The sequence below is a fragment of the Clarias gariepinus genome, chromosome 17 (genome assembly GCF_024256425.1).
Source record: "Clarias gariepinus isolate MV-2021 ecotype Netherlands chromosome 17, CGAR_prim_01v2, whole genome shotgun sequence".
NCBI lineage: Eukaryota > Metazoa > Chordata > Actinopteri > Siluriformes > Clariidae > Clarias > Clarias gariepinus.
Genome location: NC_071116.1, coordinates 7,507,699 through 7,574,762, shown reverse-complemented (window position 1 = coordinate 7,574,762; position 67,064 = coordinate 7,507,699). Strand labels below are relative to the sequence as shown.

The following is a 67,064-nucleotide window of genomic DNA, read 5'->3' as shown; positions in this document are numbered from 1 at the left end:
CAGGATAGATGTACTGGAGTAAGAAGTTATGGGATGAGTTACGCGTATGCCAGATTAAAGAGATGTGTCTTGAGTCTACTTTTAAACTGGGAAACTGTGTCTGAGCCCCGAACCCTGTCTAGAAGTCTATTTCAAAGCTTTTATTGCTAAATATGAAAAAACCCTACCTCCTTTTGTACATTTTAAAATTCTGGGAACTACCAGAAGTCCAGACACCATGGCTGATTCGTTCTGTATTGCGATATACACTCACCTAAAGGATTATTAGGAACACCTGTTCAACATTTGTTCAATTTCTCATTAATGCAATTATCTAATTAACCAATCACATGGCAGTTGCTTCAATGCATTTAGGGGTGTGGTCCTGGTCAAGACAATCTCCTGAACTCCAAACTGAATGTCAGAATGGGAAAAAAAAGATGATTTAAGCAATTTTGAGCGTGGCATGGTTGTTGGGGCCAGACGGGCCGGTTTGAGTATTTCACAATCTGCTCAGTTACTGGGATTTTCACGCACAACCATTTTTAGGGTTTACAAAGAATGGTGTGAAAAGGGAAAAACATCCAGTATGCAGCAGTCCTGTGGGCGAAAATGCCTTGTTGATGCTAGAGGTCAGAGGAGAATGGGCCGACTGATTCAAGCTGATAGAAGAGCAACTTTGACTGAAATAAATACTCGTTACAATCGAGGTATGCAGCAAAGCATTTGTGAAGCCACAACACGCACAAACTTGAGGCGGATGGGCTACAACAGCAGAAGACCCCACCGGGTACCACTCATCTCCACTACAAATAGGAAAAAAAGGCTAGAATTTGCACGGGCTCACCAAAATCGGACAGTTGAAGACTGGAAAAATGTTGCCTGGTCTGATGAGTCTCGATTTCTGTTGAGACATTCAAATGGTAGAGTCAGTATTTGGCGTAAACAGAATGAGAACATGGATCCATCATGCCTTGTTACCACTGTGCAGGCTGGTGGTGGTGGTGTAATGGTGTGGGGGATGTTTTCTTGGCACACTTTAGGCCTCTTAGTGCCAATTGGGCATCGTTTAAATGCCACGGGCTACCTGAGCATTGTTTCTGACCATGTCCATCCCTTTATGACCACCATGTACCCATCCTCTGATGGCTACTTCCAGCAGGATAATGCACCATGTCACAAAGCTCGAATCATTTCAAAGTGGTTTCTTGAACATGACAATGAGTTCACTGTACTAAAATGGCCCCCACAGTCACCAGATCTCAACCCAATAGAGCATCTTTGGGATGTGGTGGAACGGGCGCTTCGTGCCCTGGATGTGCATCCCACAAATTCTCATCAACTGCAAGATGCTATCCTATCAATATGGGCCAACATTTCTAAAGAATGCTTTCAGCACCGTGTTGAATCAATGCCACATAGAATTAATGCAGTTCTGAAGGCGAAAGGGGGTCAAACACCGTATTAGTATGGTGTTCCTAATAATCCTTTAGGTGAGTGTAAATCCTTCCATAAGAAATAATGTAAAAGCAGATAATCTGTAACAGCCACCAAGAATATTACTGATATTACAAAATAAACATGCAAAAATTAACGTAGCTTTTGAACGCATGCCGAAGGAAACATTGGTATAGTGAGTTGACTCTATCAAAACCTCGTACAGTTGCTTCGCTTGGCTTTCCAAGTTTTGAACGATTCCCCGGCCAATTCAGTTCGGTTCATTCAGTCGTACAGTATGTCGAAAATGTCGAAACCTTCCTTACACTATTGGTTCCTTACAGAGTTGTTTCAGCACCAGGTACACCCTCAGACCACAAAAAACAAATCACTGTACATTGCTCTTCTTGCGTGCAAATCACAAGTGTGGCATTAATTTTTGCTCGCACTGCAGTTACAAAGGAATTGACGTGACATGTTTACACCTGCACAGTAGCCTTGAACAAAAAGCACTAAAAAGACAGAAGTTTTAATGTTAGTGCAGTGCGATAATTTTTTGACTTACCCTCATATTGTAATAATAATAATAATAATAATAAAAACTGTTTAATAAACATGTTTAATTGTAATCTGTAGTTGTCGATGTGTTTGTCGTGGAAGTGCTTTATATATCATGGTGCTTTGTTAAGTGTACAAAAAAGTCTTCAGGATAAGAGGAGTTTATGTTTTCTGGGTTCTCTGCAAAATGACAAGCTACAGTGGCTTGCAAAAGTATTCGGCCCCCTTGAACTTTTCATTACAGCCACAAACATGAATCAATTTCATTGGAATTCCACGTGAAAGACCAACACAAAGTGGTGTACACGTGAGAAGTGGAACAAAAATCATACATGATTCCAAACATTTTTTACAAATAAATAACTGCAAAGTGGGGTGTGCGTAATTATTCAGCCTCCTAAGTCAATACTTTGTAGAACCACCTTTTGCTGCCATTACAGCTGCCAGTCTTTTAGGGTATGTCTCTACCGGCTTTGCACATCTAGAGACTGAAATCCTTGCCTATTCTTCTTTGCAAAACAGCTCCAGCTCAGTCAGATTAGATGGACAGCGTTTGTGAACAGCAGTTTTCAGATCTTGCCACAGATTCTTGATTGGATTTAGATCTGGATTTTGACTGGGCCATTCTAACACATGAATATGTTTTGTTTTAAACCATTCCATTGTTGCCCTGGCTTTATGTTTAGGGTCGTTGTCCTGCTGGAAGGTGAACCTCCGCCCCAGTCTCAAGTCTTTTGCAGACTTCAAGAGGTTTTCTTCCAAGATTGCCCTGTATTTGGCTCCATCCATCTTCCCATCAACTCTGACCAGCTTCCCTGTCCCTGCTGAAGAGAAGCACCCCAGAGCATGATGCTGCCACCACCATATTTGACAGTGGGGATGGTGTGTTCAGAGTAATGTGCAGTGTTAGTTTTCCGTCACACATAGCGTTTTTTATTTTGGCCAAAAAGTTCCATTTTGGACTCATCTGACCAGAGCACCTTCTTCCACATGTTTGCTGTGTCTCCCACATGGCTTGTGGCAAACTGCAAACGGGACTTTGGTTTTCTGTTAACCATGGCTTTCTACTTGCCACTCTTCCATAAAGACCAACTTTGTGCAGTGCACGACTTATAGTTGTCCTATGGACAGATTCCCCCACCTGAGCTGTAGATCTCTGCAGCTCGTCCAGAGTCACCATGGGTTTAGGTGGACGGCCTTGTCTTGGTAGGTTTACAGTTGTGCCATACTCCTTCCATTTCTGAATGATCGCTTGAACACTGCTCCGTGGGATGTTCAAGGCTTTGGAAATCTTTTTGTAGCCTAAGCCTGCTTTAAATTTCTCAATAACTTTCTTCCTGACCTGTCTGGTGTGTTCTTTGGACCTCATGGTGTTGTTGCTCCCAATATTCTCTTAGACAACCTCTGAGGCCGTCACAGAGCAGCTGTATTTGTACTGACATTAGATTACACACAGGTGCACTCTATTTAGTCATTAGCACTCATCAGGCAATGTCTATAGGCAACTGACTGCACTCAGACCAAAGGGGCTAAATAATTACGCACACCCCACTTTGCAGTTATTTATTTGTAAAAAAAAAAATGTTTGGAATCATATATGATGTTCGCTCCACTTCTCAAGTGTACACCACTTTGTGTTGGTCTTTCACGTGGAGTTCCAATGAAATTGATTCATGTGGCTTTGTGGCTGTAATGTGACAAAATGTGGAAAAGTTCAAGGGAGCCGAATACTTTTGCAAGCCACTGTATGTTTTTCAGAGAGAGAGAGAGAGAGAGAGAGAGAGGAAGTGAAAAGGTGAAAGACCCGATTAGGAGAGACAAAAGGAGACAAAAGAAATTCTGGTTAGAAAATTAGTGTTTTATTATTGCATTAATATAGTAAGCAGCTGTAAGATGGTACAGGAACTAACTTGCCTATTGGGTATCTCACATCATCATCATATTACACTACAAACTATTACTTCTTTATTTCTTCAACCACCCATTTTTGGATTTGATTCGGAAACCACTATGATTTTTAGATTGTAGGAAATTGTATGGTTTGGCATAGTTCGGGAGAAATCGTACTCATCAGGAAGCAAGTCGGCCATGATTAAACAGTTGGAATCATTGTAGAAGTAAAAAAAAACATATTTCTTCAGGAAAAAAAAAAGACACACCAAGAACAAATGAGAGCACTGCGTAAATGCCCAAGTATACAAATAGTTCAGCAATTTATTTCATTTCATGCTGGCCTTGGGTACAGATATTAAATCTAATTTGCAAATATTTTTAGGCTACACTTTTTAGTTTTTTCTCCAATAAATAGTTCTTCTTTCTAATGATAAATTATGTGCATCATTAAAAAAAAAAAAGACTATCTTTTTTTTTTTTTTTTATTAACGCCATAGGCACATTAAATTTAAAATCAATGTTGCAGTTTAAAAATGATTCAAAGGTGAGTTGTAGTGGTGTGCACATGCATACTAAAAGCTTCCTGAATTTCTTGTTTAGTGCTGATGTCGACAGCTTTAAGCCGTCACTACTGGAACGCTTGCATAAACCTCTCATACAGCGGGCAGAGCAAAGCTGCTACAAAGAAAAACTCTACACACTAAACGACTGAAATAATGTGGTCTAGGAGAAACGATAAAAGGTAAAGAGGGTAAACAAGATTATCCAGGTCAGAGGTTACAGGTAAGAATTTATAGCAGAACAATTTCTAGCAAAGTGTGAAGTGTCATAGGTACTTTGTGGGTGAGTGGACAGTTTGTGATGTTTTTGTGAGTATGCCAGAGTTCGTAGCAAAGTTATAGTACATGGTAAGTGCACAGTATGGAAATAGTTAACACATAGCATTAGGACATAGGGTAAATTATAAACGCTGGCAATGTGATGTGGTGTAAGAGGAATAAAACAGGGAAGAAGATGCTGTGTGTTAAAGCATCATGTGGTAAAGATGACTCCGCTTTGAACTTTGCTGCAGCATCCCTTTCACAATTATTTTCCTATTAATTATGTAAGGAAGTAAATGGAGTAGGGTGGCACGATGGCTTAGTGGTTTAAATGTCCGGGTTCAATTCTCGTCTCTTGGGTTTTCTCCCACAGTCCATGCAGATAAGGCTAATTGGGATTTCATTCCAACTGGGTTACGTGTATCCCGCCTCATGCCCCAAGTCTCCTGGGATAGCCTCCAGGCTCCCCGCGACCCTGTACACAGGATAAAGTGGTATAGACGATGAGTAAGTGAGTGAGAGTAGATAGAGTAATTGTAGAGCATTCTAAAAATAGAGAGTAAATATGGAAAACTGCAATGTCATAAAGCACATTTACAGATTTCCAGAGGACAGAATACTCACTCTCACGCACTCACCTTTTATACCGCTTTATCCCGTATTCAGGGTCGCGGGGACCTGGAGCCTATCCCAGGAGGCTTAGGGCACGAGGCAGGGTACACCCTGGACAGGGTGACAATCTATCGCAGGGCACACACACATACACACACACACATTCACACACTACGGGCAAGTTGGGAACGCCAATTAGCATATCTAACCTGCATATCTTTAACTGTGGGAGAAAACCGGAGTACCCGGAGGAAACCCACCAAGCACAGGAAGAACATGAAAACTCCGTGCACAGAGACGGGAATCAAGTCTGGCCGGGAATCGATCCCGGACCCTGGAGGTACAAGTCAACAGTGCTAAGGACAGAATAATTAGTTCATATTAATACGGTTAACTGTATAAGGAAAGAAGATTAATTTATAGTGGTGTAATGATGTGCATTATGGAAATGTGTAATATCAGCATTCTATTAAATATGCATACTAAGTGAGTATACTTTTTTTTTTTACTTACTCTGTATATAACATGTACAGTCTGCTGGTCATGTGATCATATACGATTCTTGAGTCTGGAATCATCAGTACTTGTTAGATCACAGATAATCTAATAGCTCCAGATTGCAATGACTGTCACACATTATATATTGACCATGTTATAATGACTAAAAACAGCATTCAATTGTTTTTAAATATCACCATTCCTCCACTTCCATGATCTGTGGAAGTCGAACTTTTTAGCCGTCTTTGGAGCTCTATTTCGGCTACAAAGCTACCCAAGCTTCAACTGATAAGGAACTTTACTTATCCTACCCAAATTTTGGGGTAGATATGCATATGATTATTTGTAAGCATAGTGAACTTATAGCATATATATATATATATATATATATATATATATATATATATATTTTTTTTTTTTTACAATATAAAGCCTCTGTTCATAGGCATTTTTAATGATTGCATGCTGATTTGGGTATATTTCAGTATCCAGTAATAAAACAGTCATGCTTTTACTTAACTAAAATTCAGTTAAAATTTTGTGAGAATATAACTGAATTGGATTGTAAACATGCAATCATTGGTCTTCTGTCAGCTCACACAAGCGGAAGGAGCGGACAGCGCTTTTTTCAGAGCGTGTTATGTCATTCACAAACAGTGTGTGAGCAAGTGGTTTAAACAGATGTGGTTGGCTGGCATCATGTGTCTCAGAAGAAGGCCTCCTTCAAGGCCTCCTTAGACACCATAGTCCTAAGTACGGATCCTTCAAATGAACACAAATCCCCACAGCCACGCTCCCAAATTTAGTGAAAATCCATGGAACCCTGGAGGTAGTTATAACAAAGTCAGACTAAATGGGACTGGAATGGGATGTTCAACAAAGCACATATAAATTAACTTTTTTGTTGCACTTGAGATCAAATGAACACCTGCACGACCCAGTTTTGAAATCCAGAATAAAGAACTGGTCACAGAACAGTCACTATGCCAAGGCCAGATGTGTCACCATGCGTATTCAAATCCTTCTAGCTCTCTTTTCATATCCTCTGGATGACCAACTGCTATTTGTCCTCAATTTGGCTGCTATCCAGAACCTGTGACCTAAATAACATTGATTGTCAATTACATACCAGTAAACTGGTGACAGGATCATGGACATTCAAGGATCATTCACGACTGTCGGGACCAAAGACTGGCCGGTCTGGTCTGATCCCACAGGAAAGCCGACGCAGTACAAACCACCAGAAAAAAAGAGTAAATGCTGGCCGTGACAGAAAGCACCCAGTGTATCACAGGCTGATGTATATAGGGTTTAGCAGGCAAAGAGTTCACGGTTGTTGATTAAGCCTCCAAATTCCCCAGATCCCAATCTGATCAAGCATCCATGAAATGTGCCAGACACCACATCAGATCCCAAGAGGTCCCATGGAGACACACCCAGAGGAGCCAGAGCTGCAACAAGGGGATACTAAAACCTTGGTGGTTTAATATATGATATGATTGATTAGTGTATTCGTAAATAAGGACAACCATCTACATTGTCTAAAAGGAAAAAACAAAGGAGATATAATTTTTTAGCAAGGATGAACAGGAGATGCCAGGCAACAACACAGTGTCTATAGGGGCATTATTTTTTTAACAAAACCTTAAGCAGGCAGTTAATAAAGAAGATTTTATTCTCACTATGATACTAAGAATAGCACGAAATAGAATAAATATCAGACAAAGGCAAACTCCAATGACCAGTATATGTTTCAAATGATTAATAACCGAACAAATACATTTTTAACAATCATTAATAGGGCATTCATGTTGTTTTTCTCAGCAAGTTGATTACAGTAACTACATTTATATTTTAAAATACATTTTACCTTATCTACTCCCATTCATTCAGGAATCATCTTACTAAAGACCGTACCTCTTTACAGTCCACCCATTTATACAGTCACTGGTCTACACTCACAACAACAGCCATTGAACCTTAAATGAACAAATAAAAATCATCCACCTATCTGAGACAGCTGAGCCTAGGCAGGACCAACTTAAAGCAACCCCAGATCATAACATAAGATCATAACACTGCACTTGTACACTCGGCACTATGCATTATGGGTGCACCACACTCTTCCCTTCCTACCCTGAGGCGCCCATCACTCTGGAATAGGCTTGATGTAAAACCTCAGTATTTATGTTTGATTGGTGACTCACCAGTGCCTTTCATCTTCTTTAAAAAAACAACAAATAAATAAAAAGGCAAATTGCTGATTTGATTCCTCCTAGACCCGTTTTGTTTTGTCAACCAAATGATGACTTTCTTCATTTGCGTCGGAGTTGCCATGAACAGCTACCAAATGGAAATTCGACACTTGATATTAAAATCAACTTGTTACTATTGACTTTTTAGCCATGCAACTTCAAATTTATTTATTCATTTTTGACCACATTTATTCAACAAAGTTGACAATCCACCAATCTCCTTCCAGGTTTTAGTAATGTGTTGAGGGGTTCTTAACCCAGTTCCAGTAATTTTAAATCTCCTTAGTTGTTTTCTTTGCTTAATGCATCCCAATAATTTGACCCTTCTGAAATGGTGACTTTTTTTTGACCAAGCAGTGTATTTCCTAAACAGTTAATGCAATATTTTTTAAACCCTTTGAATTAAAACTGAAAGTCAACATTCCCAAGCCTGTAGACAATTCCTTAAGGTCTGCTATTGCATTTAAACACCAACAAAATTAAAGCATAGAAAGATTTATAAAAATGCAAGATGTTCTTATCATGCAGCTCTAACAATACTTATTTCCAGTGGAAAAAAATAGATGAATAAATAAAAAATATCACTCAGGTCACATGAACAATTAAATGATCTTTCCACAGGGGGAAAAAAATGGACAGGAACTTTCAACAAAAGATATAGTCAAGTTGAATTTCACATGAAGTTTTATTTTTTATCTTATAAGGATAGACATAATAATTATAAAAATTACTTACAGAATTAAGTAACAGGTTTTAAAATGTGTTTATACTTCTAAATGCAAATAAAATGAACTATCTACAATGTTTGTTTTTTTTAAAAAAAGAAAATGCCGTCCAATAGAAGCCATATACGTGAAGAACATGAAATCTATACATGTATCTGTGACACTCATCAAATTGCACTTTTTTCTTTTTTTTTTTCTTTTTCTTTTTTTAAACCAAGTAATCAAAGAGTATCAGCATCTCAAAGGGACCATATTGATGATTTTGTATTGTTCTCTCATTGTCTATACTAAGTAGGAATAAAACACAAACAAAAACAAACAAAAAACTTTCCCTTTCTCTTACTTCCAAACATACAAAGTTTAATTCGATATGTATATTAGTATGAAATCCCTTCCTCTCTCTCTCTCTCTCTCTCTCTCACACACACACACACACACACACACAAAAAAAAAAAACTCCTACATAGGATTCTTGCGAAAACTTGCATTAAGCAATCTCGATTATTTTCATACTACTACGGGAGTGGACGTGTAGAGTGTGGAGTAGATACAGTATGATCCCTCAAATGCTGTGTAACACTGGTACCTTGGCCTTCAGTTGGCACTCCACATAAAACACCAGTGCATTTGATCTGATAGAGCGCAGTAAAAAAAGAAAACACTTTCATTTCCGAAATGGGCAAGAATTAAAAAAAAAAAAAAAAAAAAAAACTAAACAAAAAAAAAAAAGAAAAACAGGAATCTCACAATTGTTCAACACAATAAGTTTTCCTTTTAGGAAACGAGGAACTGAAAGAAAAAGACGGGTACACATGCATCACACTGACGTACACTTACAACTCTACTCATATCATGCAAAAAAGAATGGCCTAGCATTCATATCTTTTTTTTTCCTTTTTTTTTTTTCCTGTTTGAATTTCCCACGTTGACCGGACATCAAACACGGTACAATACTACAGTAGGTAAGTGTAAAGAAAAAGGCCGAACCGTCCAATCTGAGTGTCCGTTTGCATATGCCACTGCTGAAACGAGTCTGACGTGTACGCAAAGCTGCAATGGTTACTGAAGGTGCATATGATTTGCTTACAGTCTCCATGACTGTTTATGAATCACAATGATTTTAATGGACAGCAGTTCTTTTTTTTTTTTCCTTCCTTGTGGGTTGTGTGGTGTGTTTTTTTTTTTTTTTTTTTGGTAAGCTAAGCGTTAAGGTCGTACGGTTAAACAGCTGTGACATCATTTCCACTGAAATAAAGCCGTTGTGTTTTTCACTTTCTTTTGTTTCTTGTGCGTTTCCTTCTAGTTTTTTTTTTCCTGCCCCAGATACAGTTATGCTTTCTTTTTCAGACTGCAAGTGAACACTGCTTAAAAAAACAACAACAGGTATAGATAGAGGGTATAGGTCTAGAACAAACACTCATGAGGAAAAAAAAAAAAAAAGAGGAAGAAAAAAGGCATGAGGTAATGACTAACACATGTGGCTGTGAGTGTATATGTTACTTAAACATTTGAACATTCCTGAAGAAAGAAAATCCCTCAGGTCATCCGGCATACAGCTCTATTAAGAACGTACAAAAAGAAGAAAGAAGAATATGAAAAGCAGACGAACATTTACAGCGAGGCACATACATTTCAACGGTAAAAAACAAAAAAGAAAAATCTCAAAAGGCTAACTGTGTAAGACGCTATGTCCTTATCATATACGATTAGAATGGGTTGCAATGCACTACCTGAATACTTATATTATTATTATCATTATTATTGCAGTTTTCTTACTATTGTTAGTCTCGACTTCATAGTCTTGGAATATCTGGGCAATGTTTCTCAAGTGTTTAATTGAATACAAATGAAATGATGTCCTTAAGGTGTTTTAGTGAAGGAAAAAAATTAAAATAAAATACTGCGCGACTGAATTAAGACAATTATAAGCCATCTACGAATATCACAGAATACAAACTGCAGACGTTTAAAAACAATTACGAAGGCATCAAGAGCCATAGCTGAACATCACAAGAACAATATAGGAAAGAAAGAAAAAAAATCTCACAAATGGCTTTCAGACTTGATGAAGTGGCTGAATGTTGATAAATCATGCATCTCTCAAAGAAAAAACAAAAACAACAAAAAAAGAGATCTTCAAGTGCTCCAATATGTTGTTGACGCAAAAACCCCCCCAAAAAACAATAATAATAATTAGTGCTTACGATTACTGAGAGATCAGGAAATAATGTGGAATCAAATACAAACAATGCAGTATGAAAGAAGCTGGTGAGCAAACTACAAATGTGTGTCATCTATCAAACAGATGAGTAAAATTTGTAGTAGGTAAGATTTATTTCAGATTAACTGAGATTTCCGTCGCCGTGCGAGCGGTCTGGGTAAACTGCATCAAAGCGATTGAAACTTTTTCTGCGGGTGAAGGAGCCTCTCAGTCGTCAAAGTGCCCGATTCAAAAAGGAAGAACTGGAGGCCGACCTCCCAGTCTCCCGTTCTCGAGTGGAAATGATGTACGCCCGTTATTCAACAGGAATGAACAACACTTATAAAAAATAATAATAATAACAATAAAAGACCATATGAACATGTAGCTACTTTTGTTTAGGGAATATCATGTCAAAACAACACCCATCCCTTCATGTGGAAAACGAGAAAAAGACACTTAACTAGTGGCAATCCAAGGCTCCAGTGAAATATCCGTCATCCGTCGGCGCATCTCCTTTAAGATGGTGCAAAGAAACGTTCCGTGAGAACTTTTGGCAGAGTTTGTGGATCGCAACCGAAGTCAAATCTCCTCCCGGGGCCACCTGGACCTTTTTCCTTTCATCCGCCTATGACGTTTTCACCAAGTCGTACACGTAAATGTGAAAGTCGTCATCGAATTTGATGAAATAGACGGAGGGCTTGGCCTCCACCTGGTGTATGACCATGCCAGTCCGTTTAGAGCCGTCCTCCTTGGCGTACTCCACTTGCTTGCCCACCAGGCTGTCCACCACCTCTCCGGGCTCGCGCTCCGCGGGGGGAGAGTCGTCTGAAAACGTTAAAAAAAATTAATTAATAAATAGGGGGTTATATGGCAAGTAAGCACAAAAATGGCTTTGCCTCAAGAGTGCACAGATCTTCCTACACAGATTTGAAAAGGTTATAGAGCCTGAAATACTTCCTTCAACTCTCCGCCACAATATGGTACCTTTAAAATTAATCTCTTATGAACGTAACTCACTCGAATCTGGCATGATCCTTAGGTCTCCGTCCTTGTAGTCGTCGAGTAGCTGATACATGTAGAGGACTGGGTCCTTTTCGTAAGTGATATAAAACCATGTGTTCATAATGGGGGCACGCGCCAACACCATACCCCGCCACTCATCTTTTGAGCCTTCCTCCGTCTCGAACATATGCTCCACTGCCTTGCCGATCATCGTGTCAGCCAGATGTGCGTCACTGATGCGCGTCGAAGCTGGTGCACAGATGTGGGGAGGGGAGGAAGAAAAATCAATGATCCGGATCCTAAAATATATTATTTAATACACGCTTTGTAATGGTCTGCATTGTCATTAGGGGAAAAGCTCAGGTTTGATTAATCAAAGGACTAGCAAATTATTAGTTTAGGAAATAACACACTAGGTGCATGAAGAAAGGTATAAACATTCAAATTGAAGGACAGCACATTCTGTGGTTTGCCTTGCTGCTTTAACAGAGCTGTGTCGAGGTGTAACTGTGCACTAATGTACTGTATCAAGGTGCATCATGGGAAGGTGTTCATATCATGGGAATCAACATTCGGTTATTATATGTCCAACGCAGTTGCACTATTTTAACCCTAGAGCTTCAGATCATAAAAACCAACACACATTTTATGTTACGTGGTTACACAATTATTATTTTTTTTACTGTTTAAGATCTCTTAAATAATTTCTACACGACACCAGTCCTGTCCTGCACCAGCCCTGTCCTGCACCAGCCCTGTCCTCAACCTACAATGCTCAAAATCGTGCCATGGAAAACAGCCATTTTAGCCAACTTTAGAACGCTATTTGAGGTTAATATGGTGACTCAGGCATTGCTATGGAGCTTATGATGTTTTAATCAGTCATTATTACCAAAGAAATTTGAGAAAATGTATGAATATATGAACTCATTTCTTAAATACAGGGTGAACCTGTAGTATGTTTTTTTTTCTAATATTAAACTTTTATTTTGTTTTGCACTGACAAAACTGCAGTTTTCGGTAATAATTCAGAAACTAAAAAAAAAGTTTCAGGTCATCATTTTACTTCCTTAACATTCATTCAAAATATTCTGAACTTCACATTAAATCTTGTTATAAAGTTAGATCATGAGCAGAGTGTGTTGTTACGCATGTAGCATTTTTCTAAATATTAAATACATATTAATAAATGGTACAACTCTGTGTATGTTAGTTACAGAAGGTCAGGTCATGTTTAAACATACATGCAAAGAAAATCCCAAGGTCATAGACAAGGGTATAGGGTGAAAACAGAAAAACAGTGTCCATCAGGCACCTAACAATGATAAATTAATGTCCCAGACAAATAATTTACTCCATTAACATTTTCATATTGGAAAGAAAAAATAAATCTAATACAAACTTTACTAACTGTATTCATCTGTTAATACATGCCAAATGTTGCCATTTTTAAATTTCTGACATTGTAAAAAAAAACATCAACAACAAAAAAGTTTTGGCCAATGACATGAAAAAAAATCGTGTTAATGAAAATCTTGAATTTATAGAAATCCTGCAAACAATGCTACCACCACCTAGTGGCAGACACAAAAACCTTTTGCTTTAAAGTAGTTTACAGCCCTATACATGGTACAACATAGTAAAAAGTTTGTTTTTATCTTGTGCTAGGTTTTCCCAGGCTGCCCCACAGACCCTAAAAATAGTATTTAGTAGTCAATGCTCAGTAAGTGTCTTAATCTAACAGCACCAGGGTCTATAGCTTTGAGACAGCATGCATTACAGCCAAAATTTTAACATAAGCATCTAAATGGTGTGTGAATTCAAGAAATCATTTCAGTTTTAACTCCAGATTAACATGCTTATTGTTTTATGCAGTAAGGCATTCACTGCAACAATGCAGTTATTTTCATTTGCACACAAGTAAAAAAAAAAAAAAAAAAAAAAACCTAATTTAAATTACCACCATCCTGACCAGGCAGTTGGTCTTTCTTTGTCCAGTCACCTTCATCTAATTGGTAAAAGTAAATAACCTGCTGTTTGTTATTTAAAAAAAGAAAAGAAAAAGGGGGCCAGATCAAATACCTGATGCATACCTCTACCTCACCTCTTTTGATTTTTATGGCAAGCTTACTTAAAAATAAATATCTTTGTTTGTATCTGTTTAAAACAGATTATCTGATCAATGGGTTACATCCCTATTCCTCAAAACCAATACAAAAACTAAATCAAGGCGTACCTACACGGTCCGGCAGGACTTCCAGCCCCTGCACTCGCTCATCCTTGTGCAGCTCCAGGCCATATACGCAATCGAACCCATCGTACTTGATTAGATAGAGTGATGGGTTGACCGGGACTTGGTCTAACACGGTGCCCTTCCACTGGGACGCGGCTCCACTGCCCTCCTTCCAGATGTGCTGTATGCGGCAACCCACAATGTTTCGCCTGGGCTGGGACACTTTGGTGGGCCCCATGCTGGTTTTATGTTTTCTGTAAGAATAAACATTATGAACTGTCTTTATAGCGTGTTGATGCGAAAGGCTTTCTGGTATAATTTGAAACCTTAAAATATTCTGTGCACACTGTGAATCTCTGCCATGACCTTGAGAGTTTCTGTTAGCAGCCAAAACACGCTAACCACACCAATAACACTGTACGGTGATAAATGAGTTCAGTACTGCTAGAAAGGGTTTTCGGATTAAACCAGTCACGTCAACAAAGAGAATAAATAAAGCCGGTGTGACTAATTTCAATTAGTGTAAATCGGATGTCTCCAGGGTTAGGAAACTTACTTGTGGGAATTCTTTTTCTTCATCATATTTGCAGAGACACCGGAATGTCCTTAAACGGGAAATCATGCAGAAGCACAATGTCGTTATTAAAAACAACCCTCTGCGGAGCAGGAATGCATACACACACACAAAACAGAAGCCCTGGTGCTAATTTTACCTGCATCAGCTCTGGATCTCTGACCTGCGTTCTTCCCGAATGGGGTCTTCATTCATCTGGATGTAGGGGAGCAGCCTTGCTGCCAAACTAGGGTGAAAATAGGAACTGAAATGTGTCTAACAAAAAGAATAGGGGTGGGGAAAATGTGTTGAAAAAGGACAAATGCTGGCAGGTAATCCAATAGTCCAATCTGGTGTTCTCAGCAGCCCACTCAGGGCTCTGGCAGGTGATGGTTATCCAGTCTTTTACGTTTGTAGAAGGGCTTTTAAAAACCTATGAAACAGAGAAAACGAGAAGCAGATTTATTATTCTAAACCTCGAAACAGATACCACAGTGGTTCACTGCCAGTTATACCAATTTGTAGATGAAACCCCATCGAGTCGAATCAGCCTACGTAGGAGCTAGAGAGAATTCATCTAGAATCTTTTAGCCATAATACCAAGCAGATGTCTCTGGTTGCATTCCAAACTTTGGAAATTGATTTTTAATTGGACTGACATTTAAACTCATTAAAGAGCGTTTCATAATTGGCCGAACATACGGATAGTCTTAAAAACCTGATCAGATAAGCAGTGACAACATAAAACACTATTTAGTCAACCGAGTCAAGGTTGTTGCGTTATGTATCAGGACGGTCATAAAAATAAGGGCAGCTGATGTCTGGTGCACTTTTAATCATGGGAAAAAAAAAAAAAAAAAAAGCAACAACAAAATGGTGGTCGTACAGTCTGTTCTGCTGAACCCAAATGGCTCTATTAAGGCTATAAACTGCGGAGAACCAGATGCAACGATTCGGGACCACTCAGCTACAGTAAAGCAACATTACTCAAGCCTTTAAAACCTATTCCAATACAATTATCATAGAACAGGCGAAATTAAATCATTTGATTCTGTAGGTCAAAAAAAAAAAGATTTTAAATAAAGGAAAAATGATGCTATTAGAATTTTTTTTTTTTTTTTTTTACCACACAGTGGTCAAAAGTTTACATACAATCATCAGGAACATGAATGACATGGCAATATCGGGAGCGACATGAAATTAAAAACAAAAATATAATGTACAAGTTTAAATATATTTAGGATTTTCTGAATTCAACACGGGGTCAAAAATAAATATATAGCGCACTTAATATTTGTTTGAATGTCCTTTAGCAAGTTCCACCATTAGCAGATGCTTTTTGTATCCATCAACAAACTCCTTGCAGAAATCTGGTTGGATTTTCACACTTCTATTCTTGGCAGAACTGGTAGCGTTCAGCTAAACTTGTTGGTCTCCTGGCACAGACATGACTTTTAAACACTTCCACAAATTTGTAATGAGGTTTCAAAAACTTTCCTGCTTTATCCACTCCACAGAATTGATGTGTGTTTGGGGTCATTGTCAGGCTCAAACATTTAATTTTGTTTTAATGTTACAACTGGTTAGATGATGATTTGAGGTTATGCTGAAGAACTCTGATTTAATCCTGAGTTCCACTGGCAGAAAAACAGCCTCAGGCATGAAGCTAGCATCATGTCTCACCTTCACTCCTTCAAACACATCTCTGGTCAGAACTTCCCTCCAGATAGCTTTTTTGTTGTCCATGTGGTCAGCTTAAAGCTTTAGTCAAGCCTCAAGGTGAAGATTTTGGAGCAGGCACTTCTTTCATGGATGGCATCCTTTCAGTTCAGTCAAAATTTGTTTGACTGTAAACAGTAACCCTGGTGCTCCAGTAGCTTTAAGTTCCTGTCAGGCCTGTGTCTTGGTGGTTCCTGGGTTGTTTATGACCAGATGTGTCTTCCTCCAGACATTGGCAAAGTGGCTCCACCTCCAAGCAACTTGCACAATTGTTTGAACCAATCTTGGAATCTGCAAACGTTCAGATCAAAACTGACCTCCTATTGCACTGTGTTGGCCAATCCAATGAGTGCTCTCAAACAAACTTTTTTTCCCCTTATTTGCACAGAGAAGCTACCAGATGTGGTCAAGCATGATCACAAACGGGAAGTTGAGAGGCTTTGAGATTGCCAAATTAAGAGACACGTTGAGGCTTCTATCATTGCTGAATTAATGATCCAAACAGGTGCATATTTTCTCTTTATACTGTACTTCAGAAAAAGCGCTACAAATTCTTGATTTATTTTTTCAATTATTATTTATTGATGTTGTTTTATTTATTCTGGATGTATTCTGTACAACCACAATTCACCAAAAAAACTAAATAATTTAAGCTCAATATCGCCATGACATTCATGTTCATGAGGAGAATGCATGATGTGAACTGCATATTCAGGATAAATTGAGAAAAACAAACAAACAAACAAAAAAACACCAACGGATAATATTTAAAATATGTTTAACGTACAGCATCACGACTTGAAACTTGGTTAGGATTTTGGAAGAGTTATCCAGTGAAAAACTGCCCAGTGTCATGATGCACAGTACCAATGTAAACACTGAAGAGAGTACAGCATCATGTGCCTTTGTGTTTGCAATAAACTAACCAATGTTATGTCGTCTTCAAAAGCATTTATATACAGTTCTCTGGACTGTTCTTCCGCATCACCACTAACCAGTTTTCCTATTAGTCTGTGTTTGAATACAACTTCTAAAACCTACTAAAAGTTCTGGTTCGAGGACGGGTCTTTTAAATTTTCTAGATTAATAAATACTTATGAACATAGAGTGCAGGTTTTTAAATAAAGATCATGACAGTGATCATGCAGACAGCAGTGCGCTTTAAAAAGACACAGAACTTTTTTAGTAAATTTTTTAACATTACAGTAAAACCAGACAGATGTTTTGTTTCTCTAGTGTACAAAGTGTTTAAGCTTCCATATAAATAATCAGGCGGCCATACGAACTGTGGTGCTCACGGCTTAGCTTCGGGTGTGTTGGGAAAGAAAAGTATATTTAGAACAGCGCCATTAGTTTTCCCAATAGCACTGTCAATACAGCATCACTCACTGCACCTAATATCTCAACACACTTCACTGAGGAAGCTAGTTTTTAAGATCGCTCTATAGATTAAAAGATTTACATTAAGACACTTAGGGCTGGTTTCAAAAACCCTGTGTCTGGACAAAGCGAATCACACTTTAGCTTGTATTTTGAAACACGAGTCAGTTCATATATAAACGACTACCATCCAGCACTTCTTGCTTTTTCGAGAAGGAAATTGCATCAGATCACGATGCCTTCGGGGCCAGTTCTGCTCGTGAAATCTAGAGTCGTGTTTAGTCGATCCCTTAGGCTTCCCAGGGCTCATCTAACAAACCTTAGCTGATAGAAATAATGGAAAAGGTGGCCAGGAGGTCTCTCCCCATGAGGAAACGGCAACGGGAAGTCGACTAGGGGATGAAATACATGACTCAGCTCAATAACAATTTAAATGCTAGTTTACTTTATCCCTTGGGTTCTTCCATTTGATCACCTTAATTAAAAGAAGCGCATACTAAGGCTGATTTAATGAACTGCTGTTGAACTTGATCTCCTTCAGAAGAATGCATCACTTCCTCAGATCTATTCCTATTCTGTTTCTTTTAAAACTGAAGCTGAACACAAATGTGTTAGCATGTGACCAAGCTGCTGGTCATGGCTGATCAGTAACCCCTTGGACAAGCACTGGACAACCAGATCACATTGTTCAATGTGAAAAATAAACACAATATTCCTGTAACATCATGCAGTTGAGTATCATCTCAATATGTGCAAGAAAACAACACAAAAATCCTAAGATGTCTATTTAAGGATGTTTGATACAAATACTGTTATAGGAAAATATCCAAGAACACAACGTGAAGCTGAATTACTGCTGATTTTCTATCCTGGAGCTGAGCAAATTCTGAAGTGTAATAACAATAAACTTTCTTCTTTTTTATCCATTTATAGTTACACTTTCGGTTGTGGAACGTACGTACAAGTTCCTGTTATCTCTGACGTTATTGCAGTTATAAACTATTTCTCTTTTTTTCTCTTTCAAATTTAATAGGGAAACTCATACTTTGGCAGATTTTGTGGAAAAAATGTAGAGCTAAAAAACTAACACCGGAGACTCCTTCCATAAAATATTAATTATTATGCGAGCCTACAGAAAACATACGACAGTGACATTTTAGGTCTTCACTTAGGTCTTCAAACAAACCAACGAATCTTTATCTTTCTGATGAACTTGTGGTGATTATCATGACCATTACCACATTGTACAGCTGCTTCTGTTGTAAATTTCTAATCAAATGGCTCAGTGATGATGAAACATTTTTGGCCAAGTGTTTGGCCTTTTATTTAGGTTACTAACACAAGAACCAAAAGCTTCTTTTAGCAGCATGCTACACCTCTGCTGCATCCAAGCGTTCCTGAAAGTAGGTTACTAAACTAAGAGTTTACAGATACCCTGTTTTAACCTATCGAGGAACTCTTCACCCAGACCTTTCCACCTGAATGCGCATGACATCCCAGCAGTTTAGATGTGGAGAGTTTTTGCACTTAATGCTGTATGCATGAGACACCTTGCAGTGATGAGTATTAGCACTCAACCTCAGCTCAGATGTGTACGGTACTAATGGTCATGGAGGTGCTAATGGTCATGGAGTCAACACGGCGAGGTATCTTACATGTCTAAAGGTTACATCACACAATATTACTTTTGCTTTCTGATGGAAAAGACTAAACGTTGCTTTTGATACATCAAAAACGCAACACTTTAGCACCATAATATACAGTAATATATAGATATATAAAACTGCCCTTATGCACAAATTCCACCTTGGAAATGAGTTAGCCGTTTTATTTTCCCAAAATGGCTGGAAAGAGTATCTGGGACGAAGTGCAGGAACAACTTCAATAAATGAGTTACTACTAAAAAGCAAGATATTCCCCAGGGGCACATATGAGGGGCATTCAAGTCAAACAGAGACTTCTCATGAACGATTTACATTTACAGAAACTGTCAAGCACAGTACGGTTATGAAACTCTTTATTTAGTAAGACATCTAAATAATGCTACCTTTTTTTTTTTTTTTTTTTTTTTTAAAGAAGTTTGTCGTTCCTGTGAACATTCAGCGAGTGGAATGCCTGATCCAGGAAAATTGACACAACTTGTCACCATCTGTATGTGGAAACTGTACACACAATCATTATCGCCAACAACACTTGCACATTAAACATCCTCTCCATATAGTTCTGACCTGGCTCCAAGCCATTTCCACATGTTTAAACCATTAAAGGAGGAGTTCCTGGGAGGCCAGCGTTTCGGACATAAATGCACCACTCTGGCTCCAACCTTCTACCTTGATGATATCCAAGCACTAGTGAAACGCTGGGATAAGTGCATTAATGTAGGAGGGGATTATATAGAGAAATAAATAGAGAATTTAAACACACTCATAAGTGTGTTCGGTAATTCTCCGCAAATTAAAAGTGCACCGCTTTGACTTGATTTTGATGAGAATACAACTAGTACAGGATGAGTCATCAAATTAAATAAAATCTACCAATTAAAACCTGAATGTCATCATTATATGAGGACATGACATCAACTTCTCTCTCTATCTAATTAATATATATCCATGTAACGTTCTCATTTGAATACGGTTAAGTAAAATTCTTTTGTCCTGGTTGAAGACATTGATTACATTTACAGTCATCAGCTATTAAAGTCAGTACAAAGTGCAATGTATACAACAGTAAAGGTCTCAGGAGGACATCATGTATTTTAATTTGAAAAGATTATCTCTTTTTTTTTTGTTGCTCAAATGTAGGCCTTCTGGAAAAATCCATTCGCTCTTGGAGGAAACAAGGGCTAATATTATTGGCGGCTGGTACAGTTGGCTTTTGTTACATGGAGGTGAATGTTACTGCTAATTGATCCATTAGGGCTGTAAAGGTGCCCTACAAACCCGTTCATCACAAACACTAATGAAGTGGCGCGGCACGGCGGCCCCCGCCCCCGCCCCCTTACACACACACACACACACACACACACACACACACTATAAACATTATAGACAAAACATGCATCCTGTGCCACTGATTCATGCCTCGTCTGCAACTCGGGGTGCAATCTGAACCCATTATTTAGGACTGATGAGGTTTCAGGCTGAGATAAGGGAAGGACAGTGAACGGCACAGAGCGATCAGCTAACCGGATCAGCTTTCTGCAAAATGCCAAAGCGGACAACATGAAATGTTCAAATGCAATGGAAATCATTCAAATAACTACACGCAAATGATACACCTCACCCTGTCTATCCATCTATATATATATATATATATATATATATATATATATATATATATATATATACACACAAATGTATATTATATTCTGTACACGCGGTTATTAATACACGTTAACGCGACATACTTTAATATAACATTATAAATAATTGTTCGATTGTTTCACTACGCTACTGCATACACACACACACACACACACGATCTAGCAAGTCATAAAAGGTGAAATGTTTGTTTTTCGCAATGACAGCCGCACAAAACACATTCTTCTATCATTACCAATAAACTATTAATAAAAATTCATACCTACATCAATTACTGCTAAGCAATAAGCGAACATCCCCCCCTACTCCCCCCCCAAAAAAGAGATATGCTAAGCAAAGCTAAATGAAAACCTCAGCCAACCTTTACCGACTGCAGAGGTCGTAATTATCCCAGGAGAACCCGAAATAGGGTTACATCTCTTAAAAAGGGCCGTGGCAGACAAACAGAAAAAAAAAAATCCTTATGCATCTTTAGGACAAAAAAACATGAATTAAAAAAAATCAGAAAGGTTAGCCGGGCAGCTAGCTGTGTAAGCAGTGAGCGATGTCAGCCATGTTTGCTCGGCTATTATTTACAATCCCCGCAGCAGCCGAACAAAGGAGGGACTGTAAAAAGCGACGCTGCCTGTCTGACAAGAAACACATTTCAAATGAAAACAAAAATGTCTGGAGAGGGGAAGAGAGAGAGAGAAAAAAAGCGCCTCCACTCAGCCTTGCAGTGCCGCACGAAAACCTGTGTCAGGTCTGTTTCACAGTTCTCACGAAGCAATAACCGAGTGCATATGGTTTGGTGATATGTTCAGCTTACCCCCTTTTTGTGAGAAAAAAAAGGAGTGAATTTATATCATGCTACGGAAAAATTCCTCTCCTGCTCTGTGAATCCAGCAGCAGCCGTTTTGATGAGCTCAACTGCGGCCGAGACTTCCCCCTCCCTCCCCTCCAATTCTCTGCCGAAAAGTGCTCCGCTATAAAGACGCGGCCCAGCGTGAGGAACCAGCACTTCCTGCGCAATACTGAGCTCATGTACAGTTTCCATCTTTATCACCCTCTGCTTTAAAGTTGAGGGTAAAATTGGTTTAGCTGCGCAGACAATGCAATGCGACAAGAGTAATGTTACAAAAAAGTGTATGGTTAATTTAAAGGTTAAGCTTAATTTCATTAAAAAAATAAATAATTTAAAAGGTTGAAAAAAAAAAGACATTTATGAGTGCTTGTATTGCACTGAGATAAGTGATCTGTTTCAACTGAGAGAGGATATCAGGATCTAAGCTGCCATCCTTAATACATCTTTCTACCCAAATTGTCACCACTCTAATTTACATTTACATTATGGCATTTGGCAGATGCCAATATCCAGAGCGAATTACATTAGATCTCTTTTTACATCTGAGCAGTTGAGGGTTAGGGGCCTTGCTCAAGGGCCCAACAATGGCAACTTGGGACCTTCTGGTCAGTAGTCCAACGCCTTAATCATTGTGCGACAAGAGAATTTAGACTTTCACTTGTTTGTCACAGACATGGTTCTTTACAGTTTTGTGCATTTCCCTGTTTTTGCATGCATTTCCTTACTGTGGATTTCCTTACACTCTTCGAAAAATTTACTAGTATCTTAACAGAGGTGTGTTTGTGTGTGTGTGTGTAAATAAGTGTGTGACTAAGTGTGTACATGGTGCCCTGTGATGCCCTTCATGTTCAGTTTCCCTTGTATACTTAGGCTCCAGATCTGCCATGATGCTGATCAGCATAAAGTTGTTTCCTGAAATGACTGAATGATACAGTAGCTACATTGAGCAGATCCATTAATTAAATCATTCAACACTAAGAAACAAATATATAAATAGCTCTTTCAGTGGTGAGCTGGCTTATTGGTTACCAGACTCGCCTTGCACCTCCAGGTTCCGGGTTCGATTCCCACTTTGGGTCTATGTGCAAGGAGTTCGCATGTTCTCCCCATGCTTTGTGGGTTTCCTCGGAGTAATCTGATTTCCACCCATAATCAATAAGACATACAGATTCCCAAATTGCCCAAAGTGTGTGAATGAGAAGTGCATGTGTGCTTTGCGATGGATTGGCACCCTGGCACCTTGTGTCCTAAGTCTTCTGGGACAGGCTCCAGACCCCATGATACAGTTACAGGTACAGTGTGCACATGTATGTATACAGTATGTATACAGAATAAAGTGGTGTAGATGATGAGTGAGTGAACAAATGAGATACACAGAATGAGATCTGCCATAACATTACAATGCAGAACATTAAGACCAATATAGTTTTTTTGCCTTTTGCCACTCGGGGCAGCTCTGTCCACTCGGTCAATGATTCCACTAGACCACGGAGGTTCACTGTGGTCTGGCACTGGGCCATTAAAAACATGATTTTTAAAACATGGGGGTTGCATGGTGGGCCTGCATAGATCAGACATGTTTGTCTGGTGCATTCCATGGATGCTCATTCAGATGGAGATCTGGGGAATTTGCAGGCTGCTTTAACAACAACTGTCTGCTAAGCCCCATACATGGCAGACTGTGATGAACTGGAAGTTTTGATACATTTCTATCATAGCCTGCATTGACTACTTTTTTTCAGTGAGTTGTGCTTCAGTGGGTTTTCTATACGATCAGACTGGATGAGCTGGCCTTTGGTCCCCACAGGCATAGATGCGCATTGGATGCCTATGATCCTTTCACCAGTTTGCTGGTGAATAGTGATCTGTGCTATTCACGGCACCTGGTTGTAATGTTATGGCTGATCAGTGTATTCCACAAATGCACCATTGTACAAAAGCCTAGATAATTTATTTGCCACCCAATTTGTACACCCCATGTTTAAAAACCCAGAAAATACTGCTAATTCCTATACCTGTCTTTTATGCGTAGTGTAACAAATGCTTTCAGTGTGAAAATGCTAATACTGCTGGTGACAAATAATGACTATTTTAAATGTTAATTGGCCTAGACTTACTTTCAGGAGACATTTTAAGACAATTAATATACTGGTAGCATAGACCTTGCATAATGATCAGATGTCTGGCCAAAACGGAAAGGTTGAGCTCATGAACAGGTCAGATATCATATTATCACATTATTATCTCCATGTCACATGTCTCTCTTGCATTACTTAAAATAGGTGTTTAACCTTCTTTCTTATTTCCAGTAAGAACACAACAATGAAGAAACAATAGCTTTATATGTAAGGTTAATACAATATAATCCCTTCAACAAAATATCATTAAAAATCCATTCAAATTTCTAAATTTTCTTATCTTTTTTCCTTTAGGGTCCCAGATCTAAGTGTCTAATCATTTTTCTTGCTTATATAGTAAAATAATTTCTTTTAGTCACATAATACCATCTGTTTCTCTGTAGAACAGAAGCTAAATAGTAATTATGTAAATATACTATCCGTGTATGCATTTCTGCAGTGGTCCATTTAGATGACGTGGCCCATAAGCGAGCATGCTTTGACATTGAAGAAGTGCGATGGAAAACAAAAAACTCGGCCCCCTCTCCCCTCCTTCTGGTTGCCATAGAGACAGTGTCTTCACATGCCTTTGAACTGCTGCATAATGGACAGGAGGTGCTCGCTGCGTTTTTGGATGTTGCACTGCTCTTCTTTCAGCTTCTCCTGCTCATGGAGCACTTCCTCCTGCACAGAATTGATGTCCAACTTTGCATTATTGTGGCGCTGCCATATTGGAACAAATGGTTAAGTATGAATTGGACTGTTATGATGCACATGCATGTTTCTCTTAAGACACGATGGTAGTGGCTAATCCTTTGAGATTAGGCCTTCGGGACTGTATTCATTTACCACTATCTTAGTTTATGTATGTATGTATATAGTATATACTGTATATACTATACTATATATACTTATAATACTTAAAATGTGACTATCCTAAGTAATAGTATATTTAACTAATTTTATTTTGTTGCCAGTTTTTTATTCCTGCAATGCACTAATTTCAAGGTTATTTCCAGACCCAATTTAATTTTTAGTGACATCTCCCCTAGACAGGATAACAGTACTGTGCATATCCTCCTGTGATGTTTAACAAGGCTGGACAGACTGGAACATTTCTATTTTATATCATTAGGTGTGGCACGTGCACTATTTACTTCCATTCAGACCACAGATTTCAATAGGAACAATGACCTCACCTTTGTATATTTAAAAAATGCATGATAACTAGCATTTATTTTAAACATTCTAAATAGGAAATATTTTTTCCCAAATTTTTGAGTGGAGAATATAAATTATTATACTGTATGTAGCTTTACTTCCAAGTCAGACACCTAGAGATATAAATAGCAAATGGACCCAGTGTGTGGTGAGTAACTGTTTGCGGTCACATACCCTGAGTTTGTACAGCTCCTTCCTCTCTTTATCATTCTCTTCAGCCCGAGCTCGTAGCCAAGCCTCATTCTGAAGTCTGTGTCTGTCTAGCATTTCCTGAAGTTCCTGTCAAATCACAACCGCAAACGCTCCCTGTTTCAAAATGCATCAAACAACACACATCTGCTCTAGGTAACAATAAGTTAATCAGTGTGAGACCATTTTTCTCAAACACTCAGGTGAACTGTGTGACCTCTCCTGGGTGTCTAGTGCCAATAAATCCATGGCATAGCCACAAATAAGCGTGACACACCTGGCTTTGTTTCTGGTGATATTCATCAATGGCTTGTCTCTCACAACGTAACGCTTCCACTGCTTCTGAAAGATCAGACTTTTCTCTAAAAAATAAAATAATTGTATTATTATTTTTTTTAAATAAAAAGATTAATTTCCACATTCTTTTGCAAGGGGTATATTAATCCTCTCCTGGTCTGGCACACAAATAAAGCTTTTCACAGGATCAGCGATTTCTCAAACATCACTTAAAGTGTCTTCGCTCCACCTACAGTATGGATTAATTCATTTAACGTCTGATTCAGTTTTCTTGTGTGAGTCTTTCAATGAGCGTATGGATCTGTTCGGTACCTGACTAATTTTCGGAATTGCTCATCTAAAACGGCGAAAGCTTTATGGACCAAGGTCATTGCTTCATCTCGAACTGTGGCGAAATCCTGATAAGCTGTGGGCTAGACAGAACAAAGACATGGACACATTATCTTTGCCATTGAATTGCAATATTGTCCAATGTAATAAAACACGATGCATAAATGATGTGATTCATTAAAACACCCACAATTCCACTGAGTTTGAGTTGAAAAAAATCGCAGCATCATTATTGCAGAGTATCATATTGTGAACAAATGATGAGCTGATATGTGTGGCAGCTCGGGAAATCACTTCACCATTTAAAACTTTGACATAAAGTGCTTTAAGTAAAGTACTTCCTTCAGTCTGATTACACCCAGGACATCTAAACAAAATTGATATTTACTGAAAGAGAATAATGACTGTCAATCTGATTTATTATTATCCAGAGCAAACAGGCTAAAAAAAAGGGGAAATTCCTGCCTGTTTTTATATTTATCCTAAAAATTCAACATAAAGCCAATTTTTAAGGAATGTGGCATGGGTAATTAGTCTTCACTTTTAATTAGTTTGATAAAATCCTCATCTTCTGATATCAATTCTTACTGACATCTGTGTTAAAATAATTATTGATTCATTCACAGTTCTGTTATTGCTATTCATTTCTGCGTATTTATTCAATTGCACATTAAAATGCTTGGTGTTGTCTGTAAGGAATGTAAGTATTTTTTTCCTGTTTTGTTGACAAATTTTTGATGCTGACAAAACTGGATCATATTATCAATAATTCTGTTTCATCTACTTATGAGGGAGGCACGTGTATATATTATATTTATGGCATTTGGCTGACGCTCTTCTTTAGTTCACCTTGCATCTATATTATGTCATGGATTCTCCTGTGACAGTTGTGCGCCCAAATCTTTCTTTTTTCGCTTACTCACTCGAGGGAGCTTATTTGGCACGTGCCCTCCTCTTCAGTATGGGTGTGAAGGGGCGAGGCTGCTAATTCTGGCATGGCTTTCAGGAGATCATCACCTAGGGACCTTGGGCTTTCTCTGCTCTTTAAAAGGGAGGCATGGAGTTCAGTTCTGGGTCTGGAAGTCAGCGAGAGTGGTTGCCATTTCATGCGCCCCCGGGACTTTAACGGCGTGTGGATTGCACACCACTGTTTAAGTGCCTGCCAAGGGTCACCCACTGGAGAGGTGAGCTAGCTTCTGCGCCACTTTCGCTTTTGCTTAAAGCCAGACATTGCGACTTAGCCGAGGAAAGAAAACCAGCCACTGCCTTGACGTTAAGGCCCCCCTCCCCAGTTTGGATTGCCCCGGAGAGCAACAGCTACATCTGCTTCGCTGAGGACACTGGATGCACTGCTGCCGACAACGATGCCCAGGATTCTGACTTGCTGCTGCCACTTCTGATCCGTGATGGCCACGCTGGCTTTTTGCACCAAAAAGGGCCTGGGCAGGCTGATTCATCGCAATAACAAACATGCCAGGTGAAGAGCCTGCGAGAGCTGCTGTCTGCGTGAATCCAAATTGCTGCCACCATCGATCGCCAGACTTGTACCTGCATTCTAGCTGGACGCTGCTTCCAACCTGCACATGCACAACCATCAAACCATCTCTTCCCTTCTTCCCTACCTTCCTTCTCAAATTTCCCATTTTTCTTAATAAAAAATACCTTTTCCCGTAAGACCTTGCCTCGTCTCTGTGTTGTGCTCCGAGTCAGAGGTCTTACACTTATTATACAGTACATCAGAGCAGTTGAAGAGTAAAAGCATTGCTCAGGACTTCAGTATGCTGATGACACTCGTAGCTGCAGTAAAACTATTTAAATTGTGCAAATGTTTTAAAACAGGCCAAACAACTGTGAGTGACCATCCTGCAAAGGGGGCTCAGAGTCCACTGCGGTCAACTTGCAGAAGAGACGCATCTGTCTGTGAGAACTGTACACACAACATTACATGAACTTGGTTGGGGGTTATTGCCACATTCCCTGTACAGTCCAGACCTCAGGTTGAGCCATGTCTAGTTTTCTTGGGGGTCAGCGTTTCTGATGTAAAGTACTGAGAAAACTTTCTATCTTGATGGTATCCAAGCAGTAATGAAACACTGGGATAAGTGCTTTAGTGTAGCAGCAAAATATATAGAGAAATAAAGAGAGTTTGTATTTAGAACTGTGTTCTGTTATCATGCACAATCAAAAGTGATTTTAGTTTAACACCCCTCATAATTTTCATTAAATATACCGTATACAGTATCGTGCTTTCTTAAAGTCAAAGTATATTATAAGCAAATAAACCCAATTTCATTCTGCAATTTTGGCTGGTTTCCCCAGACTTTTAAAACTTATTAAAGGTCTTATGTGCAAGTCACCTGTGCTGCCTCTGTTCTCTCGATTCTCACGGTTAAAGGAGTCTCGCTCAGCTCATACCTCACATTGGGAACCTTTGTTGGAACAAAGCTGAACAAAGAAAACACGTGTAGACGATTTACATAACAGAAAATGTCACACATGAAACTGAGAATGAAACCCATCAATTTTGTGGAAATTTGCATTAAAAGGAAGCACATGTAGGGCTTGACATACTATTAAAGTGCTTTCGTTTTAATGTGACTAAGCCGAGACCTTAATAGTGTGGTCTAAATGTGAACACACCCACCTGTTACTGATCCCCTGCAGCCCAAATTCAGACAGAATCTCTTTCATGACTATAATAAATAGAGAAAAAGGAACTGATTAATTCGATTTGTTTCCACCTTCAAAGACCGCAAATCCGTACGTGTTTTACCAGGCTGTCTCTCTGATGGGTTGATTAATCTCATTATCTTCAAGTCATTCAAATCCTGTTCCTCATTTCTGCCCCCAAACACGTAGATCTAAAACAAACCATATGTAAATGATAAGCCATCTATGGTCACTTTTTAGTGAACATTAAGATGTAAAGACCAGGAAGAAATATGAGAATACAACTGGATTGTGATATTTGTGATACACCTCAGCACTATTGAGGAAAAAAGACAGCATGGAAAGAGAAGTGTTCATATCAGCAATAATGTAAGTGGTAACATGGACTATTCTGTCTCTCCAACTGTCCATACCATTAAATGTGACTACGGTATAAATTGTCCAAAAACATGACTTGTCAGTCCTTTTATAAATGATGAATTAATTATCTTTATTATACAGTATGAAGGTTTTAAATATCAGTAATAAATTTCCCATTGATTACCGATATTTAATTTAAAATTTAGTTTCAATCAATTTACCACTGATTTAATTGTAAATTGTTTGAATGAAGATAATCCACTTTCTTTGGGGTGGCAATAATAACTCTGCTCAGCATCGTTCTGCATTACGCCCAGTCGTGGGTTATGTTCCAATAACAGCACACCCCCAAAATGTGTATCTCCATAATAAACACACGCATGCACACAAACACTCACACACACTCTTAAACATACGTGACTATGAATAATGAAGGCTGCATGCCCGTGACGTTTAGCTGGAGGAATCCCCACATACAGAGGTACCTTCCATTTCATCTTCGCTGATAAAACAGAAAGGAGTTAATTGTGTTACTTTTGAACTTCAATTTGCCACATGATTCATTTATGATTATGCAAACATTTTATGTTGCATTTGTATTCTTTATATACAGTTGGATCCTGAGTAATTGGACAGTGGCACAATTTCTGTAACTGTGCATGCGGGGGAACCTTACAATTCGCTGTAAAGCCAACAATCCAGAGAGTGTGATTTTGGCTGACAGGACTGGCCTTCTGCATGCTCCTCCTATGAGAACCTGATTGCACAAAGCACTTAAGTGTCCGAGGTGAAGAGGCTTCCAGTATCGTGTGCCAACTAAAAGCCTATGGAACAGAGTGGAAATGTGTTTAGGATGAAGAGCATCCCAATACTTAATATATCTTTAAACTAAGAGAGACAACACAGATTAAAAAAAGGTGTCCAGGGAGAGAAGACTCAAAGCATGGACTGATGACACAGTGCTCAAAATGCCTGAGCATTACCGAAAAAGGGCTTAGGACTTTGGACAGAAGAGGCTACATTGTGGAACTCTGGCATAAGCCCGAGGGAAACAGGTCTATGACTTGAAATCGGAGAGGCCATTTTATGGCCCTTCCATGAGATCCTGACTGCGGCCTCGTGTATGTATGGAATCTGGACAACGATCCCCAGGGGGACTGGGAGGGCTATAACGATTTCAAAGCCAGGAAGCATAATGGTTCCGTGGATGTGGAGGCCATCAGATTGTCCTCCAATCTGAGCTTGAACTGGGGCATTCCACTGCATTCCAGCTGGACACTGCTACTGATCTGCACATGCACAACCATCCTTTCCTACCTCCTTCCTTAAACCCCCCATTTTTCCCAATAATAACACTTTTTCTCATAAGACCTTGCCTCCTGTGTGTGCTGCGCTCTAAATCAAAGGTCTTACATATACTATACTGTACACCAGAGCAGTTGAAGAGTAAGGGCATTGCACAGGACTTCAATACTGTATGCTGACGACACTTATAGCTGCAGTAAAACTATTTGAATGGTGCAAATGCTTTAAAGAAGGCCACACATCTGTGAGTGACCGTCCTGGCAGAGGTCGCTCAGAGTCCACTGAGCGTGAACTGGGGCTGTGGGGGTCACCTTGTTGACCTCAAAAGGCACTGGACTCGGAGCTTATTGAGGAGAGAGGCCCTGCCAGCTGACTTAATGACTGATCCACTGGGTGTAGCTCCAACTAAAAACATGTTGGACAGTGCGTACCCGAACAACTTGTCACTGGATGTCAGGGACACTATTTAAGAACACCTAATCTAATCGGCATCTCCGGAGTACCCGGTGAAAACCTACAGTACCAAGGATGTACAAACTCCACACACACAGACCCGAGGTGGGAATCGAACCCTCAACTGGAGGTAGAAGGCCATAGTGCTACAACACTGTTCCACCAAATTACAATACAATACAATACAAAATTTAAATGACAAACGTGTCACTGTCAAAATACTTATGAACCCAACTGTATTTCTTATATGATTGATTCATTTTCGACTTTTTTTTTTTACATAGCAGGCTACATGCAAGTGATTTTCTTTCATGAAAATTGAATATTCACGAAGTAAGAGGGGTGTTCAAGTCAAACCGGTTCTTTTGTTTGTGCAGAATAACAGAATAGAGTGATTAGAGTAAAAACTCCCTTTCTTTCTCATATCTCACATAATCCCCTGTTACACTAATGCACTTATCCCAACATTTTAATAGTGCTTGCATACCATCAAGTTAGACAGATTTCTAAGTAAGTCCATGTTTGGACTGGCTGCTTCATGTCCGAAACACTGGCCTACCAGGAACTCCTTTAATGGTAGAAACATCTGAAAATTGTTTGCAGTGAGGTCAGGACTATACGGGATGTAGCAATGACTCCCAGATGTGTTACTGGAATGTGCAAGTGGTGTTCGTGAATGATTGCGTGTAGGGTTGGTGAGCTGGCAAAAGTTATATGTAGATATGTAGATCAGGCAATCACACAGGGACGACTGCGGTGGGCTCCGAGTCACTTCGGCTAGGATTGCCATTAACGGACGTTCTGCCTTTTTCAAAACATTTGCACCATTGAAAAGTTTTAATGCGGATAGGAGTCTCATCACTGTACTGTGCTTTAAGTCCCTGAGTGACTTGAACACCCTTTACACGTCTGTGGTTTTAGAGTATAATATGGTACATGCACCTTTACATGCTTTTGATATATTTAACATTATCTGATCACATTATTATATGTAAACGTATGTTTTTTAATGTGTGGGATTTTTTTCTTTAGATGTATAAAGCATATATATATATATATATAGTATATGCAGTATATCTGTATCTACCCAGGCTCAGCTTGTGAATTTCATTGGTTGATGACATTTTTCCATCTGCGCTTTGGACCATCCCTCCAAACAAATAAATATCCTGTGATAGACAAAAAGCATGCACTCAATAATCAATACGTAGCCTCCACAACAGTGTTGAAGAAAGGCTAACCTTTTACATGACTGCTTGCTTTAGATTGTACTTGTGACCTTGTCATGGTGCGCTGTGAAGGTCTGAGCAGCGCAGGAGAGCGGCGACTCACCCTTCACCTCACATTTCTGCCACGTCAGAGTCTCTAAGAAAGGAAGGAGATTTTCTGGTCACATTTTTTTACATCCAGTGTGTGTGCTTAAGGAATGATCAGGATGAGTGTATTGTGAATAAGAGTCCATACTGGTACTCAAGTGTACACTAAGTGACAGTGCTAACCACTAAGTCACCGTGCCACCCCAGGTCATTCCAATGATTAAAAAAAAAAAAAAAAAAAGGATAGTCTCAGCTATTGAACTAGGGGCAAAATAAAGCATTACAGTGATGAGGTGTCATACTCTCTTACCTATGATAAAATTATTGTAACATATTGCACTATTTAATATTGCTTTTATCAAACATCACAAAAACAATAGCATTATTATATACGCATTTTAGATATATAATTCAATTTATTACTAATAATACTATAATGTGTCTCATGTAATGCTTTATATGTCTAAACCTGTATTTCTATCAATAGAAAAAAACAACAACAAAGCTTTAAATGTGGCTCTCCCAATCAGAGCAATAAACCCAGGGCCATAAACTCAGCAACCGGAAAACTGCGCTAATGATTTCTTCATTAGTGAGCTACAAATGTCACAGTGTCCTCGTTTCCCTTTGCATTATTGTTTTCTTAGCTATAGGGGTGACTACTTATTCAATTTTAACTATTACGTTTTTTTCATTTGTGAGAAAAGTGCTAAATATATTAAAGATGACAATGCATTGAGTTTTTATTATTATTATTATTATTATTATTATGATTAACACCAAACTTTACTATTATATGCAAATGTGTGGGGATACATAGCATAAAAAACTAATTTTTATTCCTTTTCTAACACATCAAAATATGGGGCAGTACAAGCAGGGTAAAAACTTGGGCAAGTGAAAAATATAAACTTTATAAACCTCATAAATAAATAAATTCGCCACGCCTGCTCTAAGGCATCCACATGGATCATCAAAAGCAGAAGAAGATGAATCACAAGTACAGTGAGCTCAAGATGAAGAACCAGACGGTTTATCCGAGCGTTTTATGTCGTAAAATAAAAAATAACTCCTGGAGAAGAAGCCAGAATTTTAAGAGATATCACATAATGAATTACCTTTTCAAAATGGAGCAATTTACCTATATTCAAGACATGAATGTCTTTGTAGTAGGATCCATCTGCTTCACATCCCCCGAACAAGAAGATCTGATCATTGACTACAGCACACGTGTGGTTATATCTATAAAAGAAAATACTGAGTGAATGCAGCAGGAGAGCCTGAAAGCGGGAAACACCACTCTGAGCCAAAAGAAAGGCCTGATAGACGGCTCCGTTTTCAAATGAGGTCGCTGAAGAAAATGATCCCTGCTACCAGTGCACCATGGCAACAGCCTGCACACGCTGTACCATCACCAAATACGTATTCACTGGGATCAAAATCTTTTACTTTGGGAACAATACGATCTTGCACCACAAACAATTTGGTTGAATTGCATGTGTGTGAAACTGCAAGGGGAAAAAAGTACTTTATCATACATTACCTTGTTGCCAGGCTACTGTGTTTTTACCTGAAAACATGAATAGGTACCTAAATGCAATAAAAGCTACAGCGTTAGCCAGGATCTATAAAAATCTCTATATACGATATGAATGATTTCTTTCTGAATTCACTGAATACAGAGGTTCAACTGTTAGCATGCTAATGAGGGTTACGCTTAACAGGGACTTTACTGGATAAATCACTTTCAAGCACATTTGGAAACTGAATTGCTTGAAAGTCGAGTAACACTACAAACATGCAAAGGTTTGTCTCATACTCATTTCTAAGAATGACAAAGAACGCTTTTGCGGTTGTGCTTCACCTTTTACGTTTTAATTTGTAGTACTATCACTATTATGAAGCAAGAGAGAGAAAAACCGTTGGCTCAGTTGTGATCACGTGATGCTCGGTGTCAAAACAAGAAGCGCATGCAACACAGTTTACAAGTGTTTTGCAAGACGAGCAAAGATTTTTAATAAATTTTGACTTGAAAAACGAGCATTGTCTTGGTTTACAATGCTCGTTTTTCAAGTCAAAATCTTATTACGCTTCTTGTGTTGCATGCGCTTGTTTTGTCTTGCTTGCGGATTACGAAGTTCCACTGTATAACAAAAAGAAAAATTCACTCTTAAAAGTAGTCTGCATGAATCTTTCTATGTAAAACATGCATAACTAAGGGTACAATTTGTACAGGGTACAGTTAGTATCACGCTAGTGACCACCTTGCTCACTAACTCCAGTGATTAATATTAAAAGCGTACCTTGCAGACGGTGGAGTCCCACTTGTTTTGATAGGAGTCCAAATCATAGACACTAAAAGAAGTGCAGTCAAAAAATTATCAGTAAAACATATACTGTAATAACTTCATTAAATCTCAAACATATAGTACTGTAACTTGCAAGAATGAATTAATATTCTACTGTATGGACAACAATACTGTACAGCTTAGAACTAGACCATACATCTCATCAGAATCCCAACAATGAATATGTTTCTGACCTGTGTTGAACATCATAAGGTCATCTGTAGGTGTTCCATCCAGAATTCCCCCATAGACATAGATATTATCCCCGAAAGCTGCTGAGCTGTGTCTGAGAGTCTTCAGTGCCACTCCACCGGTGTCTAGCTTCTCCCATCGCAATGTAACTGAGTAAGTGTTGTGTTAAACATGCTGTGCATTACAACCTGCCTCAATATTTTACTGCACCTTAAATCAGACATCAACCATTTTACTCACTCACTATCTTCAATGCCGCTTCAGGGTCGCGGGGACCTGGAGCCTATCCCAGGAGGCTTAGAGCATGAGGCAGAGTACACCCTGGACAGGGTGCCACACTCATTCACACACTATGGGCAATTTTGTGAACGACAACTAGCCTAACCTTCATATCTTTGGACTGTGGAAGGAAACCGAAAGTACCCAGGGAGAAAACCCATCAAGCACATGGAGAACATGCACACAGAGACGGAAATCGAGTCTGGCCAGGAATTGAACCCGGACCCTGGAGGTACAGAGCGACAATGCTAACCACTACACCACCGTGCCGCCCAAAGCATTCTAATGTCTGCAAAACCAGAAAGTGCAAAAGGTGGAAAGTCCTAAAGACTTACTGACAGCAGAAGACTTTTGTTAAATAATTGTTATATGTCTTCTTAAAGAAAACTGCACCATATTAGTAAACATACATTTTATATATTTTTTTAAAATAACATGTTTTAGGAGCTCAGTGAGCTGTTTCTATAGAAACAGTACATTAAGATATATTATTTATGTTATGTTAAATCCCAGAATGAGTCATTTTGTTATCCATCCAACCAAATATAGATTTGATGGTTGGCTTCAACGACCCTTGACTTTGCTCATTGTCCAAGTACAGTCTTATGTGTCTGTGATTTTTATTAGAGTACTTTTATTAGTAGATATTTTTTACTTTTTCTTCGCTGCATTCTACAACATGTATTTTTGCTTTATTCTTTACTACTATTGTGCAAGGTGCTGCAGTGATGTGTAGCATCCGAAGCAGAAATATTGACCAACACCTGCTGCCTATTATACATACTGTAATTGGGTGATTTGGCTTCCCTCCCTAAAATGCTCAGTCATGTAGCAAGTGTTTAAAATCAGAAGTGGAGGTGGTTTGAGACAGCAAGAAAAACTGCATGTTTTGAACACACACACACTCACACACATAGACAAAGAGAGAGAGAGAGAGAGATAATCTTCTACTATAACTCGACTACAGTGAGCTAATAAAAGCTCAGTACTTTTGTACTTTTTCTCAAGTAGAAATGTGAATGTAAACTTCTACCTTTACTTAAGCATTTTTTTTTTTACCTGGGAATGTTTTATTACTTTGTCCACCACTAGTCATTGCTTTTGGGGTTAAAGTTATGTTGCGAAGGACCAATTGTAGAAAAATGTAACATTAATATACATATAAAAACATACTAAAATTATATCCTCCTAACTTGAGTTAAAATTAATTTTTTAAAGAATTTTTGCAAGTAGTTTTTAATTCAAACTTCTATTTTCAGTCAACAAGATTGTAATACAATGCCACAATTTATATAACTTTATTAAATTTACCTTCACTTTTTATTTCTTTAAGCAATATCTTTCAATCAACTTCTATAAATCTTGTTCTTCACAGGGTCGCAGAAAGCCTGGAGCCCGTCCTAGAAAACTTCGGGGACAAGGCGGGGTACACCCTGGAAAGGGTGCCAATCCATCGCAGGGGACACATGCACACATGCAATTTTGGAAAACCTTATCTGCATGTCATCAGGAGGAAAACAGAGTACAGTGGAACCTCAGATTGCGAGTAACGCGGTTTGCGAGTTGTCCTCAAGACGAGCAAGGAGTTTTAATAAATTTTAATGAAAAAAACGAGCAAGTCTTGGTTTATGAGTACCAAGTATCATGTATCACGCATGCGCTTCTTGTTTTGATGCCAAGCGTCAGGTGATCACAACTGAGCCAATGTTTTTTTTCTCTCTTCTGCTGCGGAATTGTGGGTAATGGTCTCCCCTGCTGGGTCTTAGTGCTCGTCTCTCATTGGTATAATCAACATCTGTGCCGTACTGTTTACTATACCACTGTGACCACATGTGTGGTCGTAAAACCTATTTTATTTTGTGTTTGTATGCAATGCATGTACAGCGTGTGCGTGTCATGTTTGTGTGCGCGTGTTAAGCAAAAGAAAGTTTCATTAGAGAAGTTAAAGATTAATTTTCTTTCTCTCCCTGCGTCAGCATGCCGTTATGTGTGTGTGCGCACGCAATGTGTCACTGTGCCACGTCACTCACTCACACACACTTACACACACACGCGCACACACACACACACACACGCACACACACGCACACACACCCTCCTCCTTTAACCTTCACACACACACTATCTGCACAAAAACACTGTTTTGTCGCGATTCTTTTTAAAGGTAAAGTGTAGGTTCATTTATTTTTTTTAATTGTACTTTTCAGCAGTGATTCTGTGAGTTTGCTATGAAGGTAAAACAGTAGCAAAACCCGAGAGCTTGCAAATTCGAATGTGAGAACTTGTAAAATGAATATTTGTATTTGTAAGTTGAAATTTGTACTCACAGCTCTGATGTGAAAAGCTGCATCTATCGATTTGCACACCTGTGTTTTGAATTCGAAGTTGCAGATTAACAGGCACAATTGTGTACTACACATTTATCTTTGCGCTTTACTTCAGTTTCGCTGTACAACCACAAGTCGGGGCTTACACCCGCTCAGATCTGGCAGTACAACCTCAAATCCCGGCGCTCTGACTTTTGCTACTCATTTTGCGATATTCCTGTAGCAAAACTGACTTGTAAACGCGGGGGCGGGGCTGGGGTGGAAATGAAGTCATTTTATTGGTCAATGCCTCACCAATGAACATTTAATTGGTTGGAGCCAGCCAATGAAGTGGGACGTTTTGTGCGCGATGACGTCACAGACTACACAGAGCAGCTTGCGCCGTTTCGGTGGTGGTGGTCATCTATGCCAACCAATTAAACGGCATTGCTGCGCTTTTACTGGTATATAAAATCCAGTAAAACTAATGATAGTTAATAAAAAAAAAATTCCAAGCGTTTAAAAACAAAATAGCTGATACATATGCATACAAATGTTTGCTTGTGGCTGGCGTTGTTCATTAGTGAGGCATTGACCAATAAAATGACTTCATTTCCACCCCAGCCCCGCCCCCGCGTTTACAAGTGCACAAGTGAGTTTTGCTACAGGAATATCGCAAAATGAGTAGCAAAAGTCAGAGCGCCGGGATTTGAGGTTGTACTGCCAGATCTGAGAGGTTGTGAGCGCCGACTTGTGGTTGTACAGCGAAACTGAAGTAAAGCGCAAAGATAAATGTGTAGTACACAATTGTGCCTGTTAATCTGCAACTTCGAATTCAAAACACAGGTGTGCAAATCGATAGATGCAGCTTTTCACATCAGAGCTGTGAGTACAAATTTCAACTTACAAATACAAATATTCATTTTACAAGTTCTCACATTCGAATTTGCAAGCTCTCGGGTTTTGCTACTGTTTTACCTTCATAGTTATGCTCATAATCCAAGGTTCTACTAGGAGGAAACCCATGAAGCACGGGGAGAACATGCAAACTCCATGCACACAGACCAGATACGGGAATCGAACCCTCAACCCAGGTGGTGTGAGGCCACCTTTATATATGTACTGTATATACATGTAACAAAATATGCAGAAATTGGGTGCTCCTGGGCTGCAGACAGGAACCCCTCAGTTATTAAGTAAGCCTCACAAGTGTAATATTTAAATTAAATAGTAAAACTTTGTTGCAGCTTAATTTTTTTTTTCATGAAAAAACCTAACAAAGTTGCTTACCAATGTCAAAGCAATAGGCACCTGGAAGACATTCTTTAGCTTCAGCATCACAGGAGCCTCCAAATAAGTACAATTTTCCTTTAACCACACTGTAAGAAGGAGACAGTTTGAATCCTAACAGAATCACGTTTCTTTTGACATGTTTTGATTTTTTTTTAATTTTATTTACCATAGTGTGTGGCCTTCTCTTGCAGTTGGTACAACTCCATTCTGAGGCATCATCTCCCAAGTTACACAAGAGGGGGCAACTTACAAAACAATTAACAAGAAGAGACATTAATAATAATTATAACACCAGGCTTAAATATGTCAAGTCATGTAATATATCACAAATGCTAACCTGTCATCATGTAAAAATCATTAAAATATTCAGGCCATGCTTGCTAAAGGGAATAAAATACAACACCGGACTTAGATTGTAATCATTGGTATAAGACAACTGAAGCATTCATTATTTGTACTGTATTATACAGTCTTTATATTACACACCTCAGGGTTCACGTTTGAGACGCCTCCATGCACGAAAGCAACATTTCCTGCCACAGCAACTGCATGACCAGATCTGTAAATGAGCATAAATATTGTAGATGCTCATCTTCATGTCTCCGTACTTAAAGTTGCATTAGGTGTCTAAAGATAGCAGACAAGAGTAGCTCACCTCGGGCTGGGTGGCATTCCTTCAGTCACCTTTTCAACCCAGTGTCCGCTTGCTAGGGCCATAACAGGCACTAATAGTATTCCGTAACTGTACACAAAAATACTTAATGTCTGCTTTCAAAATGTTTAGACGTGTAAAAGGCTTGTGAAACGTGCATCCGTGTCCCCCCGAATCCTGGTGGCTTATAGGACCGTATTCATCCAGCTGTAAGATGAGGAAGCCCGTCGCCAGGTGATGGAAGTAAACAAGCGTCTCTGCACATCACATAAAACAGGTGTCGACTGAGACGACTATCTGAATGTACAGTATGTACAGTACTTCAGTCATTGCACCTAAACAAGAAGGGTAAAGTTTTTGAACAAACTTTGAGCCAGCTTGCCTGAGTTCAGTGTTCTAAATGTTTAGAATGTAATGGCAAAAAGAATCTTACAACATGAACACATTAAATATTGTTTAAAAAATATTAAACCATTATGTTAAAAGGTTAATATGTTAAAAGATTAAAAGGTTATTGTGAGGTGGTTGCTCTGCCATCTCAAGTAATTATATAACATTGTTATCATTGGATCTTGCTTTGTGGTTGTTGTCTTGATGTGAATTATGATAATGTATTACAGTTTTAAGGTATAATACCGTATACTACTGTACATGCAGGATGCTAGGTGACTCCGGTGTATTTGCTAAGGTGGTATATTGGGATTTCATATGATACTCCAGCTAGCTGCTATGGTGTTGCTTGATGGTTTCTAGGGTGGTTACCATGGTGTCTCCAGGCATTTCATGCGTTATTACAGGTGGTTGAGAGATTGATGCTTGGCGGTTAGCGGATTCCTTATGGTTGTTTGGTGGATGTACAAGGTAGATATTATGGTCTTTCGAGGTAGTTGCTAGGGTTGCTATAAAATTCCAGCTGGTTGCTAAGAGCGTGTCTAGGCAGTTGCTATGTTATCCCAGGTGGTTGCTAAGGTGTTACGATTAAAAATAAGATCCAGTTATCTGTCGCATATTCCTTACAGCAAGACGAAATTATATTTTTGCATATTTCAGTTAGGAAGCTGGGGTTGGAGCACAGAGTCAGACATACAATGCCCCTGGAGCAGATAGGGGGCTCTAGTGCTTAACAGTGGCAAATTGACAGTGCAGGGGCTTGAAAGCCCAACCTTGCAATCAGTAACATGGAGCTGTTTGAGCCACCACTGACTGTGTTCCTAAACGGTTGCTGTGATATTTAGGGTTGCTGCTAAGGATGCTTCTAGGCAGTAACCTGGTTGCTATGATTTGATTAATAATAATAATAATAATAATAATAATAATAATTACAACCACAAGTAAAGATTATTTAGAATCTAATTTAATAGGTATTTAGCATCTATTGGGAGATAATTTGACATAATTTGGTTGTCCCAACAAGCTGTAAATTGTTTTGTAATTGAGATTATTTTTGTGGTGACACACACCACATTTATTTAAAATTAGAAATACAATTTATAAGATGTAAAAAGAAAACAGTCCCTTAACTCAGCTATACACATTTTAGTGGTTATTTTGATTCCTACTGCAATAATTCCTTAATTTTGAAGACATACAAGAGCCATACTAAGTATAAAAAACATACATAATTAAAAACTTCTACAGTTATTGTACGCCAAAGATGAAAGTCTTTGGGAAACGGTGACAATTAATTTTACATATCAAGTCTGCCTCTAGAACATAATAAGAAAGAAAAAAGAAGAATGCTCTAAAAAGAATAAAAAACACTTTTTGTGCAATTTGAAAAAAGTGTATAATATATTATTGGTCGTCAAAATGTTCGATTTTTGCACACTTATTACTGGACAACACGTAACAAATTCAGGGCATGCTCTCACAATCTTTTTTTCCATTAAACTTTTGTTAGGTGTTTCTGTAAAAGTAACCCAAAAAATTCCATGCTTATTAAAGTTTGGTCTATGGTCTAAATTGATCTTAGTGATCAAAAATACTTTAGTCACAATTTAGGATTAGAGCACCACTTAGTGGACTACTAACAAAATAATGACAACGAAATACAACAAAAATAACAGCATGTCATCAGGAAAAAAGTAGGCTAGTCATAAGATTGCCTATTGTGCAATTTATAATGTGTTGAAAGTTCAAAATATTAATTGTTATTTTGTTTGTAAAATCATCAATTGTCATGCGTTCTGAATATTTAAGATTGACCCTAGATGGCTAGGAGTGCAGGCTAAGATGGGAAGTGTATGACACAACGCACCCATCATGTGTTATGGCCACTGTACAATCATCCGGATGCAGTGTTATGATCTGAGGTTGCTTCAGTTAGTCAGCTCTAGGCTCAGCAACATTATGTGCAATAAAATTAAGTCAGCTGATGACCTGAATGTACTGAATGATCAGTTTATCACATCAGTGATTTTGTTTCTTTCTGGTGGCTCGGACATTTTCCAGGACTCAAATTGTTTTAGTCATAATAATGACTACATTATTCACTACATTTTCACACATGAACTGGCCACCACATTCCACACCGTAATCGAAGCTACAAAGCAAAATAAGTAGTTTTTAGGAAAATATTAGGTAATGATCAATTTAAAGTTAATTTCAAATAAGGATATAAATTTCCGCTTCACAAGTTTCTTCATAAGAAATGTTTGAGTGTCTGAAAAAAGATTAAATAATTGTTGATGTTAAAAATTAAGTTAAATTTAAATCATTCTACAATCACAACAAAGTTTGTGTACCTAAACTGCAAGATTTAGCTAAACAAATTAAAACTTGCTACGGAAATGTTTTAGAAAGTGTTGTAAAAAAATAGAAGCAAAGTTTGTGCAACTTAGGAAATGCGTAATAAGTAGTCACAATTTAAAAATATAGCACCTTCTAGTTCTACGAATGTTTCCCTGAATAGTTGCACCATACTTTGTTAGAACTAGACATTTTTGCTCATTTAGAAGACATAGCTCATTTAACGAATATGTTAAAGTTTCACTGGCAGCAATGCTGCGTATATTTACCTATCAATGTTTTCAAGCCTTCTTGACTTTTTATAAGTATGAAAAAGTCTTATAAGACAAAGCTTTAAAAAAATTAACAAACTCAGAGTGGTTGAGTTAACTGTGGTGGCAAAGCTTTTTTTAAGGGTGACTGCTGCCATCTTGTGCTACTCAAAACATGCTGTACAAGGAGGAGTCAAAAAATATCTGCACTCTGGTTGTATTTATTTAAAAAAAATGTATTTTAATTAACTTTTAGAAAAGATGAATACATCGTTTTCCGACATAATCTCCTTGATTTTTAAAACACTTTGTCCATCAAAGTTAACACAGTGTGGGCAGAAGGGTGCTGATGTGCATCATCATGCAAGATTACAATGCCCTTGGATAGCAGTCCTCTGTGTTTAATCTGAAGTTTAGGCTTCAGCTCTTATAAGCATCTCACTGTAACGAGCACTGTTAATTGTTGGACTTTTTGTGATGTTTAAATATTTGGGGAATGTTTAAATACTTTGAGAATCCCAGAAAACTGTAAGCACTGATAAATTTTCCAGCTAATGGTATGACTTTTAAACCTCATCTTGGTTGGCGATTGAGGATGTTTCCGTTCCATACTCTCTGGCTCGTAGTGATAAATCCGTACCACGTTTTGGAGAAACTTTCGCCTTCCTTTTACCAGTATCAGCCCAATTTTGTTTGCAGATATCCATTACAGATGTTTATGCTCTTGTTTCTGCACCGGGTCCCCCCTTAGACCCCAAAAATGTCTTTAATGCAAATTACAAGTAATTCATTCATATTTTCTTGAACCGCAGTTACAAATGAACTGATGAAACACGTTCACACCTGCCCAGCAGTGACTGGAGAGACAGTAGCCTTGAACGGAAAGCGCTGATAAGACTGACTCATCCTTGTATATTACGAAAAGTCAAAATATACAGCAGGTTCCAAAATGGTATGCACACTTCAACATAAAAAAATATATGCCGCTCTTTTGATGGTCACATAATAGCATCAACTATGGTGTGACTTCTGACATCTTCAAAGGAAACTAGCAAAAGTACACATCGCTGATGGGAAAAGAGTTTGTAGAAATAGTTTAAAACTAATAAAAAAAAAAAAAGCTAATCAACTAATATAATCAGTGATATTATTATTTCAGGTTAAATCCCACGTACATGTCTGTCTGTCAGAACTGTCTGCCTAACCTATTAATACAAATAAGTACAATTTTGTAAGGTTGAGCATCTTACGCCTTGTTTACGCTAACAGGCATATAACTACATACTGCAAAAGTTAAAATAAATTATTTTCTGCAGTAGATTTAAATACATTTAAAATGCAATGTAAGGATGCGCAGCTAAAAGATTTATTTTGCTTATAGCATATAGATATAATACTACACATTGCTTTTATATTACAAATAAAGTTTTAAAAATGGAGTAAATAACAACTATTGAAGTGTGTATACATTTTTTGTCCCCTCTATCTATGATGTTTGAACCTGAAGTAAAAAAAGAAAAAAGAAAACGCAATTGGGAGGGGTTTCGCGTGAGAACTTAACTCAGATCAGTTGACCCGGACCTCTGTGTAGATACACTTCCTTCTCCACAAAGTAGTCACTGATCTTGGATCAGCTGTGGAGTGTTTAACATGGCCGCACGGTGGAGCTGTTTCTAATAATAATGCTCTCCACAGGGGAAAGCCGGGGATTAAAATAAACTGTACTTCCGCTGCTGGTCTAACGTTCCTGGAACCATCTCCATTTTACAGCTGGACTGAAACGGACACTGTGTACATTTTACAGAAGAGCCGACAGAGGCTAAAAACAAGGAGGAAACCTGGAAGGAGCCGGAGGAGAGAAGATATGCACCCAACATGGCTTTTATGTCTCTCATATGAGCTGTGATGAGATGGCCCAGGCAGGGAAAGAACCGAGCAGGACTAACCGTGTCGTGTTGGTAAAGAGAATAATTATGAACGATGACAGCAACCCGGTAAGCGAGTATAAACGTTTTTATTAACTTGGCTACACTATTTTACCAATGTTATTCACTGACAATTAAAGAAATAATAAATGACATAACCGCTTAGCCTGTTAGCTAGCTAGCCCTATTGCCAGTGTATCCAGTTAGCACTTCCCACCTGTTTTTCGGCAAATCCCGCCCTCTTGACTAAAACGCACGCGCAAGAAGACTGAACTGTCCAATCAGAACCGCGGAATCATAATTCACAAACCAATCACAGTACAAGACGCGGGAGTTGTCGGAATACGGATGGAACCGAAATTCGAGGTTGATGTCTTTTTCCTCCAGTATAAATAGCGGAGGAGCTAACTAACCTGATTTTTTTTGGTTTAATATATAAACAACGTTATTAATTATATACATTTATTTAAAAGTTTTTTTTTATTAGCTTGACAGTTTGGTAGCAAGCTCGTTATAATGTTATAAAAATGGATGCTGATTTACTAGCTCTGTCCTATCACCATTTTGGACATTCAAGCAACATTTTAGAAAAAAACATTATTTAAATGTTATGTTATTACAAAAACGTCTTTTTTTTTTTTTTTTTTTTAGCAAAACCTTTATACATTATACCTGACAATTAAATGTATTGCTCACGCGCATTATTATTGCACGCGGGGTTACGTAATATCCAAAGCGATGCTCCTGATTCATCAACCGACTCTTTTTGAATTAGTTGAATCGGTTCCTTACTTATTATTATTGTTTTTTTTTACAATTGTAACAATAATCGTCTAAATGTAACGTTATTTAACCATATTTATTAAACCCTTGCGTCAAGTTATGCAGCTCTTTTTCAGTATATTATTTACTCTCATACAGTAATCATTTAATTAATTAATCGCATGAGTCAAATGACCAGGGATTTATTATAACAATTTTTTAAAATGATTAATGATTTAGGAGGCGCCACAGTGGCATAGTGGTTAGTGCTGTGGCCTTGCACCTCCAGGGTCATGATTTGATTCTCACCTCGGGGTCTGTGTGCGAGAAATGTGCATGCTCTCCCCGTGCTTCGTGGGTTTCCTCCTTGTACTTTGGTTTCCTTCCACAGTCCAAAGACATGCGGATTATGTTAATTGATAGATACTGTATTAGATAGATAGATAGTACTATATTGATCCTGAAGCAAATTCCAGATTTATGACGTCTAATTCACATTCCAGATCTGACTGGCGTTCCAAAATTGTCCATATTGTGTGTGTGTGTGCACACGGCGATGAATTGGCACCCTGTCCAGGGTGTACATCAACTCTCCTAAAGAAGCTTGTAATCATGTACACATTAAACTGGTGACAATTACAATTTTCTAAATGAGTAATTAATAATCTTTACTAAACATCTACGTCCTTATGCAATAATATTATTCTATCACTAATAGTGGTGTATTAACATAAACTATTTTTCATGCTTATATGGCTCTACATATTACTATTACAAGTTTATTTCAGTGCTGAACATAAAAGTGCTGGTTATTGGCAGCTATGTTAAAAGGAGGAGTTGGTGATTCTAAATAAATGTGCTTCTTGTCAAATTCAGTGAGTATCCATTTTTCACGGTATGTTTTGTGTATGAGCAGTAAAAAAAGATCTGGGCCCCATATTAACTAAGCGTCTCAGAATCACTTCTAGGAAGCGCACTCAAAGTTAATTTAGAACTGAAAATATTCCTAGCTCAGAGTAGGAAATAAAGGTTTGTTAGGAAGCTTTGTACTCTTGCTTTCAGCAAGAGGAGTGTGTCCCTTTTTTTTTTTTTTTTTACAACACAGAGAGCTGCAGAGTAGGCTGCACATGATAGTATGTGTTGTAGTTTTGCAGGTTTTTTGTAGTTTTAAATGGTTAAACCGCAGAATGGTGAAATGAGCACCAGAAAGCTTTATTCACACAGACAAAATTTATAGATGCATGACTTGGCTGCATGACCACAACTGTTTAAAGCTCCTATAATAGAGGTGTGTAGGACTGTCATAACCTGATCAAAATTACTTTGATAAGAAAGAGAAACTGAAAAGAGAATGAGGGCGTCTTTCTTGTGGAGGAGGGAATAAATCGCCATTTTATAAAGAAAGCAAAATTCGGACCTAACGTCTCTCCTCCAGCGCATGTCTCTGCCCGAACCCATTTTCTCGCTACTCCAAAGCAGTTAGCTCTCAAACATATTGTTGGAGATAGGAGTGATTTACTATTTTAAGAATGTTGATGAATTTCTTTTACTCCTACTTCTAAAAGTAGAACTAAAAGTGCATCATTCTGAGAATTTCTGGCCACGTAGGAGTGATTTCCTATTCTCAGTTGTGGGCCCTGGCATTGTAAATGGGGAAATAAATGAAGTGGTGCATGCAGACCATCCTCACAACACTATTCCAGCCAATCAGCAGCAGGGGATGCTCATGCTTGATGTGTTATATTGATGTATTTTAATTAGTCAGCTATCCCTTATGTTAGTAGAGATACTAACTAAGAGGAGGAAAAATCGACTCAGTTATGAATTGCAATGTCACACTGCACCACACTTCAAAATTTATTTCTAAATTTAAGGTTTTATTACATACATAATAGAGATGAACCGGGTGATCAGCCAGTGACTGAAATTGGCTGCTTTTCAACTTGATTAGCCTTGGATATACAGTAACCGATTCTGTGCAGAGTACAGGAGCATCTTAGTGCTGCAGCAGAAACACATTTTTTATGATGCTACATTATCAAAAGTTGCACATGTTAAATTATCAAAAGAGACCCCATTAATTACACACACTTACACCAGTCTCAAAACATTACGAGCGCTAATTAGTGCTCGTGCTCACGCAAGAAGCTGCAAGTCGGTGCACTTTAAACTATTAACAGACACTAGCATCCTGGGTGGTAGGAGTGAATTATTTAAGTTGGTTTAGAAACAATAATTATGGCAGATGACAGCAATAGGAGTTTGAGTTTAAGTTAAATGCTAAACTTTTGCAAATTATATTTTATTGTTTAAATGAAGCCCTTGGTAAGAAAAAGTAAAATAATAATAATAATAATGCTATAAGGAACAGACTGCAATTGTTTATGTAGTTATTTTCAGTTGAGGTTGTAAAGCTGTTAAATAAAAATATAAGAAAAAATTTAATATTAAATGTGGAAAAAAAATTCATATTGAATTGGGATATTTATAAAATTATGAAACCTACAGAATCGCAATATTAATTAATTCGGCACCTAGGTATCAAGATGAAATCGTATTGGGTGGTGACTGGTGATTACTATTTCTAATTGTGTGTCCATACATTTTTTTTTTTTTTTTTTTGGGCGTTCATTAAAGAGCTTTGAAAGAAGGGGTAGTTTGACTGTTGAGGTCGAAAATCAATCTCTGGTATAGTTGCTTCCTCCTTTAATGTTACTCATAATAATAAAAAAAATATGTATTTCTACAGTGTGTGTGTATATATATATATATATATATATATATATATATATATATATATATATATATATATAATTATCATATGGTTTTTTTTGCCCTTGATCTGTGATGGAGAACTTGCACTTACCACTTATTTATTGCAAACTCCTCCTCTGCTTGTATTTTAAGACTTTTTTTTGTACAGATGACTGGAATGTTTAAAATGCTTCTCCATTAATTATAGCCCTTTAGCCTTAACCCACGCCCTTTAAGCAGAAGTATTTGTTTTTCCTGACTAATCAGGACTGTTGCTGTATTAGTTGTTACTTTATTATTGTTGGTACAATACAGGAAGGAGCAATTTTTTTGATTTTGTTGTCTTTTTCCTTACCCCCCCAGATGCAGCAAGGAATCGGGAAGCCGAGTGTGTACCATGCTGTGGTGGTCATTTTCCTAGAATTTTTTGCCTGGGGGCTGCTCACCACACCCATGCTCACCGTAAGTCTCCTTTCTTCACTCAGCTTCCATCTCAGCTTCACTGCTTCTCCATTACTGACAAGTGCCTGTTTCGTTTTAGGTTCTACATGAAACGTTCCCACAGCACACATTCCTGATGAACGGCCTCATTCAGGGAGTGAAGGTGAGCCTGAAGGGTGTGAATTATTTTTAGTGTCTGCTTCTCGAGTTCTGTCAGCTTAAAGTATGATTTGTGTCACCAGGGCTTGCTGTCTTTCATGAGCGCTCCATTAATCGGTGCGTTATCAGATGTCTGGGGCAGGAGATCTTTTCTGTTGGTGACCGTGTTTTTCACCTGTGCGCCCATTCCTCTGATGAGACTCAGCCCCTGGTACGTCTGTCTTCCTATGCATCTCTTTTTTTGTTTCTTTATTTCTCTCTTTCTGTACATCCCTATGCCTCAATAAGTTTATTTATTTATTTATTTCTATTTAGCATAATTTTTTTTCCTTATTATGATGCCATAATCCAATTTAAGCATTTGGCACAATGAACTGGACACAAGTAATTTTCCTTGTGTTTTAATCATTACAGCATTTATGATTAATAAACATAATAGAGTGCGCTATAGGTTGTTTGCAAATTACCTTACGTCTTTTGTGTGAAGGTCAAGAAATGATGTTCTTTATAGAAAGCAGGGTACAAGGTACAGGCTCTTAATACACCTATGCCTTGTGTGTTTACGATTGCTCCAATCCATCAAACAGAGCATCCACAAGGAGCATTTATTGAGCACCGCAAATAGTTGGTCATAAGGGGGCATTAAAAATATATATTTTTTTATATAAAGGTTTCATGTACGGTTATGAGGAGCAAAGTCAGATGAGTTAGAATCGGCACAGTGGTGTAATGGTTAGCCTTGTCGCCTTGCACTTCCAGGTCCCGGGTTTGATTCCTGCATCTGGTACCCTGTGCATGTTCTTCCTGTGCTTGGTGGGTTTTCTCTGGGTACTCCGGTTTTCCTCCCACAGTCCAAAGACATGCAGATTAGCCTAATTGGAGTTTCCGAATTGCCCGTAGATGGTCCTCTGGAGAAGGATACAGCAACCCACTCTAGTTTCCTTGCCTAGAAACCCCCATGGACAGCATCTAGGATGGCCCTGGTGTGCTATGGTCCATGGGGTCACGAAGAGTCGGACACAAATAAACAATCACCCCTGACTAACAATACGTAGCAACAATAACTAACCACTTTTGCATAGTCTACCTGGTTTGTGACAGATTTAAAACATTCAAAAACAACACACTAAATTCAGGGTTACACAGCAGTGAGTTACACAAAAGACATGTACTTAAACAAAACATCAGCTTGATTGACAGCAAAGGACGGTGCAGTGCAGACAATGTCAAGGTAATTACTTGTATCTACTGCATCAATAACAGGCACATCTTTTATAAAATCGCTTCTCTTTATAGTACAAGGATCTCGATCGAAATTTATTTATTGATTTATATTTGATGAGATTCTGCTCTGAACTAATGCAGTAGTTACCCCATTCATTCTGTTTCTCACTTTCTGCCCTCCAGAAGTAATGTTAAACATCATAACAATCATGTGATTAAAAACAACCTGTTGAAAAGCTAAAGCCTTTTGGCTTCAGATTCACTGCAGTGACTGCAGTAAGAAAATCTGTGGGCCAAATTGGCTCGTGGCTTGTAAGAGGATACTGAAACTAACTGTCTGGTCAGTTTGTCTTTTTTTTATTTATTTATTTTTATAGGAAAATCACAGTTTAATTTCTACAGTCAGGTTGTGAAAATCACAACATTTTTCATATTCAAAAATGTATTCATGATTTATATCATGTAACTCCACACTGACTGCAAAATTAATTTTTAAAAATTGAGTTAAAATTTTCATATTTTTTAATTTGAGGTGAAAATATGCTGTCGTTTCTGTTCATACATTTGCAGGCAGAGTTTTTATTTGTTGTTGTATATAATTGGAATATTTATGAAATCATCATAATTGTAGAATCGCAATACAAATTGAAAAAGTACCTAGGTATCGTTATAATGTTGTTTCGGGTTGACCCTGGTGAGTCCCATCTTTAAATGACACGGCATCACCTTAACCCCATACCCTAATGGCTTGCAGTGACGCTGCATCACTACACATATTGTATCCATTATAGGAGACATGCGGCTTTCTCTGAGTACTATGTTTGCATATGCAGCGTGGGAGGAATTTGTTTACTTCCCGCTTCCTGGGTGGCCTGCACTCAGCCCGCCACATTGCACGGCTAGCACTTTACACATACACCTGCTTGGTGTAGTTCGTCAGAATTTTTTAATGAATTCAAATAGAAATTTTAAGTAATGTAATCTTATGGCAGCAAAGTGCCTTTAGATACTCATAGTTTTGTTTTATTTTACAGAAAAAATATTTTCTTAACTAAATACTGCATTCAACCTGCTCATATTGTTTAATTAATTTTCGAGGTCAAAAGGTCACTGTCAGTTTTGCTTAACCCTCCAAATTTAAATTGCACATTCTTCTTGTCATGTAATGATCTGCTGTGTACAATGTAATAAAAAAAACCTTCCTGTCCTCAGGCACGATTGCTGAGAACTACAGCAGTGCCTCAGTACCTTTGCTACATGTAGGGTGTTTACCGCAATTACTGCAGTTCCCCTTGCGACATGTTGTTCATGACTTGTGCAGTAATTGAGCTGGAAACATGTCAGTTCTAGTAACGTTGGATTAAATAATTTAAGGTTCTATACTTTTTAATTTTCAGGTGGTACTTTGCCATGATCTCCGTGTCTGGGGCTTTTTCAGTCACCTTCTCAGTCATCTTCGCGTATGTAGCAGACGTCACAGAGGAGGCAGAGAGAAGCACTGCGTATGGACTCGTAAGCATTCAGTCCATATTTAATCTCCTTTTATTTGTTTAACCTGTAGTAGAGCTACTCATCATCTGACCTTTTCCCAAATGCTGATCTTGTTCATTAAAGCATATAAAGCTTATTTGATGAAGCTAGACCTAGTCTGTAATTCTCCCGTACACTTGTTTTTAGGTGTCAGCCACATTCGCAGCAAGTTTAGTGACGAGCCCTGCGATTGGTGCTTACCTCTCGGCGAACTACGGGGATAATCTAGTGGTCCTGGTGGCTACGCTCATCGCCCTGGCGGATATCTGCTTCATCCTGCTGGCCGTCCCCGAGTCGCTGCCCGATAAGATGAGACTGAACACATGGGGAGCGCCGATCTCCTGGGAGCAGGCGGATCCATTTGCTGTAAATTTGAGCTAAACTTCTTCAATAGCATGTGATAGCGTTGATCGACAAAATCTCACAGGGCGTGTAAATGAATGTTGTATTTGGATAATGAATGATTTGTAATGATGTTCAATTGCAAATGTAACTATTTGATATTTTTTTGTTGTCATGTTAAAAGGAGAACAATTTTTGGACTAGTGTAACATTTAAACGTGTCTTTGAATAGGTAAAAGTTATGACAACATTCCACAATATATTGGTTTGAATACAAGACTCATCTTCTGCTGATTTATGAAAATTTATTTTAATTCAGATTAAATTTCTTTTTTTTTTCTTGTTTAAATCTGGCCCTGATTATTATTTTTTTAACTGTCCTCTGGAAGTGCTGAACCATCACTCAGGCTAAAATTAGTTCCTCCTGTGATGTGATGATTCTGACTGTGCAGAAGAGCAGCAGTCAAGGTTAAAGCACGTTTTAACGGCGAGTTTTATTATCTTGTCACCAACAGTGATGCATAATCGAATTGAAAAAAAAGTGGCGTAGTGATTCTGGCAACCGTTATGACTCGCATATGATCAATATTTGCAGATTAGCTTGTGCAATAACTTTAGCTTTATTGCTAATGGAGTGGCAGGATCTTAAATATCCTTTAGCCATTTCACATTTTAATTGCTCGCTGTAACCCAATGCATGCCGCCGCTGTTTTCTTCATATTTGACACGTTTGAGTGCTGTGTAACGATTTGTACTTTTGTTGCAGAGTCTGAGAAAAGTCGGGAAGGACACGACTGTGCTTCTCATCTGCATCACAGTGTTTCTGTCATATTTACCCGAGGCGGGACAGTACTCCAGCTTCTTCTTGTATTTACGACAGGTGTGTATCAGAGTGCTTTTAGTTTGTCACTGTTCTGTGCTATAAATCACTACAATACAAATTAAGGCTTAGGCTTGTTTTACTTTTAAAAATGCACTTTACCTTTGAAAAGAATCGTGGCTGGTGTGTGACGAGTGAAGGAGGAGAAGGCCGGCTACTGTCCTTTTAAGGAAATCTAACATTGCATTGTCGTTAAACAGAATCATCTCCCGCCTGATACAGCCTTTTAAACTTTTTTTTTTCATGGGGGACTGTTAAAGGAACCGTCACTACACTTGGACACAAAATAAAGAAATGCTTTATGTGCGTGCCCGCACATACACGTGGTAACAGTATTATTGTAAACAGTACACGCGCACACAGATGTTGAATATGCGAGTGGCGGCTCAGTTGTGATTATGTAATGCTCCGCAGGTAAAGTGTATACGTACTACACGAATAGTGTTTCAAGACCTCACTCATTCACCGTACAGTGGAACCTTGGATTACGAGTGTAATCCGTTCCAGAAGCGGGTTCGTATTCCAAAACACTCGTAAACCATATAGAAATGGGAATTTTCCCATAAAAATAATGGAAAAAAATACATAAAAATAATGAACACAAAATATTAACTCAAAATAAACCAAATTAACCTGCACTTTACGTAAAAAAAAAAAAAAAAGTAAAAATAAATCCTGACGGATAAGTGTTTCCGTTTGTGCGCGCAGGCACTGTGTGTGTGAATCTAAAGTAAGCTTCTCTCTCCTCCTTCTCATCTTACACAGTTACCCTTCCTCCACTCTTTGCACACACGCGCGCGCACACAATGGAAACACTGTTTTATCAGAAAAATAAACAAGAAATCTCCAAATGGTGTCCAATGACATGCACACACACAGACACAAGGAGCAGGCTAAAACAGAGAGAAAGTGATTTTTTTTTACCTCTCTGATGAGACTTTCTTTTGCTTTACACGCGCTGTACAAACACGCATACAGACGCATACAAAAAAGTTGGCTCAGTTGTGATCACGTGATGCTCGGCATCAAAAAAAGAAGCACATGTGTGATACATGATACCTGGGACTCGTAAACCAAGACTTGTTCGTTTTTTAAGTCAAAATTTATACAAAAATCTTTGCTTGTCTTGCGGAACACTTGCAAACCGCGTTCAATCCATCAGACAGACAGCAACAACATAGTCAGTTAAGAGTTGCATCAAGATAAAGTGACGTTTCTTTAATTCTAAGCATAATTATCCTCTGCCTGCTGGTGTTGTCTTTGTTTGTGACCCACCCACCTTAAGGTTCACTATTCTAAGTATGCTTTTATGTTCACCATGGATGTAAAAAATGCTTGCTAATTTTGCAAATTTGCAATTTTCTTTCTTAACAGTTATTTAAACATGTTAGCAATTAACAATTATTAATGTTAAAAAGACAAAAATCTATTTTCCTCAGTATCTTTTATTTAAACATTTCTAGTGGCACAATCCTAGCAAATTAGTTATGCTGCATTTCCCATATAGATTTTTTTTTCTGGTGGCTAACCACAGTATATACATTCACTGCCACATATTGATTCTTCAGTGAATCTTATTTTATCGCAAAGGGCAGTGATTCATTGAGCCCCTCCTTACTTTTGCCCTGTGCGCTCTCTCTCTCTCTTTCTCTCTCTCTCTCTCTCTCTCTCTCTCTGACCCTCTCTCTGTCTCTCTCTCTCTCTCTCTCACGCTCACACAAACACATTGGCAACAGCCTTGGCGTTAAATTAGTCTCAAAACTCTGCAAGTGCATTAGTTTTAAAACTCACACAAGGCCGCAGAAAAGAAAAGCATCCTTGCCAGGAAAGATAACTTTGTAGGCAGGAACAGTGGCTGATGTCCATGAGCCCCTCTTCCACCCAACAGTGACCGCAACAAAAAGAATTGAATTCTATGGCTAACATTGATTATTATAGATACATTTGTAAAGGAAAAAATTGGTGAAACGAACCTGTTTGTAGGTAGAAGAATAAGGCTGTTGAAAAATACTGCTGTCCTTATAACAGCAACAGTCCTTAAAAAAATAAATAAAAAATACACTATCCTATATTGTGCACTGCCTAAGCTGCAAATGCACCCTCTTGTGGTGTACAAGTTAATATACGTACATGTGAGCTACAGAGAAATATGTGAAACAAACACTAACAGTTAATAATTCCTAAGGGCAATTATTTGATTCAAGATTAAGTATTGACATGTATTGACATACAGTAGGTGTCTTTGTTTGTTAATGCCTAGTATGTTAACAATAACAATAACAAACAAATAGAGTTAAGCACCGTGTGCTTTGTTTCAGGTGCACTTCAATTCACTCCTGATCTGAAGAGCGTTTCAGTAAAGCGCTGTTGATTTGCTATCGTGTATGTGTCATGTCTACATCTAACAATTTCTGTAGAGATCGAGCAACCCATGTCCTTGCAATTAAATAACTCATTGCCTCAGCTATTGCCTTCGACCGGCTCAGAGTGTTGCGTAGCCGCTCGGAACGAAACTGCTATCTCTCTCGCACGCGCTCACCCACTTGCTTGCTCATCCGAATCAGGGGGTGTACACAGATTTTGGACTGGCAGTATAGATTTTTAGCTTTGTTTTTTTTTTTTTTTTTTTAAACAGATGCACTTGTATTAGAGATCTTGTATTTAGATCTTTAATTTATTTATTTTAACTTAAATAGATCTTCTAGTATATTATTTGTCAAAAGGAGGACTTGTCCTGATATCCGTTGTGATCACTGATACAGCCCTGTGTCTTTCCATGTCTCTGTATCTTGCTATCACAGATCATTAACTTCTCACCAACTACAATCGCAGTGTTCATCGGAGTTGTGGGGATCCTCTCCATCTTGGCCCAGGTACTTGAATGTTAAGAATTCTGTATGTATGTGTAAAGGGTTCTGTTTTGCCTCAGCAAGGTCTCTTTTTAATAAACTGCAGTGATAATTGAATTGTGTTCACTGATGGCCTAATATTACACAAGGTAAACTCTGACTCGATGAGCGCACCAAAGCCATTTTTACAAGATTAAAGTGTCGGGGCTGAGTTATGGGACACAGGTGGAAATCTGTTCGAATACGGCGATTCATGAACACCGTGCTGTTTGAAGAACGCCGTTCAGTCGTTCGAGAGCTGCCGAAGCATGGCTGTAAATGAAGCGTCAGTGACACTGCCAATGAAACAAACTGACAGATTGGTATTAAAGCTGTGCTGATAAAGGCACACACACGCATTCCTGTGATGGTTTTCAAGGTGCTTGGATACACAGCAGAACACGTTAATATTAAAGCACATCATCTTACATCGCTAGGCGATTTTTGCTTTCCCAGAGCGCAGCATAAAACCGGACCCTGCATAATATACATAATACATAATACATTTATATATACATTTATATATTTTTTAAATTAATTAATTTATTTATTTTGATTAGACGTCGGTGTTTACCAAGTGTTAAATAAACCTGATTCATAACCTCGTAAGATCTTTAAGATCAACTTAATCTCAAATGTAGCTTAGCATAAGTATCTCCCCTTTTTCTGAACTTTTCATTGGGTAACATTGCGCAGAGCTACAACTTAAACTAAAATAAACTTAATGGCCATTTCTCTATTTTACAAGCTAATTAAATCTGCTTTCTTTCAGGAACAAGTTTATTGAAATGAGTGGCACAAACATGGATAGCATTCAACTAGTTTTGTTACTAATTCAGGAGTTGAACCAGTTGAACAATTGAATATTAATGCAAATTGTTACTTGTATCTAATTTTTAATTACACTTTTGCATGATGTATAAATTTTTTTTTCTATGCCTGCAATCCAAATATTCGCTATTTTGTGCAGATTCATGAAATGTTTATTCGCATTTTAGTTCCAGTATCCTAAAAAAGTTCAAGGGGGGTGAATATTTATGGGAAAAGTTAAAGGGGTGAATATTTCTGCACAGCCCTGTATTAATATGAATCAGCCTCTTCTGCGGCAAATGAGGGACACTGAATGTGAAACATCCTAAATAATGGATAACTAATGATTTTCACCACGCTCTCCAGAGAGCGCATTAACACCGAGCGGAGCACCTGCGAGCTTCCGCGATGCACTAAACTGTCGTTTATGCTTGACCTCCTGACAGACGCTTTTTCTCACGCTGCTAATGAGAACCATTGGGAACAAGAACACGGTTCTGCTGGGCCTCGGATTCCAGATCCTCCAGCTGGCGTGGTATGGCTTTGGATCTGAACCATGGTGAGTCAAATACCCCATCCAACACGACCAGAAATATGTTTACAGCCTCCCGGCTTTATTTACTATTGCCTGTGTTCTGTGTTTTGACTTGGAGTGAAGTTTTTTTATTTATAAATTTTTTTGTGTGTAACCCTGTAGGATGATGTGGGCAGCAGGAGCCGTGGCAGCCATGTCCAGCATCACATTTCCTGCAGTCAGTGCACTTGTATCTCGCAGCGCTGATCCAGATCAGCAAGGTGAGTCCATGCTTTCTTAGCCTGGTGAAAATAAGAAGCGTTCCGTATTACATCACAGTTTTGAATTAAGTTAAATTGAGGTTGCTGGATTAAAAAAATAAAAAATAAATAATAAAAAAAACTTTATCCATGTCTTGTTTTTCCTTCAGGGCTAGTGCAAGGAATGATCACAGGCATACGAGGTCTGTGTAACGGCCTGGGTCCGGCGCTCTACGGCTTCATCTTTTTCCTCTTCGACGTCGAGCTGAGTGGAATTGCACCGATCCAGACTGACTACAGCATCCCTCTTCAGACTCCTAGTGAGGTCTGTGCTTTCTGTCATTTTTATTTTTTTGCAAAAAAATATTTTAATTCATTCTTTTATTTTTAAAAACATCCCTTCTAGAAAAAAAAAGTCTACGCACTGCATCATTGCACCAAAACAAAAAACACTTAATAGTGATTATAATCAACAGGGAGCCCTGAATATGATATTATCACTATACCTTTGAGCAGATTTGATTCGTATTGCGATTCTCTTAGTATCCTGATTCAATATAAATTTTTTTTATTGATTTTGTCACAATTTCTAAACAAACATCAGAAATATTTTGTTTCTATCACACAGAATGCCATAACTACCTATAGGAGCATAAAGGTATCGTAACATTTTACCAGCTCAAATGCAAAAAAATATATGAATTAAAAAATACCTTTTAAGAAATCGGTTTTGGAGTCAGTAAGATGATTCATTAATATACTTCACTGAATGGATCCCCCCGCCCCCTGCCCCATCTGTAATGCTTTAATATGCGTCAATATGTTCATCTGCTGACGTTATGTTTGATAAAAGTAGACAACTTTGTTGTCATCCATACCCTGGCCTGTATTTTGGTTGCCTGGAACCCTAATAATAAAAAGTATTTTTTTTTCCTCTACTTGTCCTTTAGGTCTAGACTTGAAAGCTGCTAATCCAGCGGTGTCCAAGCTACTAATTTGCTCTAGCGTTGCGTATGGACAGATCCAATCTTACATGAAAAGTTTATGTTAATAACCTTACAGTGCAGAGGAATATTTTTCGCTGCTCACCAAAAGTTAAAAAAAAATGAATCAGAATCCAGTAGTCGACCTTCCTTTTTGTCTTTAGCTGATTAACTGTGATGAAACATCGTTTTTTTTTTGTGCATTCGAGTTTGTTTTGATTGACATTGAACTTTTTGGCTGTAAATTATTACATGGTGTTGGTCATGTGATTTCAAATTCTAATAGCTATTTTTTTTTTGTTTTCACTTATATTAATATTTCACTGATGCTTGTGATTGACTCAGATAAGGACGTGAGTGGAAAGCGTGAAATTGCAAAAATTTACTGCCATGCCCACCCATGGCAAGCTTTCATACTTTATTAGCCATCTTAGCCTTTTCCACTGTGTCAGGCTGCATAAATGTCAAGCAGCAATTTTGGGTAAAACCGGGATACAAGCTACTGTATACGCTCACTGAGCATTTTTATAATAAACTTGCATCGTACGAGTGGTGTTCAGTTCAACCAGGGACTTGTGATGACATTTGGGACACTTGGCCTAAGTAAAACATTAGAATGGTGCAAACTTTTTAAAGAAGGACGTTTATGAATGGTGATACCAGCCGATGTGCCTCCGATGTGCCTCGGAGGCCGTTTCTGTGAACATCCAGCAGGTGGAACACCTGATTCATAAAAATTGACTTCCCTCTCAGTGAAAGATTGTGTGTACAGTTTCCACAAACACCACTTGCACATTAGAGGAACTCGTCTGGGAGTTAGTACCACATCCCTTTGTACAATCCTGATGTCATTCCATGTCATTTCACATGGAATGACCTGTTTAAGACATTAAAGGAGTTTCTGGGTTGTCAGTACGATCATGGGTAACCGAGAAAACTTACTGCCTTGATGGTAGCACAAGTGAAACACTGGGATAAGTGCATTAGTGTAGCAGGGCATTATATAGAGAAATAAAAGAACATTACTGCATTCTGTTATTTCGCACAATCAAAAATCCAGGTTGACTTGAACACTCCTTGTATTTTAGATTCAAAAGCTTTGTATTTTAGATATTTATAACACAAATATACTTCTATCCTATGCAGGAAGTATTTCCTACGCTTTCTCTTTGTTTCAATTAAAAGAAAATCGCTGAAACAATTATAAATCTGCTTCCAAAAAGGAAAATGTCTTTACTTAACAATTCAGATTTGTGTAAGACAGACAAATAGATAGATGCTTTATTAATTCCAAAGAAAATTTCAAACATCCAGTAGCGGGGATAGTAACACAATGGACATGTTACAATTGCCAATTGCCTATCGTGTAGCAGATACAGTTTATATAAAAAAAAAAAAAAAGTAGATGACGACCCATGCACAGAACTGACTAATTGAAAAACAATGTGTAATGTATAAAATAATTAGAAATGTATATAAAGAACTTAACATATGAAAATATAGTCAATGAGGATGAATATTCAGTGGACAATTTCTAATTAATTTCTCAACCAATTCCAGATTGACCACTTTAACAACAACGTCATTGTTGGCAGGCAATAAAACATTACACGAATTAAAGGAGGTGCTGCGTGCAGTCTTGACGTCCATGCATGCCGCACACCTGTCTCTTTCTCACCTGCTCTGTTTGTCTCATTTGTCTTGCCAGCGTGTAGCAATACCAGGCCCTCCGTTCCTGCTGGGCGCATGCACCGTGTTGGCAGCCTTCATGGTGGCGCTGTTCATCCCAGAACGGCCGGCAGCAGGTGCCAAAACATGCCAGGAGCTCAAGAGGAGTGGAAGTCTGACAGGAGCGCACGCCAACATGCCACTTCCGGGCAGTGACGAGGACTTCGAGCCTCTCCTGGAGGACAGCACTGTGTGACTGCGTGACTCTGTGAACGTGACTTGTTTCTTCAGCCCTCGGAACGAGTGAGCAATGCCCCTGCAAGCCCCCCCACAGGAGATAGTTTTTTTTTTTTTTTAGGTTTTGTATTATACTTTAATATTAACACAGTTTGTTGTTTAAACCTTTTATTTAAAGCTTGAATTTTGAACCAAAGTTTTCCATGGGACACTTTTAGATATTTTTTTTTTAACTCTATTTTGCCACAGCAAAAGGGCTTGGACGTGCTGTAGCGGAAATGGAGTGAGGATGGGATCATGGAAAACTTAGCGCTTTATGTTTCTAGATGCAACGTCGAGTCAGGTTCAATGGGCAAAGTGCAAAGTGTAATGTGAATCGCTTGAATTTAGACTGTATCGATCCTAAGTTTACTGTGTAATGAAATGCTCAGATGGTTTTTAAGCGATTACAACTCTCTCTGTCTCTCTCTCGCGCTATATATATATATATATATATATATATATATATATATATATATATATATATAAGGTGTTTATATGTAGATTTATCGTCTTTTGGATTCAGAGCCATGAGATTACCGCGATCAGTGACAGATTGTGAGTGTTTTCGTTAACAAGCCTTAAAGCTACATATCCAGTGTCGGAATTAATTTATTATTTATTATTAAAACAGATGAGTTTGCGCTGCGTGGGTTTTCCTCACAGCTATGTCTTTCACTTGATTTGTCTTTTACAACGACAACGCTGTTTTAAGTTAACAGGTTCGCAGGATGGTGCTAACTGAGTTACTGACCATGAAGCAGTACTGTGAGGCGCAGGTCAAGTTTTTATCACGCTTTTTTTTTTTTTCTTCTTCTTCTTTTTTTTTTTTTAACCGAAACGTTTCTATGCAGGAGTTACGATCATTTAACGTCATTTTTATTTCAGTTCATTTGAGATTTGAGTGCTTGAAATATTTTATTTAAAATATATTTTTTTTATACTTTTGCAGGAAAGTAATGGTTGTGTGTGTGTGTCTGTTTTAAATCTTTAAAGAGACATGAAATACTAAAAGAAAAGCCTACACGCTGTTTGTTTGCATAAACAAACACATTACTGTGGATATTTTTGGAACAGCGTGCAGATTTTTCTTTAAATCTTTTTTTTTATGCAAAATGGAAAGGTTCTGTGTGTGTATGTATATATATATATATATATATATATATATATATATATATATATATATATATATCCAGAACCTTTTCATGAGCCAGTGGATGTGCACAAGTTTCTCTCAGTCTTTGCACGTCAACAAAACTAAAATAATTCCATTCGAGTACATCACCAGCTACCTCTTGTTTTTCCCCCACAAGGTTCTGAAAGTTCTGAGCTAAAAGTTCCTTGCTACAGCCACACGCCTCCTCTCTTTTCCCAGGATAAATCTCTAACACTGAAAACATCATATTGATTTTTTTTCCCATTAGAAAGAACCGATGTTAACAATTTGTATTTTTTTAAAGGAGCTTTTGTATACACATTCCATTTGTACACGGATTGAAAGAGCTTTAAGAGCATTTGCAATTAGTAGTGAGCAATACGGACAGTTTTTTTTTGTCATGGTATGGGTTAAAATGTGATGCCATTTCTGTTTTACAACGTATTGATTAATATGAGCTTTCTGGTTTTCCTGCTAAACAGTTAAAAGTGCAATAGGCAGTATTTTTAGTTTCTTAGTAGAACAAATAATGTGGGAAAACTATGTAGGAACGATTTAAAAAATTAGTCTAAAATTTTATTTTTTTGAAGAATTGTATTATGTAGCTGGAGAAAAAGAAAAAAAAAACAGCTTGGAAACCCTGCCCTTCTGCCCGCAATGTTTGTTTCCTGTAAGTCAGTTTACAGACACGCCCCTTATCCCTTTTCCCCTCCTCTTATGTCCATACAAGAAAAATCTAGCATGCTTATATACAGTTAAAAAAAAAAAAAGGATTCAGCATGAGCCACTGTGTAAAATTTGAGTACATGGGTTTGAATACATGGGTGGGCATGTGGGCAGAACTTGGAGTACATGGGTGTACATGGGGTGGAGCTTTGAGTAGGCGCATTGGAATGGGGGTGGGCTCAATGAGCAGGAAAAAAAAAAAACTTTCTTACTATAACTTCACCCATTAAACCATTACCGCACGCACATACACACAAATGAACAAAACATTGAATATGCAAAAATAAAATGATTGTAAATGACAAACCAAATCAAATACACTTTAGGTTTACTGCTTAGCATGACACTCCGATGTTGAATGAATACCTCTTTGCCATAAATAAGTAGCAGGTAGCTCTGATATGGCACTTTTTTAAATTATGTTTGTTATTTTTAAATCTTTGCTAATGGCATTGTTTCTAATAATACTTAGGGAATACGGATGCTTCCCTTATATTTTATATATCTAAATAGGTTGCCATTAAAGGCAATGATTTGTACTAATTTTACATGCAGTAGTTTAGGTTTTATAGTTTATAAGCAATAAACTATAGACATTCTTTTAGCTTTTCACATCAGTACGAATACATTTTGCTAATCTTATCTATATAACACTGAACAATGTGTGAAATATCACCTGCTGCTTGTAGTCTCGCCTTGGGGTGTCTCATTTAAATGTATTTAAACAAAATGTGCTTATTGTTGGCAGCGAGATATGTGCCGAGAACTGGTCATATAAAGTATTGTGCAAAAGTCTTAATCTTCCGGCACATTTCTTTATACATTTTTTTGCTACCAAAGAGAAAGAAATTCTTGTATTTTTAATTTAGCAATAGTTATCCAGGCTTCCTGAAGGACTTTTTTGACATGTTTTTGTCTCTTATTTTCACTCCAGTCCTTGTACCTGAGTTGTTTCAGAGGAATGTTTTTTGGTTTGTTTGAGCCACACAGTGACCTACAGTATGAATCATTCAAGTATAAAAAAAAAAAAATCAAACAATGCATCAACCAGTAAGAAACACTGGCAGATTATCAGACCAGTGATTAGGATACTGGTGATGCTGAATGCTTGAGTTGGAACAGACAAGATGGGAAATGAGGTTGCTGCTGAGGTTGTTACATAAACAACCCATTTCTAATTGGTATCTTTAGGCACTTTGCAGCCTGGCGCAGTAAAAAAACAACAACAATATTTAAATTTAATCTACATCATTTAATTTTATTTAATGTAAAGAACTTTACATTTTGGCATTTGGCAGATCCAGAGTACTAACCAGAATCAAATGAAGAAATGAAATGACTTCAGACTGTTGCACAGTACTGTATATGGAATGATTTTGCACTGTCTTGTGTGCTATAGTGAATGTAGGGTTAAAGGTTAAGAGTACACAAAAGGGGAAAACTTTGCAGTTCAAAAATTGAGCAGACAAGTGAATTTAAATCATTTTTTCTATGGCATCACATTCAATGTAATTCATACGTTCAAGATAAACAAATTCCATACCTTGTGTAGAAACCAACAGTCATACCGCTCACTACTATTTGCAATCTTTTTCTCTCTCTTTTTCTCTCTCTTTCTCTCTCTCTCATTGTAATTTTTTCATTTCTTTCATCTCCGCTTTCCGTACAGATGCGCGTTAAGGAACTGTACTATTTTTTTACATTCCGGTATACAGATTTATGAATACATCATCAGCTATGTGTTGTCCATCTGGATGTTACTATGGGATGAAGTTGTTAACTGAAAACCTCTCCCTCGCACCCATTTGAACATCTGTTCCCAGCATTCCAGCCTCCTCTCCTGTCAAACCAGCTCGTTAGCACCTGTTTTTTTTTTTTTTTTGCAACTCTATTCTTTCGCCTCATGGCCGAGCAGGGCTGTTCTCCTGTCTAAGTGTATACGAGCTTAACGCACGTTTATTCCAAAATATCTATTTGACGCCTGAGAGATTGTCAGAACGTGACTAGGAGCACGTCATGAAGCAGACTGCAAAAAAAAAAAAAAAAAAGCCAGGGGACGAAGCTCTGTAAATGAAAGCAATAAACATTTTACATGTTAAAAACTACCAGTTTTATTACTATTATGTTAGCAACTATCCATGCACCATACATGACAAGTGATTAGCTAGCTAACTAGCTAGCTAGTTTACAAGCTATTTTGACTCTGTATATACTAATAAAGGAACGCATTTTAGAATCACTTTGCTTGTTGGTGATGGAGAGAGTACTTAAGAGCTCCCTGTGTGCTGCAAGTGGGCACTGGTGCGACAGTTTTGCACGATTGTAAAAAAAAAAAAAAAAAAAAGACAACGAGGCCGTGTTGTAAGTGTAATCGGAATGTTATGTAATAGATAAACGAGTTACTGAAACCGTGAGCATTCCCTGAGAAGATTGCATCGACGTCCTACTATTAGTAAATGGCTGTGTTGTGATGGGCATGCGTGTACGGTTTGTAGCACACAGCCTGTACCATGTAACATAAGATTAAATTGACAGTAATATTCTATATATAAGTATTTTAAGGTTGTAAAATATTGTATATGTACCGAATAGTGTTAATGGAATATATTGTTGCTAGAACTTGCTATATTTTTGGACCTGCATATGAATTATATGAAACGCCAGTCTCTGGAAACCTTCCCAGACGGCTCATTTCACCAGCTCTGGCCTAATCCAGCTTTTATAGAGACTGCAGAGGCGCCCGTGCCAGATGTCTTGAGTATTTATGTAAAGATCTCGGCACTTTCTCGTCTTTCCGAGAGAGAGAGAGAGGGTACACAAACGTGCCTAAAGTGTACAACCATGTTCAGACCCGAAAACCGAGTGTAAATACTGTGTAGTGCTTCGAGTGCTGAGACATATACAGCAACTTCTATCTATTATGTCATGTCTTGGTGGTATCTGTGAAGTAACTGTGGAATAAAAAGGAGGTTACGAAAATGCAAACAGTATTGAGTTTTCTGTTTGTGCCTTATTATCCAGTAGGGGGTGCCATGGTGATGGTTATTTTTTAAAAAGTTTTATTCAAAGCCTTTTTTTTTTTTTTTTAGGTTAAAAATGTTGCATGAGTGGACGACAGACGTACACTGTATTTAAAGTACCCAAACTGGCTTTTTTTTCTCTGTTGGCATGAGGTTGCTCCATGATAACAATGCCAAGATTCCTCCTGCTCACATTGTGAAAATAATGATGCTGGGAGCATGAAGAATCATTTTCACGCATGAATTGGCCACCACAGAATCCTGGCCAAAACCCCATTGAAAACCTTTGACATCTTCTGAAGACTTTACAGAGGATGATTTGTGTCTCCCATCATCAGAAATAAATGTTGTGACAGGGTGGTAACATTGTGAATGCACACGGTATCTAAAGGAGGACTGATAAAATATAAGTTTGCTACATAATTGTTTTTCTTTACCCAGACAGTATATATTTGTTTTCTTAAAAGTCGCATATTTTACTATTACAAGTTAACATGTGTTGAAACCTGTGTAGTGCTGAGCCATGCACTGCTAGATAATTGTAGAACTAAGCAACAACCTGGGGCAAGGGGATCTACTTACTGTATATGAAGACATATTAGGGAAAAAAAACTGATTTGTTTAAGCCCCAGCCAATACAGAAATGCAAATAGAGACTATTCTGTACTCACACTGAAGACCTGTTCGAATGTTTGAATATGACTGAAAGGCAAATTATGTATAATAAAAGGGCTGTTCAAGTCAAAACTTCCCTTTATTTCTTAAATGTCCTACAATTGAAGGCATAAAACCGAATGACATTTTCAGAGGACGGTGGTGAGACTCGCAGGAAAATATTTGAATGGTGCAAATGTTTTAAAGATGGTTGTACATCAGTAAATAACTATGCCTGCTGAGGTCACCAACTTGCGGAAGAGACACTTATGTCTGTGGGAACTGTACACTCAATTATTCATGAAAACCGCTTTGCATGTTATAGGAACTTAACTGGGAGTTATTGCCACATCCCCATACAGCCTGACCTAGCTCCGAACCATGTTTGGGCCATTAAAGGAGTTCCTGGGAGGCCAGCGTTTCAGACAGTAAGCCGGCAAGATGTTCATGGCTCTGGAATTTTAAGCACTGAAGAAATAAAGGGAGTTTTTCTCTTATAACTTGTGTTCTGTTATTTTGCACAATCAAAACTGCCTGCTTCACAATAGATAGAAAAATAGCAACAGATATGTTACGGCGATATGAAACCATCTCATTCTCACTGCTCAGAAATGATTTAGATTGACTCCATGCTCTGATGCTGAAACATCACCTTACGGTTTAAAAATAGGTGTCTATAGAAAAATGTACAATATATCAAGTAAAGATTCATGTTTAGGACTCGCCCCAGTTTACAATGTACATAGATCACGTACATACATTGCACTTGTCTGCAATTACATTTGCAAGTTCATAATGTTTTAAAGCTAATGCAATCAGCAGTTTTGCTTAGACTGAATTTTCCACATAATGCTTTTACACACATTTCTTTGGGGAAAATTTTTAATTTAGACATAAAACTCATTAGACCTTACATGTGAAGTTTCACTAACTCACTTAAATCGTAGTCACTTTGTGCTCCCTCAAGGATTGGATGTGTCAGGTACACTATGGTGGTCGCTGATATAATGAGCAACATGAACTAATCTTCTTTATAAACATAGCACTTTGGTTATCTGGCTTGTTTTATCTACTTCGCTGTGTATTGGATTCAGATTTACATACAGAGGGATTTCAAATCAAAGCGGGACTTTTAATTGTGCAGAGTAATAGAACACAGTTACAAGAGTAAAAACTCCCTTTATTTCTTTATATAACCTGCTGCTACACTGATGGACTTTCACAAGGTAGAATTATTTTCAGTACACCGGAGCCATGATCGGACTACCCGCTTCGCGTCTGAAACGCTGGCCTCCCAGGAACTCCTTTAATGGCCCGATCATGTATAAATGGTCAGGACTCTATGGGGGATGTGGCAATAACTGTTAGCTGAGGTCCTCTAGTGTGCAAGTGGTGTTTGTGAATTATTGTGTGTACAATTTCTTTCACAGTGACACTGTTTTTGAAGTCCTCTGTAACTATCAATCATTTATGAGAAGTCATCAATCATTGTATTTAAAGTTATATGATGTTAATATTCTCAACATGTACTTATTTATAAACTGTTCCATGCAATGGAAGTGACAGTTTATTGAGTAAAGCCTTTTGAAAGATTGTCCTGAGCCTATTTCAGGACCAGTTTTTATAATGAAAATGATTATGCTTATTATTACATAGGGTGGCATGGAGATACAAAAGGACGTCAGTGCCTCATGTTTACAGGGTCCAGGGTTTGATCATGAGCTTACATAACT

At 38.2% G+C, this 67,064-nt stretch overlaps 3 protein-coding genes across 7 annotated transcripts; 1 reads left to right on the top strand and 2 right to left on the bottom strand.

Moving 5' to 3' along the window:
- Positions 1-8,719: 8,719 nt before the first annotated feature.
- LOC128545813 (spindlin-Z) lies at positions 8,720-22,120 on the bottom strand. Of its 5 annotated transcripts, none has more exons than XM_053516477.1 (6): positions 21,997-22,120; positions 14,930-15,202; positions 14,773-14,821; positions 14,220-14,470; positions 11,999-12,232; positions 8,720-11,806 (listed from the first exon to the last, which is right to left on the bottom strand). In XM_053516477.1, the coding sequence occupies exons 2-6, from the start codon at positions 14,979-14,981 to the stop codon at positions 11,607-11,609; spliced, it is 786 nt and encodes a 261-aa protein (XP_053372452.1). In that variant the 5' UTR covers positions 14,982-15,202; positions 21,997-22,120; the 3' UTR covers positions 8,720-11,606. The 5 variants fall into 5 exon arrangements, with proteins under 5 accessions (XP_053372452.1, XP_053372451.1, XP_053372454.1 ...); XM_053516476.1 differs by lacking the exon at positions 21,997-22,120 and adding an exon at positions 21,550-21,954; XM_053516479.1 differs by lacking the exon at positions 21,997-22,120 and adding an exon at positions 21,556-21,954.
- A 2,315-nt stretch (positions 22,121-24,435) lies between these two features.
- zmp:0000001301 (rab9 effector protein with kelch motifs) lies at positions 24,436-40,145 on the bottom strand. The gene is made up of 19 exons (XM_053476072.1): positions 40,123-40,145; positions 39,364-39,450; positions 39,195-39,267; positions 39,046-39,088; positions 38,875-38,953; positions 38,706-38,794; positions 34,833-34,979; positions 34,594-34,645; positions 33,432-33,532; positions 32,254-32,339; positions 32,062-32,143; positions 29,633-29,718; positions 28,960-29,047; positions 28,831-28,879; positions 28,544-28,631; positions 26,169-26,269; positions 25,837-25,921; positions 25,545-25,649; positions 24,436-24,833 (listed from the first exon to the last, which is right to left on the bottom strand). Exons 1-19 carry the CDS (start codon positions 40,143-40,145, stop codon positions 24,729-24,731), a joined length of 1,569 nt encoding a protein of 522 aa, XP_053332047.1. The 3' UTR covers positions 24,436-24,728.
- A 3,942-nt stretch (positions 40,146-44,087) lies between these two features.
- Positions 44,088-60,269, top strand: mfsd14ba (major facilitator superfamily domain containing 14Ba). The gene is made up of 12 exons (XM_053516450.1): positions 44,088-44,353; positions 48,164-48,262; positions 48,342-48,404; positions 48,484-48,611; positions 51,022-51,136; positions 51,302-51,520; positions 52,263-52,376; positions 55,178-55,249; positions 56,521-56,633; positions 56,772-56,869; positions 57,019-57,173; positions 59,540-60,269. Exons 1-12 carry the CDS (start codon positions 44,255-44,257, stop codon positions 59,753-59,755), a joined length of 1,491 nt encoding a protein of 496 aa, XP_053372425.1. The 5' UTR covers positions 44,088-44,254; the 3' UTR covers positions 59,756-60,269.
- Positions 60,270-67,064: the final 6,795 nt, after the last annotated feature.

Excerpts from the sequence above, each read along its gene's own strand:
- LOC128545813 (XM_053516477.1), bottom strand. The coding sequence starts at position 14,981 with ATGAAGACCCCATTCGGGAAGAACGCAGGTCAGAGATCCAGAGCTGAT. Across the intron at positions 14,471-14,772 it reads AAGAAAAAGAATTCCCACAA|AAAACATAAAACCAGCATGG; the intron begins GTAAGTTTCCTA and ends TTATTCTTACAG. Across the intron at positions 12,233-14,219 it reads AGTCCTGCCGGACCGTGTAG|CTTCGACGCGCATCAGTGAC; the intron begins GTACGCCTTGAT and ends TCTGTGCACCAG.
- zmp:0000001301 (XM_053476072.1), bottom strand. The coding sequence starts at position 40,145 with ATGAAATGCCTGGAGACACCATG. Across the intron at positions 39,451-40,122 it reads AAATGCCTGGAGACACCATG|TTACGGAATACTATTAGTGC; the intron begins GTAACCACCCTA and ends TTTTGTGTACAG. Across the intron at positions 26,270-28,543 it reads AGAGAACAGAGGCAGCACAG|CCCACAGCTTATCAGGATTT; the intron begins GTGACTTGCACA and ends TGTTCTGTCTAG.
- mfsd14ba (XM_053516450.1), top strand. The coding sequence starts at position 44,255 with ATGAGCTGTGATGAGATGGCCCAGGCAGGGAAAGAACCGAGCAGGACT. Across the intron at positions 55,250-56,520 it reads TCCTCTCCATCTTGGCCCAG|ACGCTTTTTCTCACGCTGCT; the intron begins GTACTTGAATGT and ends ACCTCCTGACAG. Across the intron at positions 56,634-56,771 it reads GGCTTTGGATCTGAACCATG|GATGATGTGGGCAGCAGGAG; the intron begins GTGAGTCAAATA and ends GTAACCCTGTAG.